The 72089-nt window shown below is 35.6% G+C and overlaps 1 protein-coding gene across 1 annotated transcript; it reads right to left on the reverse strand.

Annotated features, from left to right (window-relative positions):
• Window positions 1-585: 585 nt before the first annotated feature.
• LOC145786646 (uncharacterized) lies at window positions 586-24934 on the reverse strand. Its single transcript, XM_082598341.1, has 19 exons — window positions 24735-24934; window positions 24261-24290; window positions 23642-23774; window positions 20458-20537; window positions 18924-19077; window positions 18630-18712; window positions 10160-10313; window positions 9335-9417; window positions 8881-9034; window positions 8401-8483; window positions 7628-7781; window positions 7047-7129; window positions 6661-6820; window positions 6331-6404; window positions 5645-5789; window positions 4720-4844; window positions 4217-4441; window positions 3694-3843; window positions 586-1923 (listed from the first exon to the last, which is right to left on the reverse strand). The coding sequence occupies exons 1-19, from the start codon at window positions 24790-24792 to the stop codon at window positions 1574-1576; spliced, it is 2478 nt and encodes an 825-aa protein (XP_082454467.1). The 5' UTR covers window positions 24793-24934; the 3' UTR covers window positions 586-1573.
• Between the last annotated feature and the right edge of the window lie 47155 nt (window positions 24935-72089).

Genomic DNA, 72089 nt, shown 5'->3' on the forward strand with positions numbered 1-72089 from the left:
CTACGCTATATCTTACGTAACAGTTGAGTGTATCTGTGAAGCTAGAATGTATATAAATAAAACCTTAACTGACATTTAATTTATCCTGGGTGAAAAAGTAACTAATAACTTATTACCAATTTTGTATGACTTGCGGTCTTAAGCAGTCACATACGTGTTGCGTGTCTATTCTATAATAAAAAGATTCTGAAAATGCCATCAAGGGTGAAACGGCTGTTGTGGCTATTTCGACATTAGGCCTAGTGAATTGTTTTGTTCAAAATTTAGTATCCTTGGTTGTCAAAGTTTCGTTAAACGAGGAAAGTTGGGCAGAAATTTAGCTTCCAATCAAAACGTTAGCTCAAGTCTGCTGTATTTTCCCTTTATATTTCGTCTGCGTTGACTAAAGCAGTAAAAAATTATGGGTCTATTCAAAAAATAGGTTGGAGTGGTGCAGGCTACTTTAATTCTCACCTGTATAATCCACCTTTAAATTAATTTGAATGTTCTGAGACTGTGCCAAATCTTTCTTAGCTCGCCTAATGAGGTCTTTTGCAAGCCCATTATTCTTTAATACAAAAAATTTCAGACATCGACAAGCAAGTATACTACATGAAAACTTTATTAAAAATCTAAAACGAAATGCCAACAAAAAAGAACAACAAACTTCAAATAAACTTAATCGATGACTCCTCACAGCAGTCATTTGGGTTGAAAACCATCACAGCTTGTACGCACATGTTCGCCGTAAAAATACATGATATTACACACCACAAAGAAACAATTTTCTGTTTGCGACGAGATGAATGCAGTATGAGATGGCAAGCACAGAAAACACTGAAATAACATGCAAGAGGTTAGATTATGAGAAAGTTTTAGATTTTTCTCTGCAAACCGTTTCCAAAATTCATGCCGATGTCACTTAATTCTTCCAGTAAGGGGAAATATGAATTATAGGCAAAAATAGTTTTATTGTATTATTCACTCTGATGATGAACTTTGATGAAGCGCGAAAAACGTCAAAAATTAATTTTTTATTAGGTTGAAACTTAAAGCTTCATCTTAATCAACGCGTTTAGGTACAAAGAATAAATGGCTTAACTACATGCCGTAGCAATACTTGCGACCACATGCTGAAAGTAATTTGGTTCTGTTAGTAGCACAGCGTTACCAGGTGGTAACATACAACTAACATACCGTTACTAGGTGATAACAAGAAATTTCGAGGAGTGGCCTTTTGCAAAAAAGTAAAAAACCGAGTTAGGCTTCAACATTTTTTTCAGTCTTTTGTGTTTTGTTTTCGTGTAACTGATGTGAGGGTAAGAGATAAAATTCAACGTGATGGTTATAAAGTCATAATTTCTTGATTGAAACCAGCAAATCATAATCACGGGTATGCGATGTTTTCTTCAGAAATTATCTCACACACACTCAGACCAGAAAATATCCGCACCTTGAAATGACAGGAAGGTACTCTAATGCCAGTGCAATACAGTACAACAGGCTACATTATTTCGGCACTTTAGAAAAGTATAGCCAGGTAGGCCATGCTTGGGATGCATAGAAGTTGACTTTGGAAATAGGGGGAAATCGATCACAAAGTAAGCTGTCTCACAGCGCTGTGTATCAACAAGCTAGTAGCTACTACAGATAGCCCTAAGCCAACTACCATAGAAAGCACGTCCTTTCCCTCTTTGCTGGCCGCTTTAATGGTTTTATACCTTGGGTCATTATCTTCCAGCACGCATCTATCACAGCATGCATCAGGGGGTCTGTGAATCAGCCGGCAGCTTGAAGAAACTGGCTCACAAACGGGAGGATGACATTCTGCTTTCCCATTCATGCAAATACAAGCACTACACTTGTCATCTGTAACGTTCCAGTGCTCGTGGTGTTGTCTTGTCTTCCCATCGACAGTGCATGAATGAAACTGAGCTGTCGGCCCTGAAAATACCAAACGCATTTTGATCAAATTACGTCACGTACAAACTAGCCTGACATTCAGTGACCTATAGAACTTGGTGCAACTCTTAAGCGCTAAAATTGGGGGATAGTATTGATGAATTGCGATAGTACGGAACAAAGACGAATAAATGATATAATGGTTTCGTTTGGATTTGATAAATGCTGAATGACAATTTTTTTAGTGAGAGCGAACATAATAAAACATGAAGACCGATACGAAAACAAAATTAACGAAGGAACTATTCCGCTTTGCTTCATAAAATGTGCTTCGGCCCGTCTGATGTAAAAAGGTAGCACACACAAACCGCAAGCGGCACCGCCCGCACAATAGTCACGACTTCAGTTTGTTCTGTATGCAATACACTAAAAACTATGTTGTTGTTTCGTATGACGCTAATCACGTAACTGATTGCAAATCCAAACAGTTTTCATTTGGCCAAGCAGTTTGCGTAAAAGGGATGTCTTGATTAAATTTTCGATAACCTGCTTGGTTTATTTGTCGTACCACTGCCATATGTTCGTTTGGTTGAAAATTTCCTGATACAAGTTTTCGGTGCAAAGTTGCTGCCTTTTTTACTAATTTGTGGTGGATATTGTACATTGTTGGTAACCATAGTGTGGTAAACTGGTGATAGATTTAGTATACAAGCGATCAGGCGCACGGTGATTCGCAATTGTCGGCTACATCAACTTAGCTGGCGTGGGAAGAGTGCCCAAACAGGTGAACAGTAGGCCAACTCTTCCACGGAACAGCATAAAATTGGTTAATTGGAATTTTTATCCTCGGACTGAGAAAGCCTCTGATAGAGTATCACGACAAAAGTGCGTAGAACGTTAATTAGCACTTCATTTGGTGCTTACCAGTATTGGGTTACAATAGCCTACGTTAAGAGCGTTCAGACGACCTTATCGAGATGCTTTGGTATGTCAATATTCGGTTAAATGTAACATCAAAGTACTTTGGGTTAGGTTCAAAAGGGAGTAATAATAATGTTATAGTTTTATTTATTGTCGCTCTACAACAGCTAAAGTCTTTTAGTGACAGGGCTTATTATTTAATTTTATGTCAGGATTACGATGTCATTACATTATCACTCGACTTATTCTCACTGTGATATGCAAGAAAGAACACAATCGGTACCGTTTTTAAAGTCTTCGGTTTGACCCGACTTGGAATCGATCTTAGATCTACCAACACCAGAGTGGAAGGAGAAACCACTCGGCCACTGAGCTGGTCGTAAAAAGGAGTGTGAGCTGGTCGTAAAATTGACTTTATGTTTAGTGAGAGATAGGGTTATGTTTGTCAAGATAAAATAAGGTGATAACTGTTTTCAATGTGTTCAAGATACGATTTTTATAAATATCCGTTAATATTTTTTTGAAGTATTTTCATAAGCATTGGTGACGTGTTTCGATTGCAGAAGAAGTGCCCAGTCATTTGCATAGCCGAAATTATAATGAAGTGTGAATATTGTATCAAGCAATTTGTGTGTCGCGGAAGAATGTGACCAAAGATTTTGAAAGATATGCAAGTCTACAGTAGCTTAGTTTTCCATGAAATCTACGGTAGTTGATTTTCCTGATAGGTTGAATACAGAGCTTACTATATTACTAAGAACTAAGTAAGTGCTATATACAATACAGTGTATACTATACACGTAATACAGTAAGGCATGGTTGAATACTGAATAGCAATACCCAGACCTGATTCTCAACGCTACGTATTAGTTGTATGGCTAAAGCACTTACCCGGACAAGACTTTTCCACGCACACGACGTGACCGTTATGACACATGCATGACGTACAATGGTCTTTCTCCCACGTGTCGCCTTCTACAAAGTTTCCCTTGGGAGTTTCGCACAACAAATGTGTGGCTGGGACATTCGCACTTGCGTTGTCTGAAACAAAATATGTATTTCAGAAAAGCTTCCGTTTCTAAGCAGTCAATTGTGGAAAGAATGCAGAAATGACAGTTGTATAATGGACCTCATCAACATTAGCTGGCACAAGCTTTTGCGGACCAGTAGATCTGTAGATGTGTCATGAGAAAATATATTGAACAACAAAACATTGCACATTAAAGGTAAAATGTTTGTGCATTTTTCCCTATCCATGCTGAATTGCTTATTTTTGAATGCTCGAAGATTTCGATTCAGTGAACAGGAAAGGCTAGGAAACCAAACACTATGTCCACTTTCAAGTACATTTGCATTGTTTTAATAAGCTTTACTAATAAGGTTTATTGATAATGAAAGCGAAAATATTTCATACTAGGGCATGTCAAACAACAGGAGTCTTCTTTCTCTTTAATTGGAAACAAGCACTCGATAGAAGGACATTTCACAGCGCCGCAAAGGATATCGCCATGGCGACATACACACAAACGGCAGCCAATGTTCCAGGATTCCCCGTCGTCATGGTGATCTCCAGTAATACCATCAACACATGTCTGTACTGGCCAGTTTTTGAAAGTTATGACAGCATGGGAAAGCTCGTCTGCACAGTTGAACAAAATTTACAAGCGAAGGGATGTATTTATAGTAATAACGATAATTCGAATAATAGAAAATAATATATAAAAGCATTTATATAGCGCCACATTTACAGTAAAAATCATGCTCAGAAGCTTTTTGTATGACAATTTCAAAAAGTCAAATTTCATGAAAGTGATCGTAATTATACAAAAATTTGAACACTTACAAATTACTGTTAACCAGCAAGAATCTCATATAACAGTAAGCTACATGTAAAACAAGAAAGCACACATGCGACACCTTTGCACTTGCAGATGCGACATCCATAGTTGTTGATAATAAAACCGTAGTTGCATTTTCTATCGCACGTTTCCAAGGAAGGGCAGCCGTTGCATTTACATCGGTAACAATCTTTTCGAATATGCCTTAAAAATATGCAAAACTGTAACTCATACGAGCACAGAAACAACTTTAGTTGTGCTAGATTTTGTTGAAATGTGAGTATGCATTGCAATCCGAAAGGAATTCAACTAACGGATAAGTTTGACTCAGACTGATGACAGATAGGCATTTGAAAACTAAAAGAGTGATGACTCTGTTCAGTAGAAATACTGTTTTAGAACGTCCTTTTTATTTTTTGTTTTAGACTACTAAAAAGTAAAAACAGAGTGAAATTGTTCACCAGGCATTTGATAAATAAAGTAACTTGCGCTCTTCTGGTGACTATAGGCTACTAGGTTGCCTCCTGATGTGAAGGATGATACCTAGCTTTTATTACCGACGTTTCGTCGATCGGCATGTAATAAAAGCTAGGTATTATCCTTAACATTAGGAGGTAACCTAGTAGCCTATAGTCACCAGAAGAGCGCAAGCTCCTTTAACTACTAAAAAGTGTTTATTACTAATTTCAAACCGACAAATTACACGTAACTTGAAAAACAAAGGTAAACAAAATAAGCAGCACGTAAGAAAGGTCCAATCTCAGCTTAAATATTGTCATCAAGCACTTTTTATTAGGAAAATCAAAAGAAGACACACCAGGTATCGTCAAAGGAAAACACATTGGGAAGAGCTAAAGGAAGACACACACCAGGAACAGTCAAAAGAAGACACAACAGAAAGAGTAACTAATACGCATGCAAAGACAAAATATATTAGATGCATATTTAGTAATTTACACAACAAAAGTTTATGAGATCCTTCTCATAACAAAGTGGTCACATACTTATAACCGAATGGACATTGCTTGTGACAGTTGGTCACATTCCTACATCGACTACGCTGGCATTGACATGTCCGGCAGCCATCAGAGTCCAAAACATACTTTCCTTGACATTGTTTGTCGCAATCAAATAAAGTTGGACAGGCGACTGTGAACAAGATGCAACCAATAAGGTAGAGGCAATACAAGTTTTCGCAAAAAAAAAAAACGTAACAAGAATGTCCACATATGTTTGTCGGCAGCCGATTGTAGCAAGAATTGACAGCGATAGACACCGGTGTGTCAGAAGCGTCAGCGGTTGGGATCATCAGATGTTGGGCTCTTCAGTATCCACCATTAATTCATGCTGTTCCAGCGAGTTCAGCCTTGTGCTGACGAGCAGCCAGGAAGAGCACCCCTTTCTACAAGAATGTCCATATTCAAATAAAAAAAATAAAAACACACAAATATAAAAGACATACAATATTGTACGTAAACAGCTGTGGAGCAAAAGTAGCTAGAACATATATCAACACAATCAAAAGTCGATGCGACACATAGCGACCGGACCGGCAAAACTTTTTGAACAACATTAAACTAGTTAATATTTTACAAAGTATTTCTTCAAACCGACACTTCCTCTCATGCATTTGGTCGATTTCAATGTCGCTGCAAATGAAATATTTTAACAATAACTGATCAACTATTACATGTTCCGAGGCATAGTGTTTGATTGGTGACATCTTTAGCATCTTTGATCTTCTTCATGAACCTATAAGCTTCTCTGAAAGAAAATATACAAATTCATATTAAACTTAATCAAAACAGCATCAAGCTTTGAAACTAGTTTTTGACAAACCGTATGTCACATAAATTTTTACATACTATTTACAGTTCTAACTGTTTTTACTTTATTTTTTTTTAAATAACTTAGCTGCCTAGTCAATTATATTGTCTCACAAAGCAAAATTGATGGTTCCGGATTGCCTTCTTGCCAATCATCTGAAGCAAAATGTGATTCGAAATTTAATTGCACCAACCTTTGATTTTTGGTGCCATAAGTTTTGTTAAAGTCAGTGCCAACAAGATTTTGTGGGTATCCTCGACCGTTTGCTGTGCAGCCAACCTCATAAATCCAAATCGATGTTAGGCATCTCATCGACAATGGCGCGTTAAATTTTGGGCAATTTTGGAAATGCGCTAATTGAGGAAAAACACAAAACGATGGAGTTATAAATTAATAGTGGTTGCAAAACACAGCCACTACAAGCGTTCAAAAAAGAAAAAAAAATTTGAATATTATTTCAATAAGAAAGCCTTCGAAAAAAAGGTAGTTTACCAGCTACATGGTCAGCCAATGCACATTCTAAGTTCATTAATTGATAAAATATTTTTCAAAATACTCATAAAACTCTATTTGGCTGACTTGAACCAAAGCATTCTTCTTGAGAAGCAGAACTCCCAGCATCAGCCTGATCTTTAATGGCTTGAAATGTTGCAGCAAGCTGCCTGAAAGAATCCAAAGCAAATTAGTAATTGTATTCATTGACAGGTGGTATGTTACTTTTGGGAGGACATATTTCTTCACAGCAGTGCAATATTAATAATAATAGTAAATTAACCATAGCATATTGAAGGAAATAGACTAGAAATAGAATTGCATTTTTTCTTTCTGAGATATTATTGACAGCTTCAGAATCAAGACTATTTGCAAAGAGATCAATAAGTTTTATCCCCACTGTATCAAAAATACAAAAGTACTTTTTTGGGAACACGTGATGTTTTTCCAGTAAAAGTTAAATTGGGCATGTTTTGCTATTACACAGAAAATCTCGTATCTTCTGGATAAACGTTATAAGAAAAAGACCTACAACTCAGAATAAGCGCACAGACGTTTCAAGACAACCAAGTTTGCATACGACCACTAGTCACTAGTATAAAATTGTCAATTAATGAAAACCGATGCAGTCGATAAACTAAATAGGTTGAGCATAAAAGCTGACGCACTTTAAGGTTTGGGTGCGCAACACTTGAAACTCTGCTACGGGTAGTTTGGAAGGGTAGCCTGTTCCTTCTGCCTTGCAGGTTGCTGCTACAAATATGTTGTTCAGACATTCTTTAGCATTTGGACCGTAAAATGTAGAACATCCAGTAGCAAATTCTGAAAATGAAAACGCAATTGGACATTAATACAAAACAATACGACCCATTTTTGGATTCTAACAAATGTCAATGCTTTAAAAATTTTTCATAAATGAGTAAAAACAACAGTGTCCTCAAAATTATATTCTTTTAAACCAAAATTTATCAAATTAATCACAGCAAAATCTGATCCCTAATATGGTTCTCCTTCATTTTTACACAGTGATGTTAGTTTGTGCAGTATGTAGGCCATACCCAATTACCTTTTTCAAACGTCTTGAAACATACTAAAAAGTCTTTAGAATATTTGAACAGATATAAAATCACAAAAAGCTATATCATTAGGCGACTATAAAATAACTTGAACATTTGAAAGATCTCGAGATGTCCACACCATCTCAGACGATGCCTACATCATAACATAAAACATTGATGACTAAAATTTGCACATGCTTAATCTATATACTCTATGATTTTCCGTTAGAGACTGTAGTCGAAACACGAAAGAGAAAAAATAGTTTTAAAAAGATTTTGAGAATGTGGTAAAATGCAGTAGCATTCGCTACAGTGTTTTGCAGTATCAATTTAGTTTTTACATCGATATCACTGCACTTTGCATTTAACTTCAGCAAACTTACTGAATCCATAACAGGCTATTTGTTCGTCAACACTACCCAACGCCGTGGCATTGAACTTCGTCTCAACATATTCCACATACTCTCTGTAAATAAGAAAATGCAGACAAAGTTTATTCATTTTTTTGATTCAAGATGAAACTTTTTACATCGGTTTTCGTTGTTGCAACGTATCTTTAAATCAATTTCTTCCAGTAGTTGCTATACAACAGATAACTGACATCAAAGAACGCAGATGATAAACTGCATTGTGGCTGAAGCCTGCTTAACAATAACGATCTTGACATGATCAAATTGAGGATACTGTGATGGCGAAATCAATTTATGATTAAAAATTGAAGCTGGTAAACTGTTTGTTAAGTGATTAACAAGGCTTATACTAATATTATATGAACCAAAGAAAGCATGTTTTCGAAAAAATAATCTTTCAGCATTCATTTGCACTGTTTCAAAAAAACGAAAGCTAAACATCAGTACACATACCTCAAATTCATTCCATACAAAGCTGCTACTTTAGGTGCCCCAAGCTTCCGTGGGTATTCTGCACCTTCAGGTTTGCACCCTGCCTCTTCCCAGCCACCGTTTAAGCAAGCTAATGACAACGGAGGAGCAAATTTCTTGCAAAGCTTTGGAAATTCTATAAAAGAAGGCAGCGTGACAAAGCGAAGGTTAAGCAACTGCCCCAACACAAACAGGCAGAGCATCTATGAAGAATTTACTGCTATATAAAAACACTCATCACTATTAAATTGTGATCATTTTACCTAACGTTTAATTTATAAAGCCTAATGTGCTTTCATGCCGTCCAGTCTTCTACTCACTTTGTGATTCTATTGCTAATTTAGTGTTAGGCACATTGTCTTAACTTGATAAATAGTTAATATCACAGAACATCACTTAGCACTTGATAGGTTTCATCACTTAGACAAGTACTTACTTAAACCGTAACAGTTCAATTGATCGGCTTCTACTCCACCATGCGCGGATGCAATCAAGGTGTCGATTTGCTCAATGACTTCCCTGTGTCACAACAAAAATAAAATTAAGTTGAGCTTCATTTTGTTACGAGTTGATGGAGGAAAACAGATGACGCATGGAGAAAACCATGTATCTCCATTAGGCTATGGATGGATGGTACTTCACTGAGTAATGGTTTCCACTTTCAACAAACCGAAAGAAATATTGTTTATCGTTTCATGAATAGAATTCAGCGATCATCGATATGCAGCGTTTGATTTATTTAAAAAATATAACAAAATGGTTTGTTTTTTGTTGACGGCAACAGCACAAATTGTTCAACCAATGTAATTAAAAAAAATCAATTTTATTGTAATATAGTCAATCCCTCTTGATCAGATCACACTGAGACTAATGCGTCTGGTTCAGCAGATCATTTCATGAAACAAAATTGAGCAACGCTGGTTGGACTCTCAGGGTGTGCGCTTGAGCTACGCATTTCGAGACTGCTCTCCATTCAGCGGCACTTAGTAGATGGAATAATTTCCCGGCAACAACTATCGGAAACTTCACTCTGTCAATCTCGATAACCATCTCTGCGTCAGTGGTTCTACAAGTGTGTGAAACTGCCAGGAATAATCTATCAGAAGCTTTGTCTGTCTAAGAATAACGACTCAAAACCAAACCAATCAAACTGAATTTTGAACGATTGTAAAACAATCCTATTAATCAGATAAACCGATTAAAAAGAGTAGTAGACTGTAATTCAAGTAGGCTTGCGATAATATATTAACAAATGTAGTACTTCAAGTTCTTTTTGGCAAATACATCTTTCTTAGCCTTGGTAAGTTTTGTAGGGTAATCTGAGCCTTCCTTTTGGCAACCTTGCTTTTCAAAAATACCAATGAGGCATTGCTCAGAAAGGACCTTTTCATAACGTGAACAACCCGGAGGAAATTCTGAGAAAAATTATTTATGTTATTAAAAGTTTTTTCAATCGTTAAAAGTGTCAATCGATTTCTGATGGCTTGAGAATGATAGCATTGTCCCAGTAGCGCACCCAGAAAAAAGTTTAGGGGGGGGCTATTTTCAGAAATGTCAGCTGAGTGATTTGTGACAATACTGACAGCAGTGGCGTATACTGGTGGGTTGAGCAAGGGAAGCAATGAAAGTCGTGGGGGTAAAAGCGTGCGAGAGCACGCGTATCCTAGGGGGGTCCGGGGGCATGCCTCCCCGGAAAAATTTGCAAAATTACACTTGAATAATGAATTATAGTGCTTTCTGGAAACACTTTTAGGGTAATATTTGTATGAAATTTATTAGCAGATAAACAGCTATTAACTTAAAATAAAAGGTATAGCTCTGACACAAACGGGCAAAAACTGCGGCTCAAATTAGAGAACACCAAAAATTCAGCCTAACTGCTCAGTTACAGCTACCTACTGCTGTAGGCTATAGCCAGGATAACAGTGTAAATCTAACATTAGGCTCAAACTTTTCCTTGCAAGGCAGATATAACCCCAAAGCCCAGGCCCGTAGCCAGCCGGGGGCTCTCGCCCCCCTGAAAAAAAATTCGCCCCCACTGGCAAAATTCCAACATTCTCGAGCAACAGCTACAATTGTAATGATTTTGCCCATCTTTCCCGTTGCAGAGCTCCAACCTAGGCCCAATTAACTACAATTGTTTTGTTTAGTTAACAGCTAAGATGATTAAACAATTTCGCCTCCCCCCCCCCACCTCCTCCTTTGGCAACCTCAACATGTTCAATTCAACCAAGGCCAACACGTGTTAGGTTGGTAGAAAAATTGTCAGAAACTGTGCAAAATAAAAATGTTTTGAGAAAGAATGATAACCTAACAAAGAGGGAATGGTTTTCCAGCAGGCCTACAAACCGGTACAAATTAGGCTATTTGATATCAGCTGTCGCTATTCTCGGTACCATATTCTAAGGGTCAGTGATAACCAATTTGTGCACTGATAAACCAAATTAGTGCAGAGATAAATCGCAAAATGTGCAGTGGTAAAGCAAGTGGTTTTTGAAGACAACGCATACAAAATATAAACCGTAATCTTTTAAGCAGTGTTTATTTTTTCTCTTCAATCAGTGTAAATAAATTTTGTTTCTAGTTTTCTAATCTGTAAAGTGTTCAACCTTGCAGCAGATATTGCTACATTTGGATCTAGCACTGCCGTTTGTGAGTGTGGATTCTCAGTGTTAACAAGGGTTGACGCTCCCACTAGACGGAGCATGTTACAACCAAAACAGGCAAACTTGGTGCTTATGGCCTTTGAACATTCTGTATCGAAATCTATCGATTTAGACTTGTTTGTGAGACGGTTTGCATCCAAACATCCGCGACTGCAATAGACTAGCTCACGGGTGTATAGGCGGAATATAATCATATCTATCAAAATCCTCGGCACTAGCTTCTTCGAGCCAGTTAAAGTTTTTGCTCATAACCAGTGGCGTAGCCAAAGGGGGGGGGTCTCTTTATGTCTCTAAAACAAAGTTTGCCTAACTTTAAACGAAACTGCAAAGAGCGAGTTTTGCCATTACCAAACATTCAAATATCTTAGCCTGGAATTAGCAACAAGAAAACATAGAGACTTGTAACTTTATTTCCGAAAAATGCCGAAGAAAACATGATCTTATCCTTTTGCTATGCCACCGGACAGCACCATTTTACAGGAATATTCATACCCACATTTTTGTTGAAAATACTCTCAGAATGCACCAAATTCAAAGTAATTTTTCAAAATTTTCTGGGGGAAGCCCCCCAGACCCTCCGCCACTGGGTGTCGCGATAAGCGAAACTCGCCGTCAACCCCACCCCCTTTCAAAATTCCTGGCTAAGCTACTGCTCATAACAAGTAGCCTAACGCTATTTATACAACAAGTCAACAATTGCTGTGTTATGTTGATCATTGTAATATGGTTGCCGGGATTTAACTAGCGGATAAAATAAGAGACCAGTGTTGGGCTTAACACTAATCTGATATATTGCAATTTTTGTGGATACCGGTATTTAAGAGGTTAAAATGCCAAAATCATTTAAATTTTTTTGGCCCCCCCTAACAAAAAGTTGGCCCCCCCTAGCTCTGCGGTCTGGCTACGGCCCTGCCAAAGCCTTAGATTTTCTCATTACGCACCGGAATAATACCTAACAGGAAGCAACTCTGAGATTGCTTCCACAGATTAGTTGAAAGAAACGTAAATCGCGTAAACTTTCCTCTGCTTTTTTTCTTTGTTTCTCACCTTGTTTCTTCGTATAGCAAAAACGAGAGCAATGGATGCGGTACGAATCTCTGCTTCCGTAAGCTTCCAACTTTTTTAAAATTAAAACCTAGACGGGACATGAGTTAGAAACTGTTCTAATTCGTATTCAGATAAAGAAATTACGAAATCGTTTTACTGAAAAATATTATCTTTTTTTTGCAATTTTATTGGTAGGGGAAGCAATGCTTCCCTTGCTTCCATTAAGGATACGCCCCTGAGTGACAGTGACAATAGGCCAATACCCATCCCTTTGATTAATATTTAAGGCACTCACGCCCACAACCCACCGGTTGCCGATACATCAGGATTTGTTCTCTCAATCAGATTACATGTTAGCCTAGTGAACCCCATGCTACTAGCACCATCAGCTTCCTCATTCTTACGTCTACTCTCGCAATCTTCTATAGATCTTGACTTTTTCCTCATGTATGACAAAATAGAATTAGCTTCCTGTTTACCAATACAAATAAGTGCGAAAACAACAACTAGCACGAAAACAGTTTGAAACAAAACATTAATTTTGTAAACATTAAATTTGATGTGAACATTTTTCCTACTTACAAAACATTCAAAATTAGTTCGTATTTTCAACTGAAGTCCTAGACGCCTTTGTCTTTCTGCTCAAATGTGGTATACAGTTTTACATGTCCGTGTGCTTCAGCATTGACGTACGGTACATCGGTATGTCCACCAGACATTTGATGACGAGAGCATCTGAACTTTAAAAGTGCCATCAAAGACCATATCATGGAGTGTTTTTTTTGTACCGATCGAAAATTCTCTGCTGACTCCTTTAAAATTTTACTCAAAGGCAAATCCCAATTTGACATCAAAATTCTGGAAGCAGTGTTAATCAAAAGCTACAACCCAAATTTAAACAAAAAATTAACTTATTTGCTGGAGGCGCGTTTATTTTCTTCAACATTTATTTGGGAAACATACAAAAACTTAATTTTTGGTGGCGGGTTTGGGGGGGGGGGGGCTTGAGCCCCTTTAGCCCCATGCTGGGTGCGCTACAGCATTGTGCAATGGGCATACATATAAAAAATTAGTCCTAAGATACGTCGGTGCTTTTTAAAAAACGGCAATGCTTTAAAAACATATTGAACTTGAAGGCAGTCTTAGATAAACGAGCAAAACAACGCTGGTGTCAACATAGAAACCTTTCAAAATAACATCATCCAAATCAGTGGCGTACCGTGACCACTTTGACAGGGTGTTCAGTGACGGCAAAGCAACAGCGGGGGGACTGGGGGGCCTCCCCCAGAAAATTTTTAAAATTAACATTGAATTTGGTGCGTTCAGAGAGCATTATCAGCACAAATTCTGAACATGAACAGAACTGACAAAAATAATGTTGTCGGAATGGAGAAGAATACAAAATAGATATTTATTTGACAGCGCATTGAATGAAAGACTTAATAATATCAAACATTAAGTTGCATTTCTAAAGTCACATACTTCAGTTCACTTTTTATTTCCGACCATCAAAACGAACAATATTACTTGCCATAACACAGCAGGAGTCTGAAAAAACGCGAAAGTAAAAGCGTGCTCGAGATCAGTGCTGTGTCAAGGGGGGGGGGGCCAAGGGGGGTATTTGTATTTGAAATAAAACAGGTTGGTTGCAATTGAATACTTGAAGTCAAGACGGGCCCAATTCCCAGAAAGGTGTGTTTAAGATAAATGTGTTTTAATTATTTTGGTTGTTTATTTTTTCGTATTTTGTAGTAGAACTTTGGAATTGGTAACTGTTGAACTGAAACCACTTTATACACTGGTAGGATCACCATACTTTGTAAGCTACTGTTAAACCACGAAGTAGACAGCTCATTTTAAATTGATTGTCATAAATGGGAAAATTATGTAAGACATTTGCATAACTTTATTGCAATGCCTTGTCTAAATTTTGCAAAAGCATAGATTGAAACCTTTCTTTAGCATACCGGGTAAGGTGAAAGCGTTCATGTTTTGTAGGTTAGCTTCTCTTTAGCATAAACTTTAAGAGTGAGGTACGATTGATTTTGAAGTCTGCCAATAACTAAACAAGACACATAAAATACTTTTTGTAATACTGGACTAGCTGAAAGTTTGGTTGGTCTATTGATATCCCTTTTAACAATAAAGTATTTTTCTACATCTACTGGTATAACTTGCAAGGTAAAAGTCTTTTTTGAAGTGTCATAAGCTGCATTAAGGCTGTTGCACTTTTGGCTTAACGTTTTGGTTTTACAGGGTGTTTTGTTTTCTTAAGCTTAACTTCAAAGTGAATGTTACTGGTTTACAACTGGTAGTCTTGTTCTAGAATGGTGTAACATTGCTATGTACCAAGATTTCATTCAGCATTTCATAAAGCAAGAATGTCTTGTTTGAACTAGCGACATTCTTGCTTTGAACATTTCAGATTTATAAACAAAACTCTCAAAGAGGAATTCTTTGAAATGGCTGACCATGGAAGTTTGTCAGAACCAAGCAAACTTTGCTTTGCCATTGAAGTACATTCGTTTACTATGATTACCAATGGTGCAGACGTGTTGCAAAAGTTTTGCAGATGTTCCAAACAAGGGAATGTTTTTCTCAAAGCTCTTTGCATAGTTTTTTTTTTTAAAAGTTATGTTGAGCCAAGTGTTAAACCTTGAATGTACCAGAAACCATGAAGCATTTAATGCCATCTTTACCCATGTCTTTAATTGCTGTGGTAAGAACCAGATAAAGTGACCAGCAGGCCACAAGCTGAAGAACAACCACCAAAAGTAAGGCAAACAATTCAAAAACTGACTTCAAAGGTCAGCAAGTAATAAGCGGACAGCGGACATTGAGTAGTGTAATAATCAATTCACCTGCCTTTAGATGTAGGCCATAAAAATGTTTGTCTTATTTGTAGCCTATTCCATTTCTGCAGTCATATTTTGTTTACTGCTAAAAATTGTAAACAGTAAACAAAATAGCATTTCTCATAGATTAATTAGCATTTCATTTTTAGCATTTACAATCCCGTAATTATAAATATCCCCGACTTTACAGAGGTACGGTAGCTATCGGCAAGTGTAACCAGCATACATTTAGATACCAGTATAATAAGTATTTTATGACAGTTGCCAGGATTTTGTTTGTGATTTCAAATCGTTACTGCTTTATATTTCATTTCTTTCATTCCAAGCAAAGATGAAGGTATAACTTGATAGACCTGTGTTTACTATAAATTATATTTCTGCTGTGTTCTGTACACTGCTGGGTTGATGGTTGTTTATGAAGTTATAAAAGTTTAACTAGGTAGTAGTTATTGTGCAGTAAGCATTACAACATTTCATTAAGCACCAGTAACCTATGAAGGCTTTCTGAGTACTGCAAAGTTGTCAGTGAGTAATGAAGCTGTTAGACCTTACCTAGAAACCTCTTGTTGCACTGTAAGTATTGCTCCGTTTTGTTAAAGTTCATAGTAATTTTCTTATGTATGCTGTGATTCCTGTGAAGTAGTTGCAACATGTGATAAAGTTAGTAAACTTCATCTACATAAGTCAGCATTCATGCCCATGCACCATTCCAATAACAGCTGTTTTTAGCATGACCAATGGTGTTTGCATATGAAAAAAATAATTACATGTAGTAAAGTTAATTCAACAGTTAGATTACAGCAACTGCTGCTCATAATAGTTGTGCTTCTTAAATTCAACAACCACAATGTTCCAAAAATAAAGCAATTAATAAAAAAAATGTTTTAGTGAAATATAGCATGATTAACAACAGGTTTCTAACAATAGTGTATATTGTGTGAGTAGGCCTAGTTAATAAACCATGTACGCCATTCTGTGCTGTTATAAATTACCACTGTTCTGTTGTGAACTGAAAGTATATCACTAGATTGGTAACTACTGTTTTTATCATACTAAAGTTTCTGATTATGCACATTTGAGTTTTGAGTACACTTGAGTTTTCATGTTAGCATTTTGAATGGGTACTTGGGTAGCTTTTTGAAAGTATTGTAATGGTGAGTGGTTTAATCAATCAATCACTGGTTTATGTTTTTTCACAAAATATTACACCAAATGCACTGGTACATTACATAAAAGTGAGAGAGGAAGGAAGCGAAAGACCTTATGAGGTCCCCAAGTCAGCCTCCACCCCAGTGATCCTATAAGGCAAAACATAATTACCACTTGGTGAAAGTGTTAAAATGTTGTTTGTTAAAGCATTTGTGAATTCACTTTATTTTTTGCACTTTTAAACTGTTTTGCTATGTTATGGCTATACATTTAAAAATAATAGGTTAGTGAAATTTCAGATGCCAATTGTAATTTTTGGAAAAAATTGCTTTCAAATGTAATTAACCAATTTAAAATTCTCATAATTTTGTCAATTCTTGTCCGATATAAAAAATTGTATGAACTCAATGTGATAAGCATGTCAAATTTTTATGCTAACTTCTACTGTGTGATATATACTGATATAAGATCTGGGTTGAATGACCCCTACGCTTCATGACCGTTGCCAGTATGTTTAGAAATCGTTAACACTTTTGGCTTTCATTGCAAGCAAAGGTGTAAGTATGACTTGATGGACCTGTGTTTGCTCTTATTTACATTTGTATTGTTTTCTCAACTGGTGAGAAAGTCTAGTGAAGTGAACAACCTTTCCATATCAGTGCAGTTAACATACACACTATATTATCATAAGTCTGCTTGCCGATAAGGGGCCCAAAATTATTTTGGCCCCGGGGCCCACCAAGGGCTTAACACAGCACTGCTCGAGATGGAAATGATTTACTTCATGCAAGGATTAGGCACGGTCGCAACACCTTGAGAAATGTACAAGCGAATTAAAAACAAACAGGTGAAAGTTAAAGCAATAGCAAAGCAACTCGATAATAAACAAGAAAAGAAAGTCGATTGCTATGTTGGTCGGCTGTACTTTTATCCGCCGTAGCCTACTATTTAGTAAAAACGAAAATGTTTAACACCTCGACTACAGAAGGAAAATTCATCTATAGCATAATTAGATTCTTCTTGTTTGTGCAATAAATTTTTGAATTACATCGTCGTAGAAAGCTTGCTTTTGCTTCAGTTCTAGCAAAAGTTGTTTCCAGCGCTGATCACCTCAAACTCTAATCCAACAAGCTAAATCTTGCTATTGCCTGGGATTCCCCCAATGACGCGCCAAGGTGTGCAGATCAGCGAGTGCACAGCCTGGCTGACCTAAAACCATTGCTGTTTTCGCTGCCTTGTGACGTCATTTTTCTTAATTGTTTATTTTAGATAGCACTCGCCAAGCTGTCAGTGCACACCCAGCTTAAAGGTAATGACCGAAAAAAATTAAAGGCAATGACCTCAAACGTTGGAGTATTAAAATTAGAATGGGACGAGTTTTGCAATTGAAAAGAAAGCAATCAGCATGCAGCAAGATGTTAGAATATCATGAAAGTAAAGAACATCGACAACCGATGGAAATTTCCTTTTTTTCTGGATTTCTTGGGGTGTGCAGTGCACACCTTGAACACCCTGAATATACGCCACTGAATCAAATACAATAACAAATCCAACACACATCAGGCTTATAGTTCTTCTGTATTATCGCCTACACCGCTTCACTATGACACCTATAAAGTTATACAATACATCCTTGTTTTGAAATTTAGCATATTTTCGGGTTCGCTATCATCAGTTGCAGTGCCACGCAAAGTAGCTTGCTATTACTTCAGATAGTCATATAACAGTAGAACTCGGTTAATCCGGATTCGGTTAATCCGGATCTTCGCCTAATCCGGATAAAACTGGAAGTACAAACGAACAAGTCTTGATAGAATCGTCATCGGTTAATCCGGATCTTCGCCTAATCCGGATGGAATCGCCGGTCAAATCGAATCCGGATTAACCGAGTTCTATTGTATTTCAATTTGTGTTGATAAATCCTTTTCCCTGCACTAAATTTGATGTTGCCTCCATGACGAACCTAAGACTCCATCAAGACAACTAAGTTTAAGCTGCAAATGTTTAATCTCACCCATTCCATAACAAAGTGTTTGCTTTACTTTGTCTCCTCTCTCTGCATAGTACTTTAAAAAGTGAAAAATTGACCTCCACTCCCTAAAGATATAAAATCAAATGTCGGCGAGTTTGTGATACTTTTCAAGCTAAATTCTGAAAAATCTGAACAGTAGAAAATCTTCACATTTAGAAAGGACTCCCGTACCATAGTCAGAATGTTTTCTTCCCATTACACAAATTGTTTCAGTACAGTAGGCTACTATGTGAAATCTAAGATATATTTAAACAATCCAAGGAAATGTATACCTACATTAGATTTAAATCTGAAATTGCCTTTTGATGTGTGACAGAAATCCTTGATGGATACATCGATCCCTCGATTACACACCCAGCATCAGTAAATAATTTTATCAAACATTCCTCCGCAACAGGAGGAAGAGCGCTTGTGCAACCAACAGGGTAGTCTGTGGAATTATAGGACCTCATTTAACTGCCACATGATCACAAAGCACTATAGGTCACACGTTAAAAAACTATAAACTTTAGCCTATGGTTTACAGCCTTTTTTAGCACAGTAGGCTAGACTTTTTGTTGCTTTTTAGCCATACAAAACTTTCTAAACAAACTGAATGTCTGAAAGTGAATCAGCAAGTTGATGAAATATGCTGCATTGTTTAGTAATGAGCCGCAATTGACACAAATTTAACCTAAGGATGTGAAAGGTGGAAAATTCAATCAAGTTTATTTCAGCACTATTGCTCCACGTTCGGTTGCAATAACTAAAAGTATAACAAATTCTTTTCCGTTTTGAAGCTACATTTGTGGATTATCCTTCTACAAGTAGGCTAATAAATTATTTGAACTCCGGATAGATTTATATAAAATTTCACTCCCAGAAATAGATTTATCAGAGTTTTGCTTATTATTTTAAAACTTACAAAATAAACAATATTTGTTCTGGCAGCCAACACATACTTTTAGGTTATCTGTATGAAAGAAGGGTTTTCCAGTGTTAAGTCAAACAAAAAAAAGTCCTACCACCACAAAGCATCCAAACCGCGCTACTGGTAGAAAAAGACAGACCACTGCATCAAAAGGTTCCTCCAATGACGAGGAGCGAAATTATGCAAGAACAACGAATTGACTATACAGTAATTTACTTTTTTTACCTTTTTGAGCGGTTTTTTGTATAGCACCCAGCAAGGATGTATTATCAGACCTCAACTTATAAGAACTATTGATTATTATTATCACTTATTTGTCAGTCTGGTGGAAACTGAAGAATTGTTGGATATGCTAGAGATGAGAGAGACCATAGACCAACTGGCAAGGGCAAATGGAGTAAGATGGTATGGACATGTGATAAGGAGGGAGGAAGGAAGTTTTCTTAGAAAGGCACTAGATCTAAAGGTGGATGGGAAGAGGAAACGCGGTCGTCCAAGAAGAACGTGGAAACAACAAGTGAAGGATCAGTTTAAAAAAGTCGGACTGAAGGAGAAAGATGCAAGGGACAGGGTGAAATGGAGAAAAGGGATTAAGACAATTGCTGCGCGGAAACAATCGGCTACCCTCACTAGTGGGGAACAAACCGACGATGGATTATGATGATGATCAGAAATGATAATCATTTATCAGAACTTACCCAGCCACCTAGTTCTATTTTTTGTGAGCACAAGTATTAGTGAAGGATATAGTGAGTGAGTTTTTTAGCAGTTCTACAAGGGGTACCACAAAAAGTTGAAGAGCATTGAGTTAAAGTATTTGCGTTAAGAATGGTGGACTGAAACTGTGATGTACTTGTTAAAGCTGAATGCTACAAAAAAAAATAAAAGTCACGTTAAGACCTGCTCCATGACATTCCACGCGTGCGGCTTTGCTTGCGTTCGTGCGTTGGACTAATTCTCTAAACTTGGTTTCCAACGTCCTGAGATAATACAGCTACGATATCAATACTTTTGACACATTTACAGTAAGCAATGAAATCAGGGGTCCCACTCAAGATTTTCTTATTTTTTTTATGATTTTATGCCAAAAAAGTCAAAAATTTTATGATTTTTTTTGGTTATTTTATGATTTTTTTATGATTTTTCATCAAAATTTTATGCTTTTTTATGATTTTCGATTCTTGCTTTAGCTGATGTCAATTCTTGCTTTAGCTGCTTGAAGAACTTTCCGATCCAACGCTTTGTTTGACAATGCCTCCTGAAGCTTTGCATGCCCATTTCCAATAATTTCATCAGCAGCTTTAATGCTTCAGTTTTTTTAATTTCATCTTCAATTTTTTCGATTCCCCTTTGTTTTTCTGCCATAATGTTGGCTTCAACAGTAGCCTGAGCACTTTCCTTCTCTTTTCTCAATTTTTCTTCCAGAGCTCTTTCCTGCTCAAGGTCAGTCATATACTTTGCACGAGCACCCTTCACTTCTGAAACTAGTGTTTTGTTAATGGGAAAGTTTACCTCATCATCATATCGATTTAGTTCATCATTCACCATTCTCAGTGCAACAATTGTGATTTCTTTAAGAGAACTTCTATGTGAATCAATCAAATGTTTATGGAGGAGAAAATGGAGAAACCTCTTTCAGGACTGGCATTACCGTGACTTAATGTTAGAAAACATTTTGCCAAACTAAATAGTTGCGGATATTTTTTTATCCCAGCATCATCTAACAAGCCTCCAATTTTTATCCAATAATAGTCAATTCTCTTATAGGAAGACACTTTTGGTAGGGATGTTATTGTTGGTACCCGGTCATTTGGTCGACAGGACGTTTGGTCGACAGACATTTGATCGACAGGACGTTTGGTCGACAGGACGTTAGGTCGACAGAACGATTTATTTTAGGGTTAGGGTTAGTTAACTAACCATAACCCTAATCTAACCCTGACTCTAACCCTAACCCTAAAATAAATCGTTCTGTCGACTTAACGTCCTGTCGACCAAACGTCCTGTCGACCAAATGTCTGTCGACCAAACGACCGTGCACCGTTATTGTTATACCACATTTGATTAGTGCTTGAGTCCACTAAGAAGATTGGGAATTGGTGTATACTTTCAAGATCAGTCTTTTTGTAAAACTCATCTAGAATATCCTCAGATTGATACCGTAACCACCGCAGTCTTGTCTCATCATAAAGCTCTTCTCTTGAAACAATAAAACAGATACATCAATTGCAACAGCATTTGCATGGCACTTTTCAAGGCAATTGGAGACTGTCCAAGTTAGATTGACGATAGAAGTTGTAGCTCCATCATCATTTCTTTTTTCTGGGTGCAAAAATTGTGCCTGCTTAAGAACAAATGAATGTAATGGCAAATGATGTAAAGGGTAACTTGTAGCAACCACAAAAAAGTTTAGACAGTCAGATTTAAATTTCTTTTTGTCAGCTTCAGAAAGGACTGCAATATCACTGACTAAAATTTTTGCTCGTGTTTCAGCATCAATCAAGTTCAACGGCTTCTGATTTCTGAAGTTCTTTGTTTGTAACATCAAGCACAAGATTTTCTGACTCTGTGGATGATATGTTCTTTTTTTGATAAATTTACTAAGCATAGCCGTGATCAGATAGCACATTGCTGAGTAAAGAATGTGTATCAGTGGCTCTTCATATTGGAATAGGACTAAAAACCGTTCAAAGTCACCAGAAGCTATTGATACAAATGAAATATAAGCTTCAATCAAAGGATCCTTTAATGCTTCTGAAATCATTTTGCATCTCTGGGTGGATGCAATGTTTGACTTGAAATTTTTTTGCTTAGGCAAAACCTGCAAGAAGTAATGTCACAAGTCCCACTCAAGATTTAAGAACATGTCCGCCTTGAGTTTCGAGGCCTGAGTAACACGGGAATGGCCCGTTTCGGTGAGTCCGATTCGGTGAGTCCGATCCCTTAACGGGGGATTTTTTCAATTTTTTTTTAAATTATTGGGTACCGCAGCCTAATTATCATTGCCGTTTTAGGGTTAGGGGGTTGGGGTTAGAGGTTAGGAACTCACCGAATCGGACTCACCGAATAGCAGCAGACCCGAGTAACACATTGCTTGCAAATGCCTCTACGCTTTTTCCCAAAACATTGGTGTCAAATTATCCTTTCACCATTCTTCTACAATAACTGCATGTCTTGAAATCTTGTCAGTGTCTACTTGTCTAATGACGTTTAAAACTAAACATGCAATAAAAGTAAATAGCTACGCTCCTTTTCTAATTCCAGCTCCACGGGCAATGCTGGACTTGATTATGCAACCACATGTTATCCTAAATCAGTGCATTCCACAGATGGCGTCACAATCGTTACACAAATAATTATGCTGTTATCATGGTTGGAACTTACACATTACACTATATCAATTTTTTTGATTTTTACATGCTCAGTTCTCCATCACAACTAAATTTTATGATTTTTTATGATTGTGTCTAAATTTTATGCTATTTTATGATTTTTTCCAAATCAAGCAAAATTTTATGATTTTTTATGATTTTATGCCGAGTGGGACCCCTGTACAGAAATCTTCATAATGAATTAAAGAGAACGTTCTGATAGGACAAGGTTTTAAGACTTCAAAGTTGGTCATTTTTCAAACTTAAAAAGAAAAATTACAACCTTTAAGCTGGAACAAAAACATTAAGTCAAGTTTACTAATGTTGAAAGAAAAATATTTTGGATCAACTGCTGCACAAATAGTACCACCTGAATCCAATGACGAGAATTAGAGTCAGTTGGAAAATTGAATGTAAAAGAAGTCTTGGTCGTTTTCATCTTTCATTGTTTACAGTTCTCATTTTGTTGAAAACAGTATTTAAATCGATGGATAACTTTGAAACTAAGACTTACAATACTTTAAAAAGTTTTAAATAGGAATACTTCTTTCCATAAAAACATGTGCAAATCATTACTTTCTCAAAGATTACGCAAACAAAACATATTTCAAACTATGCTCATCTCAAAGTTATAAGGTTGCTAAACTGGTCATTGTCACATTGTAGGCCTACATATGTCTAATAGTAGAACTTTAGCTCAACACTTAGCTTACGAAAAGTTTAATGCGAGTAATGCATCTCTTTCCACATCAGCTAGTTTTTTTGGATGCTTAGTTCCTTCCTCTGTGCATCCTGAATTCAACCACGTTTCGACAACACATGACTGGCTCTTTCCCATGAATCGACCTGAGATAAAAGTGCAGCGTATAAGCGCTCAGCAACTGTCAGTAAAATAACAGGCTTTGTTGCGAAACAACTATATAACATCCACAATAATTTTTGTAACACATGGAAAATACTTTTAAGAATGAGATCAAAGGGTAACACAAAGAAATTTAATAATAGGTTATTAATAAATATTATGAGATTAAATCAAGTTACACTTTCAGAGAGCTATTAAAGAGAAAAGATTAATGCTACATGTTGTCTACACTTTAATAAAACTAAATTTGTAATAAATGGAAATGAATTTTTTGACAAGTATCGGTAACACATCTTATAAAAGTCAAGTAAAAAAAATGAAGTTATTAAAAAATGCTGATGAACTAAATGAATAACCAATATTGAATGTTAATAAAACCTAAAATTAAAGATGCTATGGGCATTGCACTGAATAGTTACTATATAAAATATCTAAATGTATAGCAATAGGTCAGATCTAAGCTAACTTACATGCTGGACCCATGTCACCAATAGTAAAACCTGCATAATAAACAACAATAACATGTTTATTTCAGAGTTTCAGACAATGCGATCCATATGATATAAAAAACAAAAATATTAAAGTCAAGATGAAATAGCATGCTCATTTTGTTCAAACAACCAGCCAGTAAAAGTTAACTTTATTAAAGAATGCATAAACGATTCCCGATTTGGCTACTTTACATCACCACAATAAGCAGTACCATAGTAATTTCTTTCCTTGAAATAATGGTAAATACATTGTACTAATCGACTACAAACACATTTGATTTGTTTTAGCAGCAGTGACATTCTTTCCCTACCCTATTAAATTTTAAAATAGAGAAAAGGACCACCAACAGCTTCTGATTGCCTTTATTGGTGTTATTACATTGTAGTTACTCTATGTTGTCACAAATAACATAAAAAATGAAAAATAGTTATTATACTTAAATTGTGACATACCAATGATGAAATAAAAATGAAACAAAATAGCAATTCCATGCAAAGATTGTGTAGCCATTTTATTAGGTTTTTGATTCAGAAGCAATCATAAGATAGGTGAACCAGTTTCTTTTCGCAGAAAAGATGTCATTCACAGACACTAAGTAGGTTACAAGTGTTTCATTAATACAATGTATCAACCAAACAGTATTTTGAAACTATGTTTCTAGAAATGATAAGTAGGTATAATAATACTCAAATTAATATTTTGTTTCTTAAAACAGGATGCTGAATTCATTCACTATCATATAGAAAAGTCAGGTAGCTCAATCAATCCATACATGTATTGTGCCTGGAGATTGTGCCATACATTACATGTACGGTATTGTGCCTGGAGAAAAAAAGCAACCAAAGAATTTAAAATAAAAATCGCCTTATTTATGAAAGGACAACAGAAGTCTTTACCTCTTCAAAGTGGTGTAAACTTTTAAAGTCCCATCTCTTCTTCAAGACAATGGTCTTCTGACCGACCCAACTACATACTTTTTCAAATTCAAGTTTCTCTGAGGACCAAATGAATGGCACATGCGGCCCACATGTTTGAGACCTTTGGTTTATGGCAGGGATCACCAAACTACGGTCAGCGGACTGATTTCATCCGGCTCGCCATGTGCTACCAAAATAACAGCTGCACTACAACTGTTAAGTAAAAAAGTTGGCTTTGCCTTTTTGTGTAATAGAGACTTCTTTGTTAAAATTGTTCGTTCTTATAGTTCGTTGTTGTATGTTGAATTTGTACATTTTTCCACCAGACAGCGTACATGTTGGTGTTCTGTTTTTATTATTAGGCCACCATAAATGGGAAAAGCCTAGGCCAAATTTGGAAAGATTGTAATGTTTTATCAAGAGCACGATGCCCTGTAGCGTATCACAGCAGGGGATAACTTTTCCAGCAACCTTACGACTTTCATCAAAACTTTGCTATTCCACCGCTGACTTTGTTATTTATTGTGCTCAATTCAAGTCAATGGAGATTCTAAATAGTTGTGTATCTTTTCGCAATTTGCATCCGGCCCGCAGCTGTTAATCTCGCATCAATCCGGCCCTCAGAGAAAAAAGTTTGCTGACCCCTGGTCTATGGCATGTGTGATGGACTTACAGGGTTTGTAAACTAAGTTACTCTGCTGTTTCATTACGCACTCTTCCAAAATAGGTCCAAGTTCAATTTAATTAGCAGAAATGAGAATGTTCCGAATGATGTGTGAAAAACTAGTTTTGGACTTTTCATCATGATTGCTTCATATTTTTTGTTATTTCAAGAGACCTGGCATTTGCTCTGCTAGCAGGAATCCACAAAGAGTTGCTCTGTCAGTCTTAAGCTTCCTAATGTTTTTTCTTTATCAAAGTTTAAGATATAGTTATAAAATAAAACTTTTCACAATTTTAAATAGGCTAACATGGTGAAAACAAAAATCGGTTTAATAATGCTGTTGATATTTCATTACACCCTGAGACAATGTCAGTACCTTACAACTGCAATCAAGTCCACCGAAAATTACTGATTAGACCTATATTCAAATGTTGAAGGGTAGGCCAACTATCAGGATAGAATTTTTTCTGTATGTTCTGCTAATGTCTGTTGTGGTATCTAGATTGCTATGGTGCTATTTTATTCGTATTGTGTGTAATAACCAGAGGTGGGCAAAGTTACTTTCAAAAGTAACTGAGTTACAGTTACTTGGCCAAAATAGTAACTGAGTTATCGTTACAGTTACCGATTTCAAAAATGTAACTAGTTGCAGTTACTAGTTACAGTTACTAGTTACAGTTACTAGTTACAGTTACTAGTTACAGTTACTAGTTACAGTTACTAGTTACAGTTACTAGTTACAGTTACTAGTTACAGTTACTAGTTACAGTTACTAGTTACAGTTACTAGTTACAGTTACTAGTTACAGTTACTAGTTACAGTTACTAGTTACAGTTACTAGTTACAGTTACTAGTTACAGTTACTAGTTACAGTTACTAGTTACAGTTACTAGTTACAGTTACTAGTTACAGTTACTAGTTACAGTTACTAGTTACAGTTACTAGTTACAGTTACTAGTTACAGTTACTAGTTACAGTTACTAGTTACAGTTACTAGTTACAGTTACTAGTTACAGTTACTAGTTACAGTTACTAGTTACAGTTACTAGTTACAGTTACTAGTTACAGTTACTAGTTACAGTTACTAGTTACAGTTACTAGTTACAGTTACTAGTTACAGTTACTAGTTACAGTTACTAGTTACAGTTACTAGTTACTTTCAGTTACTCATAAATCTCAACATAAACGCTGTAATTCAAATTTAAACAAACAATTATTTGCGGGAGGCGCATCCATTCTCCTCAACATTTATTAGATGTATCACGCACCCTGTGGTGCAAATTCTTTTCTAGTTACGCAGTTGCCTTTTCCTAATGTAGTTTGTTTTCCGTCTGTCTGTTTTCCACACTATTGCTTATAATCGTTGCGTGTTTCTTGATGCTTATAGTCAGTTAGTTATAGTTGCTTTCAAAAAGTTTAAATATATTGGTACAAAAAAGAAAACTCTCTCCCGAAACTATATTCTCTTTAAATGCTCGAAACAAAGGAAATAATTTGTTTTCTCTTGCTATGACTCGAAGTTACTTAGACATCGACTTCCGATTTTGAATCGAGAAAACAATCATGTAATAAGGTTGCGAACAGTGAACGTAACACCGAGACTTCGGGTCCTAAATACTCCAAAACTACGGCTCCTGTACACCTCTGGCAGCTATACGACAAGCATGAACTGAGCTATCAAGTGTCGCCAAACACTTTTGCTAAACATTGCATAGAAAGTCACATACTGATCAATCACCAAAAGCAATTAATTTAACCAAATCAGTTCTCAAAAAGCGCTAAAAAAAAGCCAAATCGCCAAACCATAAATATGAAGCCAAACGTCTTAAAAAATCGCCAGATTTCTGGATTTTGGCGATGAATTTGCCAATATGGCAATTCTGCTCCATAAGATCACAAAACAAGAGCGCCGCGCATGAACAGTGCTGCTCCGATACAGCTGCGAGAAGAATGCATTATTGAGCAACGCGCAGCAAACACGCATAAAGCATGACACAAACATGTGCAGAGTAATGGACGGCAATTAGAAACAGAAATTTCAATACAAAAGTAACTTGTAACTGTAACTGTTGAAAAAGTGCTAAAATAGGAACTAGTTACCGCGTTTCGTTACTTTTGGAAAATAGTAACGAAGTTACCGTTACAGTTACTCCAAAAGTAACTAGTTACTTTTGTAACTAGTTACTGCCCACCTCTGGTAATAACTAACCAAGGCTTTGTCAGTCCGAGGATAAAGATTCAAAACCAACCAATTGTACCATAGGCTACGTACTATTCTCACAAGTCACAGCAGCTGAGATAAATGGTTTCTCTCTTCTTTCTGGACTTTTACAATACAAATGCTGCCAAATGCCCTTCAATCAATTTTCCTACACTGCTGCAAGAATTTTCCAATATTATTTACATCTCACTAGTCTATAGTCTTATGCAGCGGTTTTTCCGGCACACTTATCATGATTTCTGAAAAAGATTTTCAAGTCTCTGAAATGGCGTTATACTTTGAATTTATCGTAAGATTTGAAAAGATAGAACAAAAGGTCTACGCTTTCTTATAGGCTACGTCCTCGTTTAGGCGCTTCTACCTTTGTCTAAACCTGGGTTATACCATAGAGAAACAAAACAAAGTAACTTCAGCGGGTTGAACATGATGTATTACATACACATTACACAAACATAACATAATTAAAAATAGACCCTAACGTTTTCGACACGTACGTGTGTCCTCATCAGGAATTACACATCTGCAATATACATAAAATGAAAATTGTAATGAAAATTAAAATGAAACCTGGGTTATGTTTGGCAGATATTGTTTTTCGTTGTGATGGACAGAAATAAAATCAAACTGAACTGAACTTGTTATCCGGCGGTCCGGCCCATGATTGCCAACGTCTAATCTCAATGCTTTTGCTCTTAGCCACATCAAAGTTTAACTCTGAAAAATAATCCAGTAGAAATTAAGTAGTGAGAGCAGAGCTAATACCATAAAATTAGATCTTGTGCATCCACATTATTACGGTGCCACCTTTTCTTTTGTTGGTTTTGTTGCTGTATTTTATTTCTACAGTATTGTTTCTTTTGCGTTGCCACAAAGGAAAATAAATTGAATTGAATTTAGTGAAGGCACATATTTATTATTCTGCAATGGCAACTTTAAGTCTTCTGCTTTCCCGCCAAAATGTGTTATGTTATCTGCAAAAACTAAAACAGGATTGCCAGTTTAGCGGTTGTTACGCAAAATTGGGCTAGTTTTGCCTTGGAGTCGCAGTAACATTTTAGCGTTTTTTTCGTTTGCTTTCGTTGTATTTTCACTGAAAAATTTTCCTCCAGATTGAAAGTTTTATGCATAAGTTTAGGAAAATGAGCAATTTAGGGTATTTTCATGCTTTGGTTCATTTGCTGCACTGATTTAATGTGGTGCAGTTTGTGCTGAAATTGGTTGAAATGCACTTGATTTTGTACATTTTTTTTAACTTATACGTCTACCTTAACCTCCCTAATCAATTTTCTCCCAACAATGGGAATTTTTATGCAGTGATCACTGGACTATAGTGGACTAACAGTTGAAACTGTCCGCACTGTTAGCTCAGTGGTTATCCCCTGCTTTAAGATCACACGGCGTAAGTTCGACTCTCGTGATGTGTGCTTGAGCAATGCACTTGCAGGACTGCTCTCCATTCAGCGGCAACTAATGGATGGAATAATTCCCTGGCAACAAGACTTCAACAATCGGAAATATTCACTCTCCCAATCTCAGTAACCGGCCCTGTTTTAAGAGCCTCTACAAGTATGCGAAACTACTAGGAATAACCAATCAAGGCTTTGTCAGTCTGAGGATAAAGATTCAAAAACCAACCAACTAACTAAAACTGAAGCCTTTCTGGTGGTCACTGGTGGTAATGCAATCACCTACTGTGTTACATTGATTATTTTTAGCTTGTGCACTAGGCTACTGGTGTTATTGTTGGTTATGATATTAAATTTTTTTGAGCTGGTATACAAATGTTCACCTTGGTCAAAAATACCATAACATCATACATTGGAATCAACCAAAAATATAGGAAGAATTACTTCACCTTTGCTTTAATGTTCATGCATTTTACCCTATATGTTTGGACATTTTTAAATGCCGCAAACCTAGCAAATTTTGTACAGTTGAATTGATAGCTATAAGGTTTTTTCAAAGTTGAAGTCTAAGGTTTCAAGCATAACTTTAGTTTTTTTACCTTTAATACCGTATATGATATAAGTTATAACTGATAACTGCTTAATAGGAACTTTTTACAATCATAACAGCAGCCTATCCTATGCAGGCTGAGAAAACCTCACTGCTATCAATTGCACAAGCCTTTCTCAAAGTCATAGCCTATTTACCAACTGCACAATATTTTATGTAGGCTAAGAAAGCCTCATACGGTACCTATCAATTCAATCGTACAAGATTGCTAGGTTTGTGACATTGTAAGATGTAGCCTAGCGGACGTCGAGTAGTCCAAAGCGAAAATGTATGATATTACTGTAATTGAACTTAAAATAATTTTTTGTATCAATAAATTTTTCAGAAGTTGATCTATGTTCATCAAAAAATCAGAAAATATGTTGGTGCCTATGTTAAAGTGTATGAAAAGTGACTTAATTATTTAGTTTATGGCTGACTTATGTATGAAATATTCATTAGTTTGCATCACTATTGTTGAGCCAAACACCTGACACAATGGCTATCCTTTCTGTACATCATGGAATTGCAATCATATGCTTTGTTTATTACCTGATGTTGATGATGGGTATGTTGGTCATGTTGTATTGTTGTAAAATAGTGTCTATTCAAAATTTGGAAAATCCAAATAGTTTTTGATCAATTTGCAGCTTGCATATAAACAATGTCTATCTATATTAGAATGAGTTTATGCTTTTAAATTTATATTGTCATAAGTAGCGTAAATGTATAAGTATAAATAATAAATTCAGAAGGTCCAATATTCTTATGTGTAGTAATAATAATAATATAATTTCAAATTCTATTTGAATAAGGACTTTCTGATGATCCCCAGTAAGGGTGAAACAGGTTGTGTAGAGGTTATTAAAAAATAGTAAATGAAGTTGATATGTATAATATAAGTATATTGTCATAAAATATGTAGTTATTTGACCCAAAACATTAAAGTTTACAAATTTTAACCTCCCCAATAATTTTGTTTTTTTTCTGGATGACTAAACTAAACTTAGAATGGAGGAAGAATAACTTTGTCGTATAGATTTTGACAGACCTAGTTATCACCTTTACAGTGCCTGTCCCTCACCAATTTTTACCATGACAACAAGTGTAGCCTAATGTGAAAATTGTCGGCATCTTGAAGGGCTGTATAAATGTAGCCAATAGTTTTTACCTCACCCAGTTTTTTACAATACACTTTACTTATCACTTCTTGACATTTCATGTGAAGTGTATTTTCTGATTTATTAAACCATCAACAACAAAATTTATGCACGTTATAGCTTCTTGAATGATGCAACAAATAGATTGGAGTTGGAATTGCAAGAGTATTTTAAAATCTGTTGAAACTATTAAAAACAAAAAAACTGTTGTAACTCCTGCAAGCTCTTCATTCTGCATACGTTATTTCTTTGCTCTCTGACCCCACTCATAATTGATTCTAGAATCTGTGTCTTCCTTGCAGGCTTGAAGTTCATTCCTGCGCTTTTCACAACCTTTAGGATTGGAATTCCACAATTGCGTTACATATACATAGTTTTGCGACCATCTATGTAGTTAGTTTATTGCTTGCCGCTTGTAGTCAATAAGTCATGGCTACGTTTGTAATCTAGGACTAGTTCTTAAGCTGGAACATCCAGCGTCTTAACTTTTAACTCGTCTTAATTTTTAACTTTAAATAGGCTATGTAAGTTTCAATAAGTTACAGAAAGTCTTGGTTTGAAGATGTAAGCTTGGGTACATGTTCCAAGAAGCTTCCAGAAGTTTCAATATGTTGCCGAAATGTAGGAAAGTGGTTTTAATAGTTTTCGAGATGATCACTATGCAACCAGTGCGTTTCAATTCGTTTCAATATGTATCGACATGCAGTTTCAAGTTATATTTCAATCAGTTCTGCACATTGTTGTTGCTTTAATTTCTGGTCGTAAGACCGGTCTTCCCCTCTTTGTTCTGATGGTGTCAATTTGGTTTTTGTTACTGTAATAAACTACTATGCAAGAGTAGGCTATAGACATTGTTCTCAGGTCATCGTTACTTCTATCGTGCTCAGGATGTTGTGCACCAACTGCAGCTGTCTAATGTTTATGTGCGGATTACTGTCAACATTGCCGTTACAGGCGAATCATTATCAACAGTTCCGCTAGAATGTCCTCAAAGAAAAGTTATTTCATGTAGTTTTATTGATACTTGATATTTTTCAGGTGTTTCGTTTGGTGGCATGGGCCCAGCATGTAAGTTGACTTATTTTTTGGTTAATGCATATGTAGGCCTATATAATAATGACAATGAGGTAAATAAGCAACTGTTTTTAATAGTCCTGACTTCGCTTGATGAGCGTTAAACTTGCTTCGTGTTACCGTTTTATTTTTTCATCCACAAATTTTAGTAATTGGTCTGATGTATTGTACGATTTTGGAAAATAGGTGAATAGTCTAGTTATGTGCTTATAATACTTATTAATTCTTTTCTTTCATGTTAGATCTCTTTATGAGAAATTGCAGCATGGTTTATATGTGATATATATCTTATTAGGTCGTTTTGATAACAAGAGCCAGGCTTGCATTGTTGAGACGTTCATAGACTCTGGGTGCACACTTGAAGGAAAGAAACACCCAGACAAATTGCCGGATGCGGAAAAAGCAGCATTGATTGCTTTGAACTTTTCGTAAATTGTTTTGATACACTTGTGTTATTTGTGTGTTTAATTATTGCATGGTGGCATAGTTATAACAGTTTTAACATTATAAAAGGGTATGTTAAATTTACACCGAAAACAATTTTTTGTGTGTTTTAGTGTAATATAGCATTTTGTTTTGTATTTAAATATCAGAGTAGTTCTGCAAATATTAACTAAGCTATACTGTGATAGATAATAATATAATAGAAGACATAATCTCAAGCTTATTAGTACGGGAACCATTCGTGCTAACATATTCTTTAATATTTGTTTTTTCAGGGTGATGGATAAAAAGTTTGCAGAGTTAGTTTCAAAAACAAGAACAGAGAAACAAGCACGTCTGGACTGCCATGGAGTTGAAGGTTGTAAAATGATCTTGAAAGTGTAGTGTTCAAAAATATTTCTCAAATAATTTAGGTTATGTAACTGCACGATTGATTAAATGTTATTAGCAGTGTTGATATTTTTAGAAGTTACCGGCGTGTGTAAGTCGTTTATACTTTTGTTTGAATGGCGTGCATTGTGGAGAGTTTAAAAACATTAAATTTTGTACAGAAATGTTTTGATGGAAAAGGACACAGCAAATTGCATTACAGAACATTGTTTCTGTGTCAATTACGAAAGGTTTATGAAAGTTTCAGTTATAAAATAATTGGTATAATGTTATTAATGCAACATTTTTATTTGACCACATGTCCAAGTACAAAAGTAAATTCTCGTATAATTGTATGTGATATCAAAACGCAGGATAGCAAGTAACTTCATTTGCAAAGAAATTATATAGTTAGTTATATATTTTCCAAAGTTTCATTAGGCTATAAAATTGAAGTTCTGTTGTTTAGCAATGAGTGACAGGAGTTCTATCATCCGGTCATAACATTTAAAATCAATTTTCAACAGTCATCTGCATTACATTACTTATAGATATTTTTCTTAATAAAAGTCTTATATTTTCTAATGATAAATATTTAGCAACTTGCCTTAGGTTATTATACTTATAGACTACAATGAATCGTTTAGTATTAAAACTAGTATTTTGTTGATGCAAATTTGAACATAGATTATTCAATTAATTCTTCAGCGTATCCGCCTGGGTGTACGTGGGCTCTTCCTCCAGTTGCGGAAAGCTGTTTGATCAGACTATTCACCAATGCAACTTGCGTACCCGAGGGAACATCGTATCCTCCGAAGATCCCTGCTGCTAGCCCAAAGATGATAGCCGAGTTAAATTTAATGTAGGTTATGAATGGTAATAGACAGAAGTTAATACGGTCCTGTAGAAATAAGTTTGTTTTTTATTTTCAAGAGTGACTTTTTCAGCACCGGAACAGGTAATCGGTAAATTTAAGTGGAAATGTTGGAGGGGAGTACTGGGAATATTTTAAGCTATACCTTAAGTTTTAAGGGAATACTTTAAGCCTACATTCACTGAAATATCACAGTTAAGGAAGGCGAAGTGCCACTCAACTACTTAAGCAGCAGTGGCAATTTAATCCACGTACCTGCGGCTGCGCACAAGGGGAAAACGGCACTTTCCATAAGCTGTGTATAATTCTTGACTGAAATAAAATTCTCCATGCCTGAAAAAGTAGTTTTGAAAGTGGTGTGTGGGAGCATGGTAGAGCACAGAAAAACTTCTTCCGGCGCAACCTTTGACATACGTATAATAGCACGGCTTCAAATGCATTAATTGTGTTCAAAGTAACATTATCTTTTGAAGCACAGCCTAAAATTGTGCAGTAAACAGTTAAAATTTTATGTATTATAACAGAGCTAAGTGAGCAAACATCGTGCTCTAAAATTGCTATTGAAATCAAATACCGTAATATATTTTTATGAACATGTTTGATTTTTTGTCGTTAGGGAATGGGAGTCAACGTTCAATTTTTTGAGGTATTATTCTGAAAGAGATAATAAGAAAAATCAAATGGAATGTTACGGCATGGGTAAGGTTTTCATGAATTATGTGCTTTCGATATGAACCGTTTGTATTGTAAGTGCATGCATATACGTTATATCAGCATTGCAATTCTTTACTGTATATGCTTACACATATTTTTAAACTTGTGACGTTACACTAATGAAATTTAATATCTAGAGTTTAGCATGCAAGACTTAAAATTTGACATAAAATATACTGGTTGTATGGGCTTAAAAAACATTATCCAATTCCATTTTTGAAAATTGGTCTTCTTGCAGTCGATGGTTTGATTAAAATATATTTTTAATACACTTCTATTTTAATATTTTTGGCTTTTTGGTTGGTTAAACTTTTAGCCTCTTCAATCAGTACTTTTTAGAGAATGGCTATTTCAACTGCAGCTACTTGACCACTTGATCATCCGAGGCTAAATTTACAGATTTTTGACTAATTTTGCAATTGACACTTGCTGCATGCAGAGAATCGGCTAGTGCTAAATCTTAGTCTTGTTTTCTTTAATTTAATTGCTACTTTTTTTCTCTTTCCCAAAACTTGTTTTCAAAAAGCCTAAGTTATAATAAGCGATTTTCAAATTTTTAAGCGAATTTCATATCTAACTTACCTACATTTACTTTAAATTCACACTTTGATTTTCAGGTAACAATATAGGCTATGCAACATAATTTATTGCTTTTCTCTTGATTTTATGTTAACTTCCTTTTTTGTATATTAGAATTCCCCAGCGGCTGTACAAAATACGTCGGACATGCCATAGCTTGTTTTAAAACAATTTGGCTTGATGCCGGCTGTACTGATCAAGGAGAATGGTATCCGGATAAACTTGGAGCAACAGAGATTTCTAGATTAGCTTTGTTTACTATACGGTGCGTCAGTGTGTACCAGCTCAAATAAAGCTTGTTTGATTTTTTGACGGATTTGGTGTAAAACCACTGCGATAAGTAAAATACTCGCAAGCAATCATGTTCTTAAGTTTTTTCCCTTGATTTTAACCAGATATTTAGATTTAATTAAAATTTCAGTATATCCAATCTACTAATCCACAAAAGCCGTTGGTCGCTGAATTCTTGACATATGTTTTTTTTCTTTTAAAATGTGTTATTGCATTATCTTTTGCACTTACTTTATTGTACAACCTAATTGTAATTTGTAATTATATAGAGATTGACAAGGTATGCTGATCTTGTGTGCAATACAAATGGAAAATGAACCCAAGTGTCCAGTATAACTGTTTAAAAAACTGATATGCTCACCATTACTCCATCTCGCCGATTAATCGTACTGTCTTTTAAAGTTTACTATTCAGGGACTTATGAAACCTGTGTCTGATTTTTGTCTATATAAAGTGTAGTTTATTAAAATAAGCACAGCAATTTAAAAAAAATCTAACCTATTTGATCCTTGCAAGCCTACTACTGAAGATTTCATGTAGAATAGTAATTAAAAAAAATCTTAGATGTAATAGATTTTGATACACTTCCTTATAGCTTCGTTTCTGTCACTTGCAAAAATTACTGCTTGTTTCGATTAATTTTACAACTAGAAACAATTTTCTGCGGTAGGCCATCGTTTTTAGAATGTAAGACTACCAGAAAAAGTGAAGGAAGTTATTGTGTTTTGCTTATTATGAGTGGCATATTTGTAACAATGTGAATTTTATTTGATTCAGGCAAGTGCAATTTGAGTTTAAATCTATAAAGACAAGATCAGACCGAAACATCGAGTTCGACAGATTAAAGTGTCTTGGATTAGGTGTGAGAGAATTGTAGTTAACGTAATACTCAATCTATACTGTATGGCGCAGCTAAAGTGTTCATTTTGTTTAAAAACATAGTTATACTCTGTCGTTACCAATACCTAGTGGGTGAAGATTTGGATCGAGTGGATAGGTAGCCATTAGCCAATTATGTTACTACGTTGGCCAGACTTTTTACTGCTCGGTCAGGCATCCAATTGAAATGGATTTCCATTTGTTACCTATTCCTAAAAGTCTAAACAACAGTTTTCATTGCAGTTCTTATTCAATATCTGTGTTAAGCATGGTTCAAACGATATAACGGTGATTTTAGATTTTCCACGATCCTGCGTTATCAACTTCCAGCTGAGGTCAAAAGCCTGTTACTCTGAACTTTGGACACAAGCCGGTTGCATAAGAGAAGGCGATGAACATCCGCGCAGAATTACTGCTACACAAGAAGCAGCAAATAATGCCCGAGATTTAAGGTAACCTATGCCATCCCAATCCATCTTATCTGCAGTAACATAAGTTACTGAAGATGGCCAACTTTATTTACTTGCTATTTATGTTGCTTATTTGTTGGTGACCTAAAAACACAATAGTTCAGTGCAATGGATTAGCGATATGTATATTATACTGTATTATACATTTTGGTATGATTTTTTAAATATATTGTTTAGAGACGTGAACGCAAGTTTTGTGGAGATTGGTAAAAAGGCACTCACTCCCGGAGACGATGTGAATCAAAAGAAGTGTTTTGGATTAAGTATGTAAAACCTAATGTACTGCTTTATGCATTGACAGCATATTTTTCGATTTAAATAGAAATTTTAACCAATTGTCAGCGTATTTCTTCTCACTGTTGAGCATCTTGCTTAGCAAACAACAAGCACTCCATTTTTTTTGTAGAATTTCCCGATTTGTGTGATTCCTACACTGGACCTCATACTCTAGGATGTCTGAAGACGGTCTGGAAAGAAGCTGGCTGCGAAGACACAGGAGCTGATTATCCTGACAAGTTAACAGCTTTGGAGAAGCAAGCTCTAAATGCAATGAACTTACGGTGAGTAGATACACCTTGCGTATCAATTTTATCCAAGAATATCAATGAAACGGATACCATTATATCTTTATCGTTTGTGATTTTTCCACCTCATCATATCTAGCCTATATCAAAAGTGTTTAAAAAAATTCTTAAATCTTTAAAAATCTAAGTACATAGTAGAGTGACAAGTAGACGTTCACTCCAAAGTGCTGTGTAACCTACTCATCTACACTCTTCGTGTACTGAACATAATACCTATATTAATGTTTTAAGGACAAGCTGTATTGAACCATATTGTAGTTCTATGTCATGTGAACTATCAAGTAATGACAGCATCACACTCGACTGATACGAAATCAAACAAACAGTTGACAGCTTTTACTGAGCCTGATAGATATTTTTTTATAATATTAAAAACAAGTGTTTTGATGCAGTGCCTTAGTTCCGTTCATGCAACAAATAAAGGTACGATCAGATGCTGGTGATGCAACCTCTCAAATCGCTTGTGTCGGTTACGGTAAGTAGCTTTTCCACGGACCATGAAGCCTCTTTTTAGTCTTTACTGCCTCTTTTTTCTAATTTTTATCTCTCTTATTTTTATGAGGGCGGAAGTTAAGTTCGTTGACTCATGGCCACCTAAAGATACGGCCTGATTTGTCACATTTTGCCATGGCCACCTAAAGATACGGCCTGATTTGTCACATTTTGCAGAAATTTCCAGGTTTTTCTAACTTTGGGCGAACGTTTAAATAAATTTTTCTAAAAGTTAGATTTTTACGCTTTCTTTATTCTTTTCCCCAGATGACACAATAGGTTTTAACACCCTCACATGTTGAAAAACAAAGAAAATTTGATTTTGTAAATTTTAGTCAGACTGTTAATTTTCAATAACAGTCTGATTTTGCGTTTTTCAACTTACTTTTTCTCATTTGCTACTGCTTTCCCAAGGCAACAAAAAAGTTTTATGTCATTAGGAAACCGCACAAAGTAAAAACATCTCAACAAATGTCAGTCAAGCACTAGCAGTAGCTGTAATCAAAATCTGCAAAATGTGACAAATCAGGCCGCATCTCCAGGTGGCCATGGTTGGACCTTGTGGTCAAGCATGTACCGGCACCATGTTCATTATTCAAAGTATTTATATATCTAATATGGCCGTGGCAGTGGCCGCAGTGGCCGAGTGGTTAGCGCGTTGGGCTCGCAGTCGAGAGCCTGCATGTTCGACTCCAGCTACCTGCAATTGCTGTTGTTTCTCTGGGCAAGAAACTTTACGATAATTGCCTCTACCCAGTGATCGATTTCGAGTAATGGGTAGTACCAAATTGAAGTCATAAGTAGAGTAGACAACCGGAAACAGACATTGCCGTCGGCTGCAGCGTGGGTCAGGTGTACGTCGGAAGGCGTACACCGATGCATAGCGCTCAAGTCCGCTTTCACGCAATGCAGGATAAAGATAAACAAACAAAACAAACTATGTAACAACTGATGAAGCCGTGCTGCAGTACTAAAAATAAAAAAAAGAATCTGCGTCTTAAATGCTCCATTTGCATTTGTAGTTTGTTTTATTTGTCTAAAAGTACATTTCGTCGTACAGACCTTCGCATGTGTGACGCACATTGTCTTCTAGTTGGCTTTTCTGTAATTGAAATCACCAAATTTGGCCCATTCTCCGGCGGTCATCAAATACAGTTTGATTTTTGTTTCATGTTGTGGAGTAAAACACTAAATGTGCTTTAAGAATAAATGACATTGCAGCAGAAGTAGATCCAACAAGTAGCTTTAGAGGGGGGTTTTGACAAAACACAATGATGTGTAGGTCTGCATTGATCCAACCTTGCAAATACACCGTAAATGGGATGGATGGATGGTCATTTTATTTTTGTTTGGATGCAAAAGGCCGAAACGTACATAAAACAAAAACGTACAGTGTGCATCCAATGAGAGAGTGCGAAAGACCGAGCCCTGAAGGCATAGGAGGTCGTCTAGTCTGCACTCTCTCTTTCAAATAGTTATACGAAAGAAAGTATTGCGTTTTTAAATAAAGTTACTTTTCTGTGTTTTAGGAGGAGAAGGTGATCGCACCTCCCCTGGAACCGCCACTGCTTTGCAGATCCGCACTTAAAATCAAATTTTTAGGTGTTTTAAAGATTTAAATCAGATAAAATTTTATATGTAAACATTTATTCATAACATTTTTTTGGATCATCTTGTCATAAACATTACTGGAAAGTCAATTGCATTCGAAAAGCTGACTAAATCTGAGATTATACATTACTTCTATCGCATCAGCGAAGATATTCACATCATTACCTGAGTAACAGATAGCAGGGAGTGCATTTTTTTATGTGCAGAAACTACGAGTTCATTTAACTTTAACATGTTGTTGGGTTATCGCAGACTTCCCTTCGGAATGTCCACATGGCATAACTCCTCGATCAGTTGATTGCTACATTAAGTTGTGGCTTGCTGCTGGTTGTGTCGCAGAAGGAGATGACTATCCCACCAAACTTACATTGACAGAAACGGCTACTCTGGATGCAAAAACCCTGATGTAATACATCTTTTTATAATAGTTTTGCTTTATAATAAGTTATGTTATGCAACATGCATATGCTACGGCTGCTTTTAACTGTAGCCTACTCTTGATGCAAGCTAAATGGTTCGTGTACAAGGCTGTCCAGTGTCCCTATCAGTTTGTAATTTATGTTGGCTGTGTAAACCAGTTTTTTTGAAAAAGTTTAGGTTTCGATTTTTTTCAGCGGTTTTATGCATTTTTTTTAGAGAAGTCAATGACAGTATGAAAGACACTTACGATCGCGCTCAAAAGCAATCTATCAAGGCTGCGCAGCTAGCATGTTTTGGAATTGGTACGTTTTTGTGAAAAAGTTATCGCAGAGGCTTTTTTAATTTTTACTTTTTTATTATGAAATGCAGCCTACGTTGTTTAACGAATGGCATATTTGAAAAGCAATCTTTTATTTGTGAAATTTAAGTATATAAAATAAATGTTAATAAAAACAAAGAACATTGTTTAACTTTATCTAACGTCATGCACGTATCTTTATCCGTGATCCTTATTCTAGCATATAAGCTTTTATGTTGCTCTAAGGCAAAACTAGATGATGAATCTTAATTCAAAATTGTTTTTTGATGTAAAACTGTTGATTTTATTGTCGAATCTATGCATGTTTGTTTATTGTTTTTTTTTTAGATTTTTTGTTGTTTTTAAATCTATATTTCTATGTATAGAAAAACAATAAATATATTTTAACATTGTTGTGGAACTAAATAAAAATAAAACACTTGAATTTAAGAATTTCCAAACGGATGCACGAAATTTCATGGATCCCATTCGAAGTTTTGCTTGAAAACCATTTGGAAAGAGGTTGGCTGTTTAACTGAAGGAACTAAATATCCTGACAAGCTTACTTCTGTGGAATTAAAGAGATATGAACATTTCAATTTATAGTGAGATTTAGAATATTTATCTGTATTTTTTCATGAGTTAACTTTTGTTCTACTGTACTACTCCTTTAATGAAATGCTTTACACTGCATAAGGCGCATGATTAAACAATATAAAGCCATTGTAATATGTTTAAACAGTTTTTGTTGAAAGGAAAAATTGGACATATTTTTCATCACTTGTTGCTTTTTCTGTTTAATATTTTTGTCTTTAATTTTTTAGATAACTATTTTCTTGTTTTCTAATTAGATCACATCATTTATTTGTGAGTCAATCCACTTATATGATACATAGCCTAAGTTTAATTAAAGATTCTGATAAGTGCAACGCCATATTGATTAGAATTAGTGATTAGAAAATATTTGTTGTGTTGTTAGTTTTGCTATTTATCGTTGTGTTTTTCAGCGAATTGAGGCAATTTATGGCAGATATGAATACTTCTGCTCACAATGGCAACCCAGACAGACAAAGGTTCTGCTATGGGATCGGTGAGTTTAGCAGCGTGTCTAACAATGATCCTGATATAATCAACAAGGGAGCTAGTTTTGTATTAATCATTTTGAATAGATGCTTTAACAAATTAATGAACTGCTTGGCAAAATCTAAGTTGGACAAACACTCTCTTCACTATTTATTGTTCAAATTTGTGATTTGATATAAACAATGCTATCATTCTCAAGCCATCAGAAATCAATTGACAGTTTAACGATTGAAAAAACGTTTAATAACATAAATCATTTTTTCAGAATTTCCTCCGGGTTGTTCACGTTATGAAAAGGTCCTTTCTGAGCAATGCCTCATTGGTATTTTTGAAAAGCAAGGTTGCCAAAAGGAAGGCTCAGATTATCCTACAAAACTTACCAAGGCTAAGAAAGATGTACTTGACAAAAAGAACTTGAAGTACTGCATTTGTTAATATATTATCGCAAGCCTACTTGAATACAGTCTACTACTGTTTTTAATCGGTTTATCTGATTAATAGGATTGTTTTACAATGGTTCAAAATTCAGTTTGATTGGTTTGGTTTTGAGTCGTTATCCTCAGGCAGACAAAGCTTCTGATAGATTATTCCTGGCAGTTTCACACACTTGTAGAACCACTGACGCAGAGATGGTTATCGAGATTGACAGAGTGAAGTTTCCGATAGTTGTTGCCGGGAAATTATTCCATCTACTAAGTGCCGCTGAATGGAGAGCAGTCTCGAAATGCGTTGCTCAAGCGCATACCCTGAGGGTCGAACCAGCGTTGCTCAATTTTGTTTCATGGAATGATCTGCTGAACCAGACGCATTGGTCTCAGTGTGATCTGATCAAGAGGGATTGACTATATTACAATAAAATTGATTTTTGTTTCATTAATTGCATTGGTTGAACAATTTGTGCTGTTGCCGTCAACAAGAAACAAACCATTTTTTGTCATATTTTTTTAATTTAATAAATCGAACGCTGCATATCGATGATCGCTGTTCTATTCATGAAACGATAAACAATATTTCTTTCGGTATGTTGAAAGTGGAAACCATCACTCAGTGGTACCATCCATCCATGGCCTATTAATGGAGCTGGTTTTCTCCATGCGTCATCTGTTTTCCTCCATCAACTCGTAACAAAATTAAGCTCAACGTAATTTTATTTTTGTTGTGACACAGGGAAGTCATTGAGCAAATCGACACCTTGATTACATCCGCACATGGTGGAGTAGAAGCTGATCAATTGAACTGTTACGGTTTAAGTAAGTACTTGTCTAAGTGATAAAAGCTATCAAGTGCTAAGTGATGCTCTGTGATATTAACTATTTATTAAGTTAAGACAATGTGCCCAACACTAAATTAGCAATAGAATCACAAAGTGAGTAGAAGACTGGACGGCATGAAAGGAGATTAGGCTTTATGAATTAAACGTATAAGAAAACGACCACACAACGACTAATAGGCTACGTTGTGTTTAATAGTGATGAGTGTTTTTATATAGCAGTAAATTCTTCATAGATGCTCTGCATGTTTGTGTGGGTGCAGTTGCTTAACCTTCGCTATGTCACGCTGCCTTCTTTTATAGAATTTCCAAAGCTTTGCAAGAAATTCGCTTCACCGTTGTCATTAGCTTGCTTAAACGGTGGCTGGGAAGAGGCAGGGTGCAAACCTGAAGGTGCAGAATACCCACGGAAGCTTGGGGCACCTAAAATAGCAGCTTTGTATGGAATGAATTTGAGGTATGTGTACTGATGTTTAGCTTTCGTTTTGTGAAACAGTGCAAATGAATGCTAAAAGATTATTTTCAAAAAACATGCTTTCTTTGGTTCATATAATATTAGTATAAGCCTTGGTAATCACTTAACAAACAGTTTAGGACATTCAATTTTTAATCATAAATTGATTTCGCCATCACAGCATCCTCAGTTTGATCATGTCAAGATCGTTATTGTTAAGTAGGCCTCAGCCACAATGCGTTTAAGCATCTGCGTTCTTTGGGGTCAATTATCTGTTGCATAGCAACTACTGGAAGAAATTGATTTAAAGATACGTTGCAACAACGAAATGTAAAATGTTTCATCATGCATCAAAAAAATGAATAAAATTTGTCTGATTTTTCTTATTTACAGAGAGTATGTGGAATATGTTGAGACGAAGTTCAATGCCACTGCGTTGGGTAGTGTTGACGAACAAATAGCCTGTTATGGATTCAGTAAGTTTGTTGAAGAGAAATGCAAAGTGCAGTGATATCGATGTAGAAACTAAATTGATACTGTAAAACACTGTAGCGAATGCCACTGCAATTTACCACGTTCTCAAAATCTGTTTAAAATGATTGGTTTTCGTTCTTGTTTTGAATAAAGTATCTAACGAAAGATCGTACTAAACGATGTTTGCTTTGATGTAGGTTTTCCAATCGATTGCAAAACGTTTGATGGCCCATTTTCCTTGACTTGCTACGATGCCCTTTGGGTTGGTGGTGGGACAAGATGCACTGCGGATGGTGACAAAAATCCAATTGCACTTACGACTGCAGAGATCGATGCTTACAATAAATTGACATTGTCGTGAGTTTTTGTTTTTGAATCTTGATGATTTTTTTCAATGTCTTTTTCCCTAGGAATCTATTTTGCATGAATGAATAGTCTTGATTATAAAGCTTACACAAAAACATAGATAAATAGAATAACACCACCGTATAAATAGTAAAATAGTTCAACCATTCCAAAATAGTGTTGAAACAACACTTTTCGAAAAATTGTAAGCGTGTAATATTAAAATTCATAAAAGTAGACTACTATGAATGTAAAAAAATTAGTGAATTAAACAACTTTTTTACAAAGTCTTCACTTTTTAAAGATTTTTTTGTTATGCAGGGTATTGCAGGATAAGTTTAAATATTTTTTTGTTATGCAGGGTATTGCAGAATAAGTTTAAATATTTTTTTGTTATGCAGGGTATTGCAGGATAAGTTTATTGAGATTTTTACGAAAGCTAGTGGAGGATTGAAACAAAACCAGCTTGATTGTTATGGGATTGGTACGTTACTTTTTACCACTTAAAAGAACACAAAATTATCATAGAGTAAATAATGGAAGCATGTACAATTGTGCATTGTACAAATTGTAGCCTACATGCCACCATATTTTTATGTTATGGGGCGTACAATCGTACATCGCCTGAGATGGTGTGGACATCTTGTACAAATATCTGAGAACTCTTTCACAAAGCGAAGTTGGAATAAGGTAGCGACAGGAAAAATGAGACACGAAAGACCAAAGAAATCATGCGAAGACACTCTGAAAGTTGACAAAACGAAAATTTAAGATGCTAACGATAGAGAGAAATGAGGGAGTCAATGCAGACAACTGGTCGACGCTGATGTTTCGGGATGAAGACCTGGCTTCTTTGAAGCAAAATGAAGAGAGAAAAAACGACTCACTGAAAGTTTTTTTGATTTGGGGTGAAGTTTTCTTTCCCAGTCCTGTTAACAGGATGTTCCCAGCCATTCGCAAGGCACCCTTCGTTATATGGACTCGCAACATTGTAATGAATTTGGACTGCAATAGTACCAGAAGCAAGTCTGGTAAGGTTGGCTGCAACAAGGTTCGACGGAAGATCTTTCAAATGTTCAAGTTATCTTATGTTCGCCTAAAGATATAGCTTTTTTGTGATTTCATATCTGTCAAAATATTCTAAAGACTTTTTAGTATGTTTAATGACGTTTGAAAAAGGTAATTGGGTATGCAATCCTACATACTGCACACACTAACATCACTGAGTAAAAATAAAGGCGAACTCAGTTATATTAGGGATCAGATTTTGCTGTGATTAATTTGAGTTAAATGTTGGTTTGAAAGATTTCAATTTTGAGGACACTGGTTTTACTCATTTATGAAAAGTTTTTAAAGCATTGACATTTGTAAGAATGCAAAAATGGGCCGAATTGTTTTGTATTAATGTCCAATTGCGTTTTTATTTTCAGAATTTGCTACTGGATGTTCTACATTTTATGGTCCCAATGCTAAAGAATGTCTGAACAACATATTTGTAGCAGCAACCTGCAAGGCAGAAGGAACAGGCTACCCTTCCAAACTACCCGTAGCAGAGTTTCAAGTGTTACGCACTCAAACCTTAAAGTAGGCTATGTCGACATTTATACTCAACTTATTAAACCATCGGCCGCATATCTGTGCATTCATTAAGTTTATGCTTTGGGACTGATGGTGATTGTGTTCATCATCCATATTCGGTTTTGTCCCCGTTTGTGGGGGTAGTCGATTCTTTTCTTGATGTGAATTTTATTATCCTTTTTTTACTTTCATTCTGTCTATCGCATCTTCCTCTTTCAGTCTGTCCTGTTCTGTCTTATACTTCAGTTTTTCTTTCCATGTCCAGGCAGAGTGTTTATCTTGAAAACTCCGGTGGGTTTATACTGAGCTGTTGTACTATAGTTTAGTAGCGTTTGTCTGTAATATGCAACATTTTCTGTGAAGTAGCAAACTTAAACTTGTCGAAGTCATAGATTGCATTTGAAAATCACCAAGTGTTTCTTAAAAGTGCTTATTAATATTCTCAACACAGTAAAAAGAATACTGATTAGTGGGTTTGCAAATAGTCTTTTATTTGATGTTGTTATGGTTTGTTCAGAGATAAAAGCTAATGCAATTCTTCATTCATATCTTTCAGTGTACCATGGTCAGTATAAATTGCAGTGCTGTGTTGAAAAAACTTCTCCCAAAAGTAACATACCACCTGTCAACGAATAGAGTTATTAATTTGCTTTTGGTTTCTTTCAGGCAGCTTGCTGCAACATTTAAAGCTATTAAAGATCAGGCTGTTGCTGGGAGTTCTGCTTCTCAAGAGGAATGTTTCGGCTTAAGTGAGCTAAATAGAGTTTTATGAGTATTTTGAAAAATATTTTGTTGATGAAATTAAAGGTACCGTAGTTTGATGCCTTTCTTGAATATAACTTTCTAATATTTTAAACTCAAGTGTTCAAATTCGACTCTTCTGCACTGGGATCGAATGTTTGCGTGGAAATATATAAGATTGTTGTATCGAGTTGCTGTGTAGACATTAGACAAGGCCATTTATATAATAAATATACTCTGTCCTACTTTTGCATTCTATTTGAATGAGGAGCTCCAGATGATTCTACTACCGGGAAGCAGATAGTGGACGCTTGTTAGATTAATAGTAACTTATTGACTTGTTGAGTGGTGGGATGGCTCATCGGATAAGGTGCAGGCTCTCCAATAATGCGAACCTGGTTCGACACCAGGCCTAAGCAGGTTGTTGATAATCACCGCTCACTTCTACCCTGAGTGTAATAAATTGGGTATAGTTGCTGAAGGAAAGGCGGCCGAGAGAAACGAACTGGCCAGCCTACTTTCGTAATTGCCGATGATCTCATTCTCAAAACTCAGGAACTGAGTAATGAGTATGGGACCGTTACCTGTCCACTTTATGTGATATGGTCTTCAGCGCTTTTGTTGGCCCTGGTATTAGTTATTGTGCTTGCAAAATATCGCGCATCATTGTCTTGATGTCTAAGTTATTGTGGTTGTTCCAGTTCTTCCCGCGGGATGCACACAGGATGACCCCCCACACAGTACGTTATGTCTTACTAGCCTGTGGGGAGAGATTAAATGCATCCCGGATGGCGAGGATTATCCTGTTACCATGTCTGCCTTAAAAAATTCTACTTTACAACGATTGAGTATACGGTGAGTGTAGTTCTTGTTTCTTTTTGCATGTTTGGACTATTGTTGCCTTTTATTTTTCATCTAAATTTTAACTGAATTATCCGTATTACAAACTTTGTGCTTGCCTGGGTTTTGTAACCGTGTTAACTACAGACATATTCTATGTTACATAAACAACTATTTAGGCCCGTTTTAAACCATTCAAAGAGTTTTCTTCTCGTTCATTAACCAACCAGTATATCATTTATTGTAGCTAGCACTATACTTTTTTATTCATAAATTGATCTGACATGATATGATGTTCTTCATTTAGGGAAATAAAGACCAAATGGACATTTGTGCAGGAAAGGGCTGAGAGAGGAAACAAGCAAAATCAAAGAGAATGCTATGGAATTGGTATAGCTTACTTGAGTTGATAAAATCATTGAAAGCAGTTGTTTTGTGCATGAAGTGTTTAATAGATTTTATACCTCACCTAGCTGTAAACATATTTTACTGTTTTGCACATAGTAGCAACACAAATTTTGTAAGATTACGTTATATGAACTTTTAGTCCAATTCTTATTGCTGAATCAAACTTAATTAAATAATGAATTGTGGTGGGGGAGATGTGGGACCTTGATCCAAAAGTAGGTTTTTAAAGCTAAAAAGTTTATTTCTTAAGCAATTTTTATACAAATTTCACACAACAATTTACGTAACAATATTAAGCATTACCTTGAATGTTTATTAATCTGGACCTAAAAACAACGAATTGATAAATTTGAAAGGAAAAAATTGGGATAGTGGTTCAAAGGTCCCACTAGTTTGATGATCCCACATTCCCCTATGCCATTTTGTGTTGGATAAATTTCGCTTGTAGCCCTCTGACAACGTCAGTTCTGGTGACTGACGAAACACTGAAAATATAAGGACCAATTCAACATTTTGTTGTATAGTTTAGCCAGCAGTCACCAGAAAATCGCAAAAAAGGGCAATTGGTAAACAATTGTTTCTCTGCAGCCGATTATAGCAAGAATTGACAGCGATAGACACGTGTTAGAAATAGTGGTGCGAGACTGACAAGCTTATGAACACGTGCCTATCACTGTAAATTCTTGCTGCAATCGGCTGCCGAGAAACATACAGTTGATTAAAAAGTCTTTTTAGCTAGCGTGGAGTCTACACCGTTATGGTTAGCGATTTGCTCGCGGTGCCTGTTAGTACTTAGCCTTGTTCTGACTGTCAGAAAGAGCGCTCCTTTCCGTATAAGTATGGAAACGCATATATCATTTATTTTTTATTAGAATTTCCCCGGTGGTGTACAAAATTTGAAGGCCCTCACCCAGACGCTTGCATAGAAGCTGTTATGCTGGACAACCAATGCATTTTGAAGTTGGCGGGTTTTTCATCTACTGTCATCAGTGCCCTTCATGCTTTAAATTTGAAGTAATGTTTTATATTGCTAGTGTTGTTGTGGTTGGTAGTCACTTTAACTACCACGTTGTTTTTCAATTTAAAGTTTTAGGAAAGTGATTCAAAAATGTACTTAAATTGCCAGCTCTTCAAGGCGACGGTATAGTGGGCTATTTGGTTCCAATGTGAATGCCGTTGAAGTAGTGTTTGTAACTGTATAACTACTGCGTAGATATTTTGATGCAACTATAAAATGTGTTTTGTGAATGATCTATTTTTAAGACAGGGTCAGTAAAGAAATGATTTTTTTGCACCAACGAAAGTGTAACACCAAGTCTAAATCTTTGTGTTTTTGCCATTTTATTATCCAGAGAATTGGACGATCACTTTGCTAACAGAACTGATCCTGATTCCCAGCAACAGTGCTTTGGACAAGGTAATAATAGTACTATGTTTTTATATGGCGCTATATCCATTGCATATATGCATTGATCTAAGTGGTTCATAAACAGGCCGTGTCAAGCGCAGTTGTATAAAATCTTAACGGAGTAGGACTCTCTGAGTGTGCGCCGGAGCAACGCATTCTAAGGACTGCTCTCCGGTCTCCATTCAGCGGCACTTAATGGATGGAATAATTCTCTCGGCAACAACATTTCAACAATTGGAAACTTCACTCTGTCAAACTCGGTAACCGGCCCTACGTCAAAAGCCTCTACAAGTATGCGAAACTACCAGGAATAACCTATCAAGGCTTTGTCAGTCCGAGGATAAAGGCTTAAAAGCAACCAATCAACCAGTTCGGATTGAGATGTTTTGTTTCTTTGATTTTTCTTTTCACAGCGGTGTACGATGTTTGACCAACGCTTGTGTAGTTGATCGGTTGAGAAAGTTGTTATTTTTTTTGAACGCCTGAAAGCTCACTGGCCGTGCTTTGACAACCATTCAAGCAAAAAGTATAGTTGTATCATTTGTTTCACTTGTTCTTCAATTTAGCTTATTTCCAAAATTGCTCGAGGTTTCTTTCCCCATTGTCGATGAAATGTCTAACTTCGATTTGGATATATGAGGTCGGCTGCACTTCAGATGGCCGAGGATTCCCACAAAATCTTCTTGGGATTGATTTTATTACGAATTATGGGACCAAAAATCAAAAGTTAGTTGACTTTAAAATTTTTATAGCGTTTTTATTGTAAATAATTGTCAACAAACAATCGGATTAAATGACATTATTCAAATAATACCAGAACCAAAAGCAAAACGAATTTGAACGATTCGGCGCAGCGCAGAGTTCTCGTGTTGCCAAAATAAACTAGGCTATATAAAAAAAGAAGTAAAAACTGCAGGCAATATGTCGTATAGAATATATTGGGGTTATGTGCGTTTCATCTTTATTGCTGATATTTATCATGGGCGAAAACAATCAGGCTATGTTTCTATAGCGTCTACTCCAGAATAAGTGTGATCTTCACATTATGATATACGGTGACGTTTGAAAAATTGATGCTATTTTTCTGCAAACTAATGAGGTTGGTGTATTTTCTTTCAGAGAAGCCTTTGAGTTCATGAAAAAGATCAAAGATGCTAAAGATGTCACCAATCAAAGACTATGCCTCGGAACATGTAATAATTAATCAGTTGTTGCATGGCCACCTAAAGATACGGCCTGATTTGTCACATTTTGCAGAAATTTCCAGGTTTTTCTAACTTTGGACGAACGTTTAAATAAATTTTTCTAAAAATTAGATTTTTACGCTTTCTTTATTCTTTTTCCCAGATGACACGATAGGTTTTAACATCTTCACATGTTGAAAAATAAAGAAAATTTGATTTCGAAGATTTTAGTCAGACTGTTAATTTTCAATAACAGTCTGATTTTGCGTTTTTCAACTTAGTTTTTCTCATTTGCTACTGCTTCCCCAAGGCAACAAAAAAGTTTTATGTCATTAGGAAACCGCAAAAAGTAAAAACATCTCAAAAAATATCAGTCAACCACTAGCAGTAGCTGTAATCAAAATCTGCAAAATGTGACAAATCAGGCCACATCTCCAGGTGGCCATGGTTGTTGTTAGCTAAAATATTTTATTCATAGTAACATTGAAATTGATCAAACGCAAAAAACAAAATAGGAAGTTTTAGAAGTACTTTATAAAGTATTAGTTATTGTGTTCAATTTTAAAACTGTGTATTTTTTTGCTATCATTAAGTTTTTGCTATCACAAACTCCAAGCTAGTCGATTTGATGAAGTTTTAAAATTGATGTGTTCATTTTGTATTTACAGCATACCCTGCTTCATGCTTAAGATTCCACCCGCCACATGGTGTGGCGTGCATCCGAGAGATGTTCTTGGATGTTACCTGCCAGCTCGGAGGCCGGAAACATCCTGATAGGATGTCCAAAGCTGAAATTGATGATTTAAATACCAAAAACTTAAAGTCAGTTTCGTAGAAAAACAGTTTTTGGTATTTTATCCGATATGCCGCATTATTATTGAGCTAAAATTTGTTTGGATCATGATCCTTATAAAGTTCAAAGAGTCTATTCATCATCAACTAATTTTAATTATAAAGACCATGAATTAATCTTCAATCTTCATGTTGAGGATGTTTTCTTTCTGCCTGTCGAGAGCGAAATCTTCCTCCCCACACCTTGTGGTTTATTGGATTGGCAGAGTTCATGTTCAGGGCTACATAGCTTTACGAGTTCTCAAGAAAGTCTTGACCCGCTGTGCTGCAATGTTAACGCATTTCCAGCTTTGATTCAAGTTTTGTGTATAAAATAACTGATTTTCTTGTAATCAAACTCTCGTTGTTGTCCTTGACCAACTTGATGCTAGGTTTCTACCTCGCCATGTTAACTAGTAGGATGCACCATACTCTCTAACACTTTATGGCCAATGCGCTTAGTTATTAATAAAGTAGTAGTACACCCTTAGGAGGAAAGAGTTTAAACGTTCAACCACAGAAGCTCAAGGGGCGATAACAATAAGGACTTTTGTGTCCAAAAACAGCAAGATTTAAAATTCTACTTTGATGTAACTGTCTAAATGTACTGTCTATTTTTGTTTAGGGAAATACGAGAACAATTCACTAATCTCAGTAAAAAAGCATCTCGTCCCGACATTGGCGCTCAGCTGGATTGCTATGGATTTGGTAAGTGAAAAAGCCACACAGATATCCGCCTACAGTAGTCTACAAGTCAATTTAATATTCTATAACTTCTCTAGAGATGGGTGGAAATGTTTAATAAAGTGGCACAATTTCTTTACCGCTATTGTTAAAGTTTCTGTAAGTTTTTCAAATTAAAAATCGTAGCTTTATTCACAAGCAAATTTCTATCTGGTTTTACAACAATATTAAGCAAACCTATTTTGACACACAGGAAAAAAAATTATTGCTTATGAATATTCAGGATTTAGCGATATGTTTTCCCAGGTTATTTGAAATTTTTCTTTGAGTATAAATTTGACGCAAGCAGTTAAATTTGGCTTTTTAGAGTATTCGTGGTTGTTAATTTTGCCCTGAAAAATTGTTTTCATTATTATCTACTTGTACAACAGCAATTTTGCCATGGTGTTGTGACTACAAGTTTGTATGCACTTCTTTAAATGGAAAAGCAACACCGAGGTGCAGATAGTTTGCTTATTCGATCGTTTTTTTAGAATTCACAAAACCATGCACGTCTTTCTCTCCCCCTCATCCTACGTCATGTTTGAGTGGAATTTGGAAAAAATCTGGATGCTTAAGATCGGGATATAAAAATCCACCAAATATAACTTCAGCAGAGAATGCAACAGTGCAAGTCAAAAATATTCTGTATGTGGATAAGTTATATAAAGTTAACATTGTAATCTATGCGGTAACTCACCGGCCGATTGCTGAGAGAACCAACACGATGTTCGATAATGTGTGAGTTCGAAACCATTTGAGAGCACGTGGGGCAGTGTTTTTAGAGTGCACTTATTAATATTTTCAAATCGCATCGTAGCATTCGTAGCAACGATGCTTTTACACAGTTCTGTTGCTTTGAGATGTCTTTGGTGTTGCATCTGTATTCTGTAATCATTGTATGGTGTCACCATTGACGTAAAGTAAAATAATTGTTATTGTAATGTTGTCGTGAAGTAATTTACAAGGTTCAGTCAAAGAAGCCTGTTATTAACAATAAATATATTATCATTTTGCTTTTTTACACAAAAGCAATTATAGTACTGTATTCTCGTAATTAACAAAGAGTTTTTGTAATGTTGTGATGAGACCTACACGCTCCAACATTCCTTCTGCCAACACATAGCTTTATCATATTCTTAATAGCAAAAATATGATTAATACGTTATTGTGAAGAAAGGGGCGTTCTTCCCGGCTATCAGCACAAGGCTGAGCACTCACTAGTACAGCGAGCAGCTGCGATTCGCCAACCATAACGGTGTAGCTTCCACGCTAGCCATTCAGACCATCCAATCAACAATATGTTTCTCGGCAGCCGATTTGTAGCAAGAGTGCGGTGCGATACTGATGAGCCCAGCCTCATGGGCGAAACACGTGTCTATCGCTGTCAATTCTTGCTACAAATCGGCTGCCGAGAAACATGATTACGTTATGTTGCATGTGTTTTATTTCATTGTTTTACTTTTTGGGTATCAAGTTTCACGCGGTAAGATTGCCATCCATTGAATTGGCCTACGCCCTACATAACTTCTATATTTCCTTGGAGGCACATTTAACAAGATAACATATGTTGTTTATAGGCAAGTTGAAGCGCAATACAATGCTACTTTTCATGAAGCAGCCATTAGAAGAGTGCCCATATCACAAAGATATTGTTTTGGCATGGGTATGATTTCGTTCATTTACTTCACAAAGTTTTGATTTATCGTGCTCTTTTCACCAATAACCTTGTTTTAGAAAGCTTGATTTTGATAAACCCAAGAGAGCATGCTATATCACAATGATGAAATCCTAGATAGCAGATTCGTTTTCTTATATTAAGTCAACGTCTACAAACCGATTTGCTGTCTGGGATTAAAACAGCTTATCCTTGGAGCTTCCGGCATCTTTTAGCAAGTTTCCCCCTTTTCTTAAAGTTTTGACTCAGAAGAAAAGAAGAATCAACATTAACCAGTGAATGTAGATTAGTGACAAGGTCGTAGTAGTTTCGTGTGGCACTTTCACAAGTGAAGCTCATTAAGGCAGTTCCTAAAAAGGTTTGGGCATTGCTAAACTGCGTTGAAACCACCGGTAGTGCAGTCCGTGGACACCGGACAGTCTAAAATCAAATGATAAGCAGTTTGCCTGTTTTTTTCACAATTTGGACAAATTGTTGTGTTGAGGTAAATTTGCCGTTGTGGAGGATCTATGAAGTATAATGTTGCGTAAACGTGAGTATAAAAATAAGAGCTCAAGCATCACAATACTCATTTTAACAGAACTGAAAGCAACTCTTACATCGTTGAATCGGTTACATCGGTATTGCAAGAGTTACAAGAGTTGTGTCAAAGGTTAACGACTTGATTAGTCGTTGAGCAATGTAACTGCGATAACCTACAAGAATACAAGGATAAATAAATTTACATGCACTCATAGATAGCACATCAAGTCTAACCTTTTTTGATAGATCCTGTGCTATAAAATTGTACCAGCGCTTTCTTTCATAGTTCAAGATAAATGTGTTTTTTACTATTGAATAGATTGATTTGTGACTATTTATTTCAATGAAATCTTAGGAGCAAAATGGCTGAAACGCCTGGTCACTAATCAAAAAATAAGGAGCCCAAGATGTAGATGCTAACCTGAATTGAATCCAATTTTTACTTTGCAGAGTTCCCAGCTGATTGTCACAACTTCTACGGTGGCCACAGTGACACTTGTTTGACTTTATTGTTTTATCATGCTGGCTGCATTCGAACTGGTTACTCACATCCGTCCAACTTATCTATAGTTCAGAGGGCCGTACTCACTTTGTACAATCTTGGGTAAGAGACTTCATTCAAACTATTTTCATCTGGTTTGGCTGACTTTTTCGGTTTTGTTGTACTGTTAGAAATGGAATTGCCATGGCTAGAGTTAACAACAAATGAGTTCGTTGGTAATTGTGTGTCCTAGCTTGTTAATATAGTTAGAATTAATTTCTTTGTGTTGCATTAAATCCCTTTAAAAAAAAAAAAGGTTTCTTTTATTCACTAAGCAGTGCATTCTGACATGAAAAAGTTGTTTTGTTGTAGCTTGGAAATGTTATGCAAGTTATTCAAGGTCATGATTGTTCTGCTCAAAATATTCCGTTTCAACACAAAATTTAACACATTTGTGATTAATATTGTCTCGACAAAAATAAATCTTTCAAGTGGTTCTAGCGGTGGTTTATCTTGTTTGAAAAATTATGCGCAGCGGTGCCCAAGGATTATTGTCTAACATTTGAATAATCATGATAATCTTCATCATCATGTGAATATGTGTGAAATTATTTGTTAAAATTTACAATTCTAGAGAAGTAAAAGGCTGGTCAGAAGATATTCGAACTCAAGCTGAAAATGGAAGTAAATCCCATCAGCTTCATTGCTATGGTTTTCGTAAGTATAGTTAGTAAAAATGACCAAGTGGTAATTAAGCATCTATGTAATTGTAGGAGTCTGGAGCAGTTTAGCAGAAAATAAGTTGTGCTACAGGGTGACCCAAAAAGATGCGTACCCATGTTTTATTCGATTTTTTCACATTTGGCACACATCTTGGGAAAGCCATAAATTGACTAAATATTGACAGAAAAAGCTAAAACTCTGGTCAATGGTCTTCCATAAACTAAATAATGTGTGGTTGTAATTTGAAATGAATAGCTTTTCAATCAAAGTCACAATTGAAATTTTCATGCGTACGAATCTTTTTGGGTCACCCTGTATTTAGCTTTTTATTTCTTTGATATGCACGTTTGATCATCTTTGGTTCGCTGTGAATTTTTGCAGTTGAACATTTTATTTTATAAGGGTGTAAATTGATGTTCAGTTGTTTATTTCAAGCTAGTACTCGTCTTTATTATTAACTGTCTTAGACAGTGGAAGAAGGTTTCTGATATTCCTAGGCCACTGGAAAAGTATGAAAACTCCAGTCCATGATAAACTAAAAAAACAAGTTAATAAATAATTTTACTTTGTATATTATACCATTCCAGACTAGATCAAAAGAAACGCTACAGGGCTTTGTCCTAAGTTTTTGATTACTAGAAATTTTCCATTTCTTATTTCAGTATAATATAATTTCCTTTCTTGTGTATTAAAATGCACATACGACTTAAAGTTTACCAACTGAAACTTTGCAACTTTTTTAGTAGCCTAGAAATACGCCTGCAATAATTTTCTTTCATTTTTTTTACAACACACTTATCGTTAAAAACTCCAATTAAATTTATTCTTGCGCTTATGTTTTTGTGTATGTGTATTAGAATTTTTCCCTTTTTTGATTTTATTTTTATATTCACAACTAAAATAGAATCACTTTAGTACTTCTAATGTTAATTCTCGGAAGTCTAATGATTGTCTACTTACTTAAACATTCTTGATAAGACCACTCAGCGGAATGGCCCGTTTCGGTGAGTCCGATTCGGTGAGTCCGATCCCTTAACGGGGATTTTTTCAATTTTTTTTTAATTATCGGGTACCGTAGCCTAATTATCATTGCCGTTTTAGGGTTAGAGGTTTAGGGTTAGAGGTTAGGAATCGGACTCACCGAATAGTAGCAGACCCACCACTCAGACCAGCTTATCATAACAGTAATTTCATTCGTGGATATAATTGCGATTTTTTTATTTTTCAGTGTTTCCTCCTCAGTGTAATAATTTTTTTGGAACACATTCGATAGCATGCTTACTTCTATTTCACGTCAAGTACGGCTGTCAGCCAGAAGGCTATTTAAATCCAAATAATCTCTCCACTCATGCCTTGAACATTCAATCAACAAAGAGCCTTGAGTGAGAATTCGTTTCTTGATCGTTCAAGTGCAGGCTACATTTGGTTACCGCTTTGCTTTATTATTATTTTATTTGCATCAAACACAAAGTCCAACGAATTCAAATTTTTAACAATCATCACACAATACATCAAACAACATACAAAATAATGTTGTACTGAATATAAAATGTAGAATTGAAATAGTAATCAGAAGACATAACATTGCGCAAAACCAAAAGTGAATTAGGCCTAATAGATTTTTTGCAGCGTTGTAGAAATGCATAGCGATTTTTTCTAAATAGAGCATCAAAAGTTAAACGTCGTTGTTATGATGTTACTAAAGTAATAGATTAAGAATGACCACGAAAAGGATAAGGTAAATATTTGAAAAGTTTTTTGATGCTTTGCAATCGCTTTAACTATATAATGCATGCGGCAGCTGTGAAAAAATGGCCAATGTCGTACATAAGTTATGTAACTTATTGATGTTTAACTTAATAAAAAATCTTCTTGGATTGCTTAAGCCACAATTTTAATTAATATGCGAATACAATAATCTTGACCACAGTGGTTGCTCCACTTAACCTATACCAGTTTCAAACGTGTTTGTTTTCAAAGTTTAATACAATAATCTACCGCTTAAATCTTGACGTTTCATCTCCCCTTGTTTTGTGTTGTCCAGGCAACTTCGCCAGGAGTCACTCAATCTTTACCTAGCATCTGTTAATGGAAGTGCAACAGCTCAAAGAAGATGTTTTGGAAGAAGTAAGTATTGCTTTTTTGGCATTCACGTTGAAACTTGTTTGTATCCTTTTCATTTAGTTTTTAAATTGTTGGATTTATTGTGTATGGCTATGGCTTTTGTAGTTATGAGGATCTTTTACGGTCGTGATTTGTTTGTTTAAAACCAATGCCTTTCAGTCTGATATATGTCAGATTCTGTTTGAGTAAATGAAATAGATTTTTTATGAAGTACTTTAAGAGATTAGACTATTGTGCAAATGCTAGCGTTCGATGAATGCAAATTTGCAATCCTACCTTTTCAGTCTATCTCATGTAAGTGAAAGTAACTCCAATTCAGTAACGCCAATAATACGCTTTGGTAGGAAATGCTTTATACTTGGCTAGAGTTGTGCAGTACTTACGGCCATCGCCAGCCAACCAACTTAACGTATTTTTCAATGCCTTTGTTACAGCATTTCCTTCGAATTGTCAGTATTTTAGAGGACCTAATAACGAAGACTGTTACATACAGTTGTGGTATCAGGCAGGTTGCTCTAGGCAAGGTGACAAATATCCTAGCAAATTATCTCCAGGGGAAAATCGGACTTTGAACAGGATGAATTTATCGTAAGTAGCTATTTTTTGATTAATTATTTATTTATTATTTTTTATCGTAAGTAGCTATTTAAAAAATATATATATAATATAATAATCTAGAAATTGATTGCAGCAGTTGCAAATAAAAGTGCTCAATGTTTAAAAGACAGAGCTAATGTAAACCATTATTTTTTCAACTATAAAAAGTTTGCGCTACCATTGGTTTCATGTACTACCTTGCAGTACATGAAACCAATGGTAGCGCAAACTTTTTATAGTTGAAAAAATAATGGTTTATATAATATAATATATATATAATATATAACAATGAAAACTATTAATACTACAAAAAGTGCTCAATGCTATGCAAAAAAGCAAAGCAGAGCGAATTAAATCAAATTATAGTTATTACTATCTGAATCCTTAACAGCCTGTTGTTTCACCTAACGGAGAATCATCAGAAGGTCCTTATTCAAATAGAATCTATATAATATATAGTATATTGTATAATAAGTATATAATATATATATTTTTACAGCTTCGGTAGAGAGTTTGTCTTGTTGAACCATAGGCAGACGAAGCCGAGCAACGTTATCAAGTTTAACATATTAAAGATTATTATACATTTACAAATATATATTTTTATTGTGGCCTTACGTATGTGATGAAACCAGTGTTAATAAAACTCCTAGCTAGCCTTTGCGAGTTGACATGTGTAGGTTTCATTGAATCCTAAGTTCATGTGACATTATTTTAGTACAACGATACAATCCAGTAGGGACCACTCAATTAAATGGGTTATATTTTACGGAGTTTCAGCATGATGAAATTGCACTCTGCTGGTTACAAGATTTTCTGATACTGCAAACTGACGTTGTGTGTTTTGATCTGAAAAACTCTTTTTCTTTACTTGTCAGTGTCTTTCGGTAGCTTATATTTCATCAGTGGAACGTGATTCAATTGTTTTTCAGTGCAATTCTTCAGTCATTCATTAAAATTCGAACAGACGGTTTTAAGGGAAGTGATGTGGATCAACTGGACTGCTTTGGAGCCAGTACGCCTTTTATAAAATTTCATAAAATCAATAATTGTTGTAGTTTTAATAATATATGAGAAATAAGAAGAAAAAAAAAACTACTCAAATAGAAATTTCTTCCCTGACGATGAAATTAGACTTTTTTACTTAATAATTTTGAAACTTCTCATTGCATCAGCCTGAACTTAGTTTATGGGCGTTGTACAGACTTTGAACATGTCAGAAAATTTTGACTTTATTGACTTTTGGTTGCTCCGGTAATAAGCATAACTTTTCTGGACTGAGTGCTCCATCCCATTTCTTGCTTTGACAATAAAAAACAGCACTGCATACATAATATATAGGCAAAACCAACCGAGATAAAATAAGGCAATAATACAAAAACAAACTACAACTACATATATATTACCGGGGGATTTGAACAAATGGATTATACTCCTTTTATATATTTAATATTTATCTATTCTATATAAATACATTATATATATTATAGTATATACAGTATATTATATATATTCTTTTTACTTGATGAGATTTTTGTAAGGTTTATGTAATGCTTGTGTTATGTTAGCTTATTTTATCAAGACAAAACATTAAGTTTTATGAAAAGTAATCTCATTTTTAAGTTTGTAACGCAAATAAGGTCTGGAGGATGGGGTGGAAGGAAATAGAGGTGTTTGGGGAAGAAGGAGACGAACTTGGGTAGATGTTGTGAAAGAGTGGCTGATGTCAAGAATCGGAGAAGCAAAATGAGTGGGGAAGAATGTGACGTGTGGAAGCAATTGACATCAGACAACTTTCGTCTCGTATACGCCACATGATGATGAACGCAATTACGATTAAAGACGACATCTACATATTCAGAACAGATGTTACACTTTTCTAAAGCCACAGAGTTGGTAACGAAAGCGTCTAATTTGGTCGAGCAATTCAAACGTTTGTGTATCTTTTAGGAATTCCAGCCGATTGTTCAAATTACAATGGCCCAAACCCAGTTGCTTGCTACAACGTGCTTTTCTCCAGAGCTGGTTGCCTGGGAAAGGGCTTTAATTTTCCATCAAACCTTTCCAGAAGAGTGCTCAATGTTTTAGACTCTTTAGATCTTGGGTGAGTTGGTTTGGTTTGCAAAATGTCAATCTGGTATGATCAGGATATGTTCATTTAACCTTTATTTTCAGTAGCCTATCGATGTTTAATTCTGATCTTTACCGAAACACGTACAATTGTACATCAAAAGTGACTACTAGATACTCTAAAAGTATCTGTTTAGATCCAAAGTCATTGTGTTGCATGAATGTAAGCAAATACTATTTATTATCCTAGTGTAATTTTCGTTGTTTTTTCTTGAAAGCAGATGGATTATTCACTGCTATAATGCATTTGTAAAAATATCTGCCGACTTTGTGAAAGTGTGAGACTAGCTGACGATTGTAATCGAGTACACACGATCGTGTGCTAACAAAGCACCAATAACATGTATAAAAGTGGATAACGCAAGATTGCCTTCCTTGACCATTATCATTCAGTTTGACTAAAGCTATCTTTCTGGGCTTACTGTTGAATGTGTTTGACTGTGTTGCTTTCATTGTCTGTACATTTGCGTTTCTTTGGGTTGTATGCAAGAAGTCTCTATGTGATATTTTCAAGTTCAGTTTACTACGGCACCGAATCAAACTTCTCAGACAGAAACGCTCAAATACGTAACCGGCCATGATTTGTATGGAAGTAGTTCGAAACAAATTGGCCACAATTTGTCTTTGTTTCTTATTGTGAGTTAAACAATGTTACATTGCTAAAAAATGTATAACCATTAGATTTATCAGTAACTAGTTTTTCTTGCATAAAATTTGCCGATATCTTGTTTTTCCAGACCATACTTTCACTTATCTTTTGTGTTTATTCAGGCAAGTACAGAAGCGTTTCGTTCAGATAAGATTAGACGCACTGGACGGTGACCCACTTGCTCAACAGCGCTGTTTTGGAAGAGGTAATGTAGGCTATAGAAAATGTAGTAGCCTACTTTTTGTTCTTTATTGACTCTAGATTCATGGTTGTGAAAACCTCTCATTAAGCTATTTCTACTTTAAGGTTATAGTAACTACTATTACTTTCGAAGTTTTTTGAAAAGTAACATAACATTTTAAATGTTATCAAATTAATTTTCCAGTAAAGAAATTCGTCTTAGTTTGAACAGTCTTTCATGGAATAAAATGTAGTTTTGATTTATCTTTCTTACAAGCAAAGTCGATTCAAATACTGTAGCTCTAATCAAAACTGGTGCAGCCATGACTAATTGACTACAGTATAAGATAAAAATTGATCTAAAAGCTGGCCATAGTGCAACTCATAAACAAAATCATCATTTGCATCATATTTAACTACGTTAAGTTGTTTTTTAACTATGTTTTTGTTTGCCAATATAGCCAAACGTCAAACGATGTAACGCTATTTTACACTCAACTGATGTGAAATAAATTCTCATTATTTTGTTTGCAGTATTCCCACCTAACTGTTACTCTTACTTGGGGCCAAACAGCGCGGATTGTTATTTGTATTATTTCTTAACATCCGGATGCGTGGTTGAAGGCTTCTCTAACCCGTTCAACTTATCCATTTCACAAAATGCAACCGTGAATGGAAAGAATTTAGAGTATGTATGTTTGTTATTAATTTTTCTTCTGGCTTTATTCCTACTTCAAGTGTGGTTCCCTGTGCAGATTGCAGTCCTCTACATCACACTGTCAACAGCATCTTCTTTCACTCTTACTGTTTCCATATCTGTATTGTTATTAATTATTGTAATCATAAATTATGGTAAGAGTGTTGTAGATTTAAATTAACTGATTAACCCTGTGTTTTTCGGAAATGCCTTCACCTTAATGTGGAAGTGACCTACCCTGCTTAGGGCTTATAGTGCTTATTGAGCTGCACAGTAGCAGCCATTAGGCCAACTACTTGTTTAGGCTTGATCAGTTTTTTTTAACTAGGTGTTATATAAACATAGTTTACTTATTGTCTTCAGTGAATTAGAAAAACACTACCAAGCTATTTACACCGACGCCAGAACAAGGATAATACCGAAGCAGTTTGAGTGCTATGGAACTAGTAAGCCCGTTTACTGTTGTATTACAAAACACACTAAATGATTAAGTTTTTTTTGAAATAGATAAAAGTTAGTTGCGTCAAAGATTTGAAAATATTTACAGAATTAAAGAGAATGATAGACAGACAATCGATAACAACTTAATAACATTGAATTGCATAATTTTTTTTTTTTTTTGTTGAATTTGTATTAGCTTACGTTTATTTTATGTTATGTTGTCCGCTCACTATCTTGTCTCATGACCACACTCCCGCATAATTATGACAGATTGCTACCACCTTTTGTGTTTGTTCGTCAGTTGTTGCTTGTACGCAGGTCAGTGCAGTTTTATTGAATTTCAGTCATTTATTATTAACATTTCACGAATAATTTTGTTTTGTTTAGATGAATTAAGATATTTTCCTGAAGAGGGCAGAAAGTTTTGCCGAAAACGTTTGAAATTATGTATCTGTTTCATTTCTGTATTAATTTTGAATTATGCAATTCAATGTTATTAAGTTGTTATCGATTGTCTGTCTATGGTTTTTAAAAAGTACCTCTCTACCAAAGCTATACTAAAGAGAATGATTTTAACCCTATTGTCAAAATTTAGACTGTGTTGTTGTATCCGTTGTAGATATGCATTGGTCTTTGCGCTTTACCAGGCAGACATTATCAGTGAAGCCGAGCACCCTATCAATCTGTACTATCTTCTTTAATTCCGAGTTTCAAGCTCAAAAAGAATTTTAGTGCCACTTTTGCAAGGTTTTTGGTATGGCCTGATCGAGAATGAAACCCACTTTCAGGCGGACACTATTCACTAGGTCCTGACTAGGCTTAGGCTACCGTGCTGGTTTTGCAAGGAGAGATTTAGTTGATTATGAAAATTAAGATTATGACAAGAGCTAGAGAGAATTTGCAATATAACCGTGTACCTGTTAAGAAATCCCTAGAAAAAACAGTAGGCTACTACGGTATTAATGTCTTTAGTATGTTTGTTCAAAATATTTCAGTCAAGATTGTAAAATTGTACTTTTGCCCTCAACTTAAATGTGACATTACTTTGTTATTTTTTTCAAGACAGTCAAGTTCATTATTTTGCAGAGATTCCAGCTACATGTAACAACTACCGAGGCCCAAATCCTATGCCTTGTTATATCCATTATTGGGGTCAAGCTGGCTGCATTGATAAAGGCTATCGCTACCCTAGAAATCTTAGTGGCGTTGAGAGAGCAGTTTTGAACAGACGAACTGTTGTGTAAGTTATTTCGAACTTAAATAATTATACATGCCGTTTACTGTGTAGTGTGTATGTTGGAGTCTAATTTGTTTGGTTAGGTAGTTTCCAAAGACAACTCAAGCAATCAAATTACGATAGAAACTTGTATGATCAACAGTAGTCTTTCGTACGGGCATCGGGCTTTTCCGTTCAACCATGCACCAATGGGGAATGGCCTCTTCCTGTGAATGTAGTACCGAGGAGCAGACCGTAGACCACATCATCAATGACTACCATCTTCAAGCCACCTAACGGAGTGGAATGTCTGCGTGTCATGGATGATGAAGCCAAAGACTGGCTGCTCTCTATTGGCTTTCCACTGTAGTCCGGCAACATCGTAAATCTGGGGTGGCAAAAGGATAGACCCTCGGCCCCAGAGGCTCACACGACGACGCAACAGTAGTCTATGTTGTTTTTGTTTGATGCAAAAATGATTTTAAAGTCTGACATTGTATTTTGCAGGCAAGTTTTTGACTCTTTTAAAAGAATCCACAATAGAGCTATACAGAAAAAGAGCCAAGCTTCTCAGTTGGAGTGTTTCGGCATGGGTATGAAATGCTACTGAAACAACATCACTTTTTATTTGCACGACTGTTGAGTGTTGAGGGCCTGTTTAGAAACCTTATTTGACTCCATCTTGCTTGACAAGTGAAGATTTGTTATAGTTTATGAGTGTCTGGACAAAAAGGTTATACAATATAATAAACAATTCAACAATTTATATTCATACCTGACAATTTATATTCAATCATAAACAATTTATATTCAAACGTGACAGACTTGAACATTCCGTTCGCTGGTGCTCTGATGTAGACTACGCAAGAGTTGGTTGGTATAGGAAATGTTCAAGCATCTATTTTAGCTTGAAATTCAATTTATGTGATTTGCAGAGTTTCCGAGGCATTGCCGTTTCTACAGAGGAGGGGCACACACGCCAGCCTGTTTGTCATCTGTGTTCACATTATCCGGATGCATCAAAAAAGGACATTCTTGGCCACAAAACTCCACTGGACCACATAGGACTGCCTACACCCACGATAATTTACGGTAGGCTGTGCAAAAAAGTTGTGCCGTCCTTTTAAAAGGAAACGTAATTATCGACAGAGACAAAACAATCTGACGTATGTGTGTGTATAAGTACTGTTCCTCAGTTATGACTACTACTTTTATTGTCCACTAATTTGTTGTGCTTAACAAGCTAGTGTATATCAGTTGTTCTAAAGCAGTTCTTTTCTACACCCGAGATGTATTGCACACCACTAGATGTATTGTCTCGTAAGTTTGTACTCATTGTTGGTATAGGCAAGAATCAACAGACTTACATTATGGATACGGTAACATTTTGCACATCTTTCTCATCCAGTTAACCACTTTTATTTTTATTGTAAGCAAATAATTATTAGTCTATATAGTATATATCCAAGAAAATAAAGATTTTTATTTCGTTTTTTATTCTTTTGTACATTTCATCATTTGATTTTGTGCTGTTTGCTTTCAGCTTGACTGAAGATGATCTAGCTGATCGAAATCGATTTTTAGCTGTTTATGATTGAACCAACTTGTGTGAAAATAGGCTAAATCCGTTTGTTTCCACTTAGCTTTTGAAAGTGGTTCTTAATTTATTATACATCATGTTCTGGTGTTTCTGGTTTTATTTTAGTCAAACTAAGTGATTCTATTCAAGATCTTAACTTTTCTCGACATTTTTTGCTAGACAAGTAATCGACAAAATGACTAAGCTTCGAGAAAGCACTTGGAACAAAAACCCGGATGCTCAACTGCAATGCTTTGGGATCAGTGAGTTGATTCAGTTAATTGGAAATGATTCTCTTTTTGTTAACCTGCATTTGTTGTTTGTTAAGAACGTTTTGTCAGACTGTTTTAATATTTTGTAGCTGAAGTAATTGGCATGGTTAATCTTACAACTAGCTCCGAAAGTCATTTATGAACCTTTGGAAATTTCCTTATTTTCGCCTGGACCAACTAAACTAACTGTTTATCTCGAGTTTGCCGCTCAGTTCATGGCGGCTTGTGTCTAAAGAGAAATTGTTAAGCGTATAAAACTAACCAAGCTTCAGAAGTCCTTTTAGCTTGATTTTATGTGGCAAGCTTCCATTTCTTAATTCATAGTCCAACTAATTTTTTGTCATCGAGCAGATCTGCTAGGCTTAGATAGTTGTAAATTATCTATATTAGCCTACTGACAACTCACTTAAAGAGTTGTTGTAATATAAAAATCAAGAATAGCCATTAGCCATGTTACTACCTCAACTTAAAAAGGTTGTTTGGAATGCATTGCTTAGCTTGTGTAATGTGTAGTGTATGTATTTCAACTGTTCTGTGAAGCATCTACCCGTCTATATCTTGCTTAGTGATTATTAGGTTTACCACAGACATTTGTATCAGCATGTTATATGATGTTAAAAAGTTCATGTTTATTTCGCAAAGATAAAACTTAAGTTTTCATGTTTGTTCAGGATTTGCTACCGGATGCAAACATTACAGAGGCCCGAATTCTGCCGAATGTTATCGACAATACTTTGACAGGGCCGGCTGTATACGCCGAGGGTTCTCTGACCCATTTAATGCAACTGTGCCGGAAAACATTTCTCTAAATCGAATGAATTTGGAGTAAGAAAGCGATTTAAAGCGTAAAACTATTTTTTGTTTTTTTATCAAACTAAAAAAAATCAATTTATTCTTTACTTTGTTTGGAAGAATGTTTGTTTTATGTTTCTTTCTCGGGATGAAAATGGGATACAATACGCATTTGTTCACGATCATGAGTTTTCCCTACACCACTTTCATAACTTAGTTTTGTCCATTTTGTGACGTTTGTTGTCCAATTTGTTTGTTTCTGTTTCAATTTTCCCCTCGTATTGACAATTGTTGCAATGACTTTTGTTTTATTATTTGTCCAAAGTATTTCAATTTTTTTTTCATTATTTGAAGCATTAAGATTGTGCTATTTATCTACTTGTTGGCAGTATTCTATCCATTACTTACAAGAAGGAACCATCTTGACTTATTTTACATGACTAGTTATGCCAACAGATTATAGATAAGTGCATGTTTCTGATATTACCGGTATTTGAAGTGCCGATGCCAACAGCCTAACAACTATTCATCGTTTATCACTTTCAGGACAGCAGTACATTTTAATTTTTGTAAAAGACTTTGAAGTTTATTCTTCCTTGCAGCCAGGTAGAAAAACACTTTGTGGATCTTCGGGTAAAAGCACTTTCGCCCAACCGTGATGCCCAACTAAGCTGCTTTGGCATACGTAAGCTCTTATTATTGACTATTTGTTGTCGTTGTTATTTAACATTATATCATTATTCAAGGCACCAAGTGTTGTATGTTAACAATGTACGTCACACATGTGCATTATAAACCATAAACAAAAAAACAATACATGTTTAACCATAAACAATAAATATCACACACTAATGTCATAAGTAATGAACATTTCGTCTCTCATGATGTCACATTCGAACGTTTGTGTTTTCAGAGTAGAACATAGAATCCTTTTTTTACGGGTTATAGCTACAACTTCCACGAAACGTTTTTCTTCTTAGTGTAACATTTAAAGTTGTTATTTTGTCATATCCAGGCTTTCGCACGGTGGTTAAAAATTTAATTTAACTGTACAGGAAGGCAAGGAAGCCAATCCTGGTGTTCACCTTTAAGTGTTCTGCAATAGACGCAGCCACATGCTCTTGAGTGGTGTCGAACCCGCGCCCTTTCGAACGTCGAGCAAGGGCTCTCACCACTCGGCTATGCAAGTGACGTTGTCATCATACATGCATACAATCATTTATAATTATTGTTGCGTATAATTTTTTTTTATAGCTTTCCCCGTCGGATGCAAATTTTATCGAGGTCCACACCCGAAGGCTTGCCACCGTACAATGTATCGTCTATCCGGCTGTATACCTCAAGGTTTCGCAAATCCAGACAACGCTTCTGGATCCCCTTTCTCTCAACTGAACAGAATGACGCTCAGGTAAGTTTTCTGATTACTCAACAGTACAAAGGAAGCAAATTGTAAAATTAAGATACCGCGTGCCAATGGGATCATCTGGCTTGGAGCAAAACTGGCCAGTCTCCACTACTGTGGGGTAATAGCCTACGTTTCAAGACAAAATACGAAAAATCTAACGAAATGAATTTTGAACAGTTTCTTTAAGAAATGCAAAAAAAATCAGTAAAATGTATTTTTTGGCATTTTTACTTTTGTTTCTTTTATAGTATGCCTATGATAGTGCTTTTTTACAAAGTTTCTATGAAGAGATATTTTCTTTTCATACTCAGGCCTTTCATGATTTTTCGATCACATTCAAAGATCGAATATTTTTGTAAAATACTCTGTTGTGCTTTTTGCTCATGCGACACGCCTGCAGTATTCCTTCTCTTGTTCAAGGATTTAACCAATACTGTTTTAGCATAGTTTATTGAATTTACTTTTTTCAGAGATATGCGATCCCATATGCACCTTTACCTGGTAGGCTCGACCAATGGTGACCGGGATTCACAGTTTAATTGTTTCGGAAGAGGTAAATGAAATGTAAAGAATCTCTTCATCACTTTTTTGTTTAACCTTTTAACTGCTGCGCTATTGTTTAATCCATTTTTCAGATTTCGGCTTGAACGTGTGTGATTTTGAGTCATTTAGTCACCAGAATGGTACTTTCCAGAAGAAAGGAAAAACATAAAAATTGTCGTACTTTTCATGGTCTTTTGGGATCGCTATTTATTATAGTTAAAAATATACTAAGCTGGTGGCTTGCACTTAACACCATTTAGTATGGGTAGTACCAAATTTAAGTCATATGTAGAGTAGAGAACCGGAAACAGACATTGCAGTCGGCTGCAGCGTGGGTCAGGTGTACGTCGGAAGGCGTACACCGATGCATAGCGCTCAAGTCCGCTTTCCCGCAATGCAGGATAAAAATAATAAAAAAAAAAAAAAAAAAATTTTAAAACTTAATTAGTTGAAAACGACTTGATTTGAGTGCGAAATGAAGTTTAAAAACTTTTGTTGTTTTTCAGCTTTCCCGCCGGGTTGTACGCACTACAGAGGACCCCATAATGACGTGTGTTTGGAAGCCATGTTTTTAAAAGCAGGCTGTTTTAAACAAGGTTTTGCAAACCCAGGAAATTTGTCGACGGCCCAAAAGGCACACTTGCAAGCTATGACCATACCGTAAGTTAAATTATTGAAAAGTTTATTTGTTGAAAAATAGTATGTACTTTTTTAAGAGCACCAATACTGTAATACTTCTATTCATTCGATGAATTAGAAAGTAAAAGCAGAAACTTATATTTCGTTTTATTGCTTTGCTAACATTTCCTGCATCATGATGTACATTGTACATCCTTAGCAATTTTTTTCTTTATGGGAATGTACCTCATCATTTTGTGCGAAACGATATCAGTGAAGTATTTGATATAATTTGTTATCTTTTTTTCCTTTCTAATTTCTGAATGAATAATATGGCTGCTGATAGAAACGTTCATCGTAAACTGATAACTGGAAATGGGTCTGCAATGTTTGGACATACTGGTTTCCTAAATATGTTATTTAGCTGGTAGAAAGTGAATGTCGTTTAACATTAGTCATTGGCGAATAGCTCGGTTTTCGTCAAGTGTTTATTTGCTAAGAATGCACCACTGACGGGCAAGGCACAGCAACACAACAGGGTTGAGCATTATAACAATATATTTTACATATTGCAAATATTTTTAGCAGTCGAACGTTTTCGGCTTAACTTAAGCCCTCATCAGGATCATGAAAATGTTGTTGTGTCTTGCCTGACCTTGGCGCAAAAAAGTGAACTCTCTCCCGAAACTATACTAAGAATGTACTGTAGCCCTCAACATAGCCATTAAGAAAATGAATACCCAAATTATTAGAACTCTTCAGTGAACAGTAATTTACGAAATACGACAAATTAGATTATTGGGTCTTAACCTGTAATCCATATAACCCAAGGGGTTTATAGAAGCTGGGGTTCACGCATTCCCAAGGGGTTATAGAAGCGGGAGTCCAAGAAGGCATTGATTTGTCGGATTCATAAAAGGATTGCTTTGAAGAAAGTACTAGCATTTATGCACTAAAATTCATATAGCTAAAAACGATTTGTAAGATTTTTATTCAAATTTACTTTTGGAAATTTAGGTTCCCCCTAGCTTGATGAATTCGAAAGTGGTCTGTTACTGCAAAAATGGGCTGGAAACCATTACATTCGATTGTAACTTTAGGTAGCTATTGCAGTGTTTCATCTTACAATGTTACGTTTCTTTACAGCCAAGTCGAATCGCAAATGTGGAATCAGCATAGGGATGCTGTGATACCGACAAGTGCAGGCCAACTGGAGTGCTTTGGTCAAAGTGAGTTTTTGATCTTTTGCAGTGGTAGTAGCTTATTAAAGATATTTGAACACATTTTGCCTGGTGTCAATTTACAAAAAGAACTTTTTAATATCATATATTCTTTTTTTATAAGTAAGGCCATTTTTATTTCATGCTTTTATTGCTTTGATGATTTTATAAAATTTTCGCTTTTTTAATATATAAACAATTTTTCTGTCTGATTTGATGTTGCTATGGTAACCATAATAATTGGTTAAAAATAATTGCAGAAATGGCAATTTACAAATGTAGAGAAATTCTTGCTCGTTTAAGTAGTCAGCAGTTTGATAGAATTTTCGTTGTAATTGCGTAATAAATCATGTCGACTTAAAAATAAGAATTCAAGTGTAAAAAGGTTAGGAACACTTGAAATTGTAGATAAGTTAATTTCCATCTTAGAGCTTGTTTTAGATCTTGTTCCTCAGTTGAAGGCAGCCTTTTACAATTTGTTTGCAAAACTCTTTATCATGCCTTTGTGGTTTTTAGCTTATCCAAAGGGTTGCCGATATCCAAGAGGACCAAACACAGTAGATTGTTACGTCGAGATTTGGCATTCGATTGGTTGCGTATCGACTGGACACCAGTTCCCACGGAATTTATCTTCTGCAGACGTTGGGGTTTTAAATCATATGAACTTAAAGTAAGGTTAAGTTTTATAATGTTTTTGCATGAAAGGATGCTGTGCTTTAATAAAAACAAACCAAAGTGGTGCACAGTGACTTTCTGAAACTATTATCAGCAGTATGCTGTTCGACAGATAGTGTAGGCTATAGGCGGCTACAATTCCAATGCACTACACTTACAGCATATGTGAAACTAGATCTTTCTTTTAAAACTAATCAATGCTACAACCTGAAACATTAAATAATTGTTAACAAAAATTTATTGCTAAAGCTGTTCAATTTTTTTTTGCTCGATTGCATTAATGTCGTTTTTTAAAATACCATTGATTTTAAAAGCGGTACAGTAACGTTTTTAAGTAGTTATGCCATTTTTGACTTAATGTCTACTGTAAAACGACAAAAGCAGTTAATAAATATTGTATGTAGCCAGACAACAAAATCCGTCACTTTTTACATTGATTCAACGTCTGTAGACGTGCAGACGTTGAATCAATGTAAAAATGACGGATTTTCCTGTCTGAGTAAGACATTATATATTACTGTACTGATATTTGCCCAGACATTATAGTTTAACTTTCTTCGCCCAAATTTTTGCTTTTGTTTGTATAGGGATGTAAAGGCAAGCTTCAAAAGAATTTACTCCAATGCTCATCATCAGGACACGCGGGCACAGTTTGATTGCTACGGCCATGGTTAGTGAGTTTAGATTTAGAGTATAGACTCTAATGTTTAGAATTTACTACATGAAAGCAGACGTTTTTGATACCTTGATCAAGAACTTAAATGTTGTATAATGCAATTAATAATAAAAGTAGCGGAAGGTTCTTGAACTAACTATTGTAGTTTATTTGTTAGATGGACATTTATTCTTTATAATAGAACATAACGTCAACAAAGATGCTATGCTTCCCAGTAAACATTTTTCCTTGGCCCAACGTTGGCTGATGGTTGTTCGGGTTGGCTGAGGGTAGTGTAGTTTTGCCAACTTTGCCAACTTTTGAAATATTTTAATTGAAGATACCTTTGAAGAATTGTTTAAGTTTGCTTCATGGTATTCCTTTTACAATTGTAATGGGACAATGAAAACGCAAATAAAACTTAGAATTAGGAAGTCGTTCTTGCCAATGTTGGTGTGCAGTTATACAGAACGTTGGACCAACGTCATTATTTGCGGGCGAACTGCTGTAACCTCTCAATTTTTTTACGTTGGCCCTAAGATTTTAGAATAAGTTGGCCCAACTGCAACGAATGGTGCAAGATGCGTTGGGTCAACAGAGGAGCACTATTTTACCAACTGTCACACTACGTTGGGCCGAGGTACAATGTTTGCTGGGTTACTTTGAATACAACGATCTATAAATGTTGACATAGCATTATCATCAATTGGCTGCAAATTAAAAGTGCTAATTTTAAACTTGATTGATGTAAAGAAATCTTAATGTACCAGAAAACACTAGCTGGCTTTTTCTACTTTAGCTGTTTTGCTAACTCCGTTTTTTACCGTTTTGAGCATGTAGTCGCTTGAACTTTGATTAGACTACAGCATTTCTTATATCGCTTGTTAATATAAGCCTACTGACTACGTGCTTAGGTTTACATTCAGTAAAATTTCAGTTTTGATTAAAAGCAATGTATTACTGACTAACATCAAAACTGTGTATTTTTCTTTTTTTGCTGGAAAAATGGTATACTTGTATCAACGTCATAATCAACGTCCATCAACGTCATTATGAACATCAATCAACACTCCGTGAACGTCATAATAACCTAAAATTAACAGTTTAAGAAATTAGTTGATTTATTTCAGCATTTCCTGGTGGGTGCATATCCTTCAGACCTCCTCATACAATGCAATGCTTAGCAACTATGTGGAGAAATGCAGGTTGTATGGT

This window comes from Aplidium turbinatum, chromosome 17 (assembly GCF_918807975.1).
Source record: "Aplidium turbinatum chromosome 17, kaAplTurb1.1, whole genome shotgun sequence".
Lineage (NCBI taxonomy): Eukaryota > Metazoa > Chordata > Ascidiacea > Aplousobranchia > Polyclinidae > Aplidium > Aplidium turbinatum.

Coding starts and splice junctions, on each gene's coding strand:
- LOC145786646 (XM_082598341.1), bottom strand. CDS start 24,792: ATGGCTACACAATCTTTGCATGGAATTGCTATTTTGTTTCATTTTTAT. Junction 7,782..8,400: donor AATAGCCTGTTATGGATTCA/GTAAGTTTGCTG, acceptor TTTCATTTTCAG/AATTTGCTACTGGATGTTCT. Junction 7,130..7,627: donor TTGCGCACCCAAACCTTAAA/GTGCGTCAGCTT, acceptor GGATTCTTTCAG/GCAGCTTGCTGCAACATTTC.